Source organism: Panicum virgatum, chromosome 1K (genome assembly GCF_016808335.1).
Source record: "Panicum virgatum strain AP13 chromosome 1K, P.virgatum_v5, whole genome shotgun sequence".
Taxonomy (NCBI): Eukaryota; Viridiplantae; Streptophyta; class Magnoliopsida; order Poales; family Poaceae; genus Panicum; species Panicum virgatum.
Window position 1 is genome coordinate 39,257,202 of NC_053136.1, and position 68,664 is coordinate 39,325,865.

Sequence of the window (68,664 nt, forward strand, 5' to 3'; positions counted from 1 at the left end):
AGATAATTACTTTAGAATGGTGCTCCAATGGGTTCTTAATTAGATATTCATAAATTTCGGTATCAAAGAGTTCAGAGAGTCTGGGAAGACAAATTTTTAGTACCAGAGGAGGACAACCGAAGCTCCCAAACTTCTCCTTGCGTTCCAAATTTAAATTAGTTCCCTTGAAATGCAAATATTTTGAAGGATCCAGAAAATAAATGTAATATATGCCAGTGTGGGCCGCCTGGTAAGAAGGATCCAAAAACTTTGAAGCCCTGGAAAATGTTGTTGGTAGTATCGCCGACAAACAGAATCTAGGTAATTTGAAGTGAAATGAAATGATCTACAATCACACCGTTCGGCTGGCCTATTTCAACTGAAATGGAAAGAGCTCTGAAAAATAAGATCCGCTGCCAATCATCGAAATCAAGCTCCCAACATGGAACAGAGGCAAACCAACCATCACGGCATCACCGGCCTGATCTGATCGGAGACAGAGAGCGACCCGTCGAGCCTAACGGTCAAAAAATTCGAAACCCCGCACCCCGCGCGCCGGGGTCCATACACCGAAACCATCCCATCCGTCCATCTCGCTCGCTGGAACAAACGGACGCCCGGATGCTGCTCTCGCCAATTTCGAACCCGTTAAAACCCACGCCGGCGGCGGCGCGTCGCCCTCCCCAAAAACCATTTAGAGCCGTAGCATAGCACCACCAGGGCACGCACGAACCCTAGGAAATCTACCCAGAAATTCCACCCAAATCGGGGCTGTATCGTAGGGAGTAGTCGTCGCGGGGATCGGACCGGCGCAGATCAGGGAGGAGCCGAGCTAATCGTGAGTAACTCTGCGGCTTCTTGGAGGATTTTGGGGAGGTTTGGTTTTGTTGCGATTTTCCGAGCTGTTTGGTGATGGCGGTTTCCTCTGGTTCTTTCCTTGCAGGTCTGCGGAAGGGCAAGGTTTGGCGTGTGGGACTCTGAGCGGCGCGGGAATCTACCAGAGGTAAGAATCGCGAAGCGGGTAGGGATGGGGATTTGGTTGGTTCTTTGGGTTGATTTTGCTGGTTCGCCTTCGCCCCCAATCGCTCTCTTCAGAAGCGTTTCTTTGGGTTCTTTATGTGCGAATCCCTGAGGAGGTAGCGGATTGAGGTAGAAAGATCGCGGATTAGGTAGTTCGGATGTTTCTTGAGGCAATTTCTTCATACTGACGATGCTTATCCATGGGTCTTGTCTGCGCTGCGTTGTTCTTGCAGGAGGTAGGCATCTTAGAGTCGTAGGGAAGAGTAGAAGCCAGATCTGGACCGAACAAGAAGTGTGTATTTTTTGGGGGGGTTGCATTAGTTGTCCATGATATCTCTGAATTCTACTTGCCAATTTCGTCCAAATAATTATTGTATGGATACAGGAGAAATTTCGTGCGTAGTCAGGAGAAGAACAACAGGACTCACACCAAGAACAGAACAAGAGCAGAATAGCTGTAAGAAAATTGTGATTCCTGCGCCCATTTATTGATCCGATGAGGCATTTATATGAATCTTGCATCACTGATGTGCTATATAAAATTCTTGCAGAACTACAAGATGCCTGAAGTGAGGAGTGCTACCAGGCCGGCCCTCGCCGACATCTCTGGTGGTGGGTACTTTATCAGGAGGGTGGCATCGCCAGGAGCTGTGCTGGTGAAGGGTGCTGTCAAGCCGCTGGCTCGGCAGGCCCGTACACCGTCCAGCAACAAGGAGAATGTGCCACCAGTGGGGTGGACTGCACCAAAGAGGAGGAGCCTCTTACCTGACTGGTACCCAAGGACCCCACTCCGTGACATCACATCAATAGTCAAGGTGATGAACTATTTACTTATAGTGTATGCAATCCCTTAATTATGTACCTGCCATGACCATTTCGAGTTCTATTGTTCTGTTGTATTTGGTGCACGAACTGTACTCTACGATATGCCACAATGTTCCAATGTTGAGTTGACGTTAGTCGCTGAATTCGAAATCCTGGTTAACGGTTACCAAAGTAGTCTGAGTGTAGATTAAAGGAACTAGGCCGGTTGACGCGCGATGCGCGTCTATTTGAAAGATATTAACTTGAAAAGAATGATGAAACATAAATTTATATTTTGTTGTACTCAATCCAATATTAAATTTAGATATTTTATGCTATCATAATGGTCATCTAAGCACAGTATAACTTTTTTTTTAGAAATCCGTTGATTTTTAGGTGTGAGTAAAAATAGCTGACAGAGTAACGTATAAAATTAGTGATGAAAGAATAATTGATCCTATTTTTTGAATTTATGTATGGGAAACAAATTATAAAAAGTATTAGAGCTATCGTAGATGAACGTGGTGTACTAAGTTATTATTTTCATATATATAGGAAAAGTTAAATTTATTTTATATTTTGCATACGAAATCATCATTGATGTTTTTTTCAAATGATAAAGACACCTAATAGTACCGTGAGTCCATTAAGTGGGGCACATTAAATGTGCATGGGTCGCAAATGGTGTGGCTCCCACTTTGTAGTATACAAACAGTAGAGCTACTACATGTGAACGCAGTATACAAAATCATATTATTTTTTATATAAAAAATTAAATATATTTTATACGCGGGCCCCACTTGAATAGTATGCGGGCCCACTTAAACAGTACGCGTGGGCCCCACTTAAACAGTACCCGGGTCCACGCAGGCCCCACTTAAACAGTACACGGGGCCATGAACAGTACCAGGCCCCACATGAACAGTACCCGGACCCCACGTGGGGCCAGAGCGAACGGGAGCGCTCCAAATCTTGGAGCGTTAGTATAGTACTCAATGAGCCAAGCCTTACCTTTTATCATTAGTGTGATATTGTGATTCATATCAAAAGATTCTTATAATTCAAATGACCTAGTAACAGTTTTCGTACAAGGCATAACCTATTCTCTTTTGTTATGTCTTGCTTGTAAGTTGTAACTAGACATATTCAACTTTAGGTGCCTGGCAATATTCAAAGAATGGTCCAGTGAGCAGGCCAATTTTTTATCTGAATCCATTTACTTCATGTTCCCTTATGGTCATATTAACCCCAGTATATTAGAGCTTGAATATTTAACCAATTGTATTAGAGGTTCACTTATCGCCTGACTGTATTGCTGTGCTTGTTTGGTTGTAGAAATTATGCGCTGCAACTACAAAATTGCACAAGTCAGTCTGTTCTGTTAAGAAGTATGTGTACGAGATACAACAATTGGCATTTAGGGTATAGGTTCATAATAGCGAGTAAATTAGTCTGATATTAGAGGTCCACTTGTTGCATGCATGGCTGAATTGCTGTGCTTGTTTGGGTAGAAACTATCCACTGCAATTGCAATGCTCCACACGTCATCCTGTTCTGTTAAGATGTGTTACGACATACAACGATTGGCGCTAATGATCTAGCTTCACTATAAAGAGTGGATTTGTGACCAAAGGTTATATACATGTTCATGTTTAAAAGTTGATAAAATTTTAATTCAGCTGTAGAGGATCTTATTTGAAATGGCCTGTCTTCATTGCTGCCGAATATCCATTCATTTAGCGTGACCTAATAAAACTGAGATTCCTATAATCACAGACTTATTTGGTTTTGACTGCATCTTCAGTTAAGCATTATATGCAGAACAATTCAATCCATTCCATATATTTGATCGAATGTCATCCTTTGTCACTGTTTTGCTGGTTTTGTCATCTTCATGACTTGTATTATGAAAATATCTTCATGACTATGCTAGTTTTATGTGCTGATAATGGAATTGTTGAAACTATTAAAAGTGATCTTATTGTGTTCAACTGAAATATTGTGCAGATAAAATAAGCATGCTTGTGAGGTATGAATTAGTACCCATACATGTAGGCAATATTGCTTTCCATTCTATCAAATAAAATATTGCTTTCCATTTTGACAGTAATTTAGATTCTCAGCAAACTTTGCCTCATGTTCAGAAAATTGTGGTTCATTTGCAGTCATCATTTGTCCGTAATGCGCTTTTTTAGAAACCTATTAGTCTATTAGAGGTAGTTTTATACTGCTATTTGTAAAGTGGGTCAAAAACTTTTTGTCCATTGTTCAGAGTAGGCAGGATAATAACTCGACCACAGGGACGGAGGAACATAATATTTGTTTGAATGTTAGATGCATGGGAACATATTAGGTGCAAACCAACCTCTCCGTGCAAACTATAGAAACTTCAATCTGGGCCATCGGATCAACACCCAAGGGGAGGGGCGTAGGGGGGTGGGAGGGGGGATTTGCAAAAGTGTGATTACCCAATCCTTGGATGTTGATCCGATGGCCCAGATTGAAGTTTCCATAGTTTGCACGGAGAGGTTGGTTTGCACCTAATACGTTCCCTAGATGCATACCTAGTTAAGATGCACTGAGTTATGTTCCCTTAGAGATCTACTGAGGTACTAACTGCGAAACTTGCAGGCTCTTGAGAGGAGAAGTCGCCTACAGGATGCTGCGGCTCGACAGCTGATCCATTGGACAGAAGATTCTTCTGTGGATCCAATAACTCCAGTACAAGCAGAAAGCACGCCAACAACTGAGGAAACTCAAGCTGTTGGCAAGCTGAAGACATCTTCTCCATCTAACTGCTCCTTGCAGGCCACTCCATCCAAACCAAATGATCCAGCTCTCTCTGATCTCATGGAGAAGAAACTGTCCAGCTCGATAGAGCAGATCGAGAAGATGGTGAGGCGAAACCTGAAGAAAACTCCGAAGGCCGCTCAGCCTTCCAAGAGGGTCGTCCAAAGGCGCATCCTGATGTCCATGCGATAAGCTGAGGAAGCTCTGCTCTGCATGGTTTCCTATCGTCTGCAGCTTTCTTAGCCGCTAATCCTAACCAATTTTGTCAGTCTCGCGTGACTAGGAGTTCTCTGCTTGAGGACCTGGGGTACAGGGCTTACCTAGCTCTCTGCTTGAGGGCATATACGGTCACTGCAGTTTCTCTACGTTTATAGCTTCAACTGTGAATAGCCTTCTCTACGTTTTTACTGGAACATGAATCACTGCTGTGCAGTCATTTTGTTTGTGACATTACTAATCCTTTTGTATCAGTAATGTAGTCCATCCAATGATAAAACCAAATTACGTGACAGATATTGATCCCAATGAAAAAAACGGTGGACCATTACTTTGACAGCTTGAATATTTCTATCGCCAAGTTTTGTTGGCACTTTCTTGTCAAATGATTTGTTCGTGGCACTATGGCTACATTGCATTGCTTTGCGCTTTTTTTCTTTTGAGGGAAACATTGCATTGCTTCTTAAAGCATATTGCACATCATACAGATAATAAGTTGGATATGATGCGCCCCTGCTGCTGTGAAGATTAACTAGGAAACTGATTAGGAAGATTAATTAGGAGAAGTATTTTAGTCAGAAGCATCATTTCTCAATTGCTCCCTGAGATGATGGTGCTTCATATCTTGTGTTGTCTTGCAGGCTTGGCAATTTGTGTGGCGATGGATCATTTACTTGCTGCTTGGACATGGGTTAGGCTACTGTCAGCCTGTCATACAAATCTGCAACTGGGTTAGGAACTGAAATGTTTTCCGTACATTTTTTTGGTTGGCTGCAACATGGTTAAGTTATCTAAAATTTGTTGTTTTCCCGAAACTATCTGACATTTGTTTTTTTTCTCGAAACTATCTGAAATTTGTTTTGAATATAGAATACAGCTTGGACTTTTGAACTTGCGGTAGATATGGTGACTGGAGATGTTGCCTTCAGCATCAGCAGTCAATGCTTCTCTTGCACATTTGACATACCACTCCACTTCCAAGACATCAAAACCGACAGGAATAGGATGTCAGTGCGCGAGAAGATGATCAATCCAACATGGAGGAACGATTAGAGCTATCACAAATTCACAATCACTTGACTATTCAATTTTTCTTTTACTTTGAAAAAAAAATATCTCCTCATCCGCGCATGTCTAAGTGCAGCGCTAATAATGCAGCCCGCCGGCCGGCTGGGTACACGCGCATGCGCCGGCTTCAGCGCCCACTGCAGGCTGCGAGCGGGCTGTTGCCCTCCACACGAGCACCGATTAATCCGCCCGCTTCAACCGGCGGTAAGCAGAGAGCCCACTTGGCCACTTTCTTATCTCTCTTCTCCTCTCTCTCTCCTCTACGTAGGATTTAGCTCTCAGCTTGCTATAATTCTTGCTCTAAGGCCGGCCCAGTCTCGCGCGGAGCTACGATTCTGCTGTGTATGGGTGGAGTGGGGGTTCGAGAATTTTCTCGACCTGCATGAGCGTTAATCACAATACCTTATGAAAGTCTTACCCTGACGCGTCCGAGTTTTTTTTTTAATGTTCACCTAACCGCTCCGTCTCCGACCTCTGCCAAGCCAAGGCCAACGGCCCAGCCGCCCATGAATTTCGAATTCGGGACGGCGCCCACCGCCGCGACCCCGCCGAACGCGCCGTGGCCCCGGCCCGATCCGGCCGCGCCCACCAGGCCCATACACCGGAGCCATCCTGTCCGTCCATCCATCGCGCGTCGTCACACGGACATCCGGATGCGGCTCTCGGTCCACCATGCGCTCCGTACACCGGGCATCTCGTTGTCCGCCTCGCCATTTCAAATCGAGCAGGCTAAAAGGATCCCGCTCCCTCCGCATCCCCCCCCCCCCCCCCTCCTCAGTCCTCACCCCACGCTAGCGAGGTTCCCCGTGGCCAGCAGCCACCTCCACCCAGGCGCAAACCCTAGGGAATCCGCCCAGGAATCCCACCCGAAGCAGGGCTGTATCGCGGGGAGTAGTGGCCGCGGGGACCGGATCGGCGCGGGCGGGAGAGGAGCGGAGCAGATCGTGAGGTGTTTCCTGCTGTTCCCCGGCGGCTGTGTGCTTGCATTCTGTTTTTTTTTCGAGCGGTTTGGTGATGATGCGGGTTTTCTCACGGTTCTGTTGCTGCAGATCTGCGGAAGGGTAAGGGGTTCGGACTTCGGAGTCGGATCAGGAGCGGGGGGCGCCTGTTCTAGGTGACAATCGACGAAATGCAGGGGGATTCGGCTGGCTGGTTCTTTTTTTTTTTTGAAAGACTCTGGTTGGTTCTTTGGGGGGATGTTTCTGCTTCGGACCCAATCGCTTTGTTCTGTTGCATGTCGTGGGTTGTTTTGGTCTCGATCGCTGGGGAGGTGTGACTGATTAGAGTAGGAATGTGGGCAGAACGATCGGGGACCGGATGGTCATGATGTCACTGATGGTTTTCTTGAGGTCTTGTCTGATCTGTTGGCCTCGTTTGCCTTGCGGCTTTCTTGCAGGTATCGCAGAGTCGAAGGTACGCGTTGACATTGGGAGAAGGCGTAGCAAGGGCCAAGCAAATAGGTGTGTAGATTTTGGTGAACTGTTTGTTCACGCGCGCTCTGGATTTCACTTTGCCGAGTTCATCAGGAAATTTCTTTCGTGGATCCAGGGGAAAAGCAACAGGGCTCAGGGCACTGATAATTTCTTTCATAGATCCAAGAGAAGGGCAACAGAAATCGAGGCATCAAGAAAAACTGTGATTCATGAGTCAATTTTGTTGGCGTGTTCATGCATCTCGTTGGTGGGTCATGCATCAGTGTCTCACTGCTCCGCTATAAAAGCTTTTTTGCAGAACTACGAGATGCCTCAAGTGCGGATTGCCAGCAGGCCGGTGCTTGCCAACCACTCTGGTGGTGGGTTCGTTATCAGGAGGGTAGCATTTCCGGGAATTGTGGTGGCAAAGTGCACCATCAAGCCGCTGGCTCGACGGGCCCGGACACCATTGAGCAACAAGGAGAATGTGCCACCAGCTGGGGCTGTGAAAGCTGCACCAAAGAGGAGTCCACTGCCTGACTGGTACCCAAGGACCCCACTCCGTGACATCACATCTATCGTAAAGGTGCAGACAAGTTTCCTTGGACTATTCATGTGATTATTCTGTGCAATGTTAGTTTTATGGTTATGTTGTAGTTGTACATAGTGCTTGATCTGTTCTATAATATATGCTATGCTACAATGTTAGAATGTCCTTGATACCAAAGTAGGTTCTGAAGTGGAGTTGGTGTTAAGAATCTAAAAACCCTTGCAGGACTCATGTAGCGCCTTACACATTTTGGTGTATTATATGACAATATCCATGTCCCAATAGCTTGAGTGAGAATGCCAGTATCATGAAATGTGGTCAAGCAAGCTACCTTTCATGCTTAGAGCTTAGTGCAGTGACCAACCACAAAGAGTCAGTGTAATTCAAATGACATGATAATAATTGGTTCGGGTTATTACGAGCACCCTTATTGCTCTGTACGCTTGGATCTTGCTATTCTCAGTTTTAGGTAGGAAGCAATTTAAATGTGCTTAGAACTGGAGAAAGTTTTATTGAGTAATAAGGTCAATTTTTAAAATTTGGTTCTCGCCATTTAATCTATGTTAAATTTCTTGCTTTTCAATCTTCTATTGTGTCAGTAATCAAGTATCATGTAGACTGAACAACCTATCATGTTAGAGGTTCATGAAATGCAGGCTACATTGCAGAAGCTAAAGACTCAATAAAGCTGCACATTTCAGAGTTTTTTTTGTCTCATATATCACCATAAGTTGTAATGTTGTATCAAGCTAAGTATATTTGAAGAGTTCACCAACAACTTTATTTGTATTGAACACTTGTATTGAGGACCTTATTTGCGATAGCCTATCAAACCTATGTTTGCCTCCCTTTCCTCGCTTCTGAGATGTCCATTCAGGATATTTTCATATTCAGATCAGAGTAAAAATGTAAAATCACATACATGCATCCATTCAGTATATTTGCATATTCATTTCATACTCCCTCCATCCAATTTTGATAGATATATTACCAAAATTGAGAAATCCAAATTTGATTGATGTATTTAGTCTCCACCTCGGAGTTTCCCCAACGCAATAACTCATTTCACTTTCTCTTCGCAATTTGATTAGTCTGACGGTTTCCAATGTTAGCTGCGGTGCGTGAAACGAGAAGTATCCCTCAATAAAGGATAGTAGATTGATAAGCACACTTGTAATCTTGGTCATTGTGCCACATGAAAATATATCAATCAAAAATGGATGGAGGGAGTATTTATCTGTAGAGTGCTCATATCATTTTTTGATTTATTCAAGATATCTGCTAGAGTATTATATTTGCAACTTTTCTTAAGTTTTGATCTTTTACTAGTTCAATCATCTAATCATCTTCTAGGCTAGTACTATGGAAGTATCTTTATGACGTCGTGTATACACAATATAATTTTTTTTATTTGAAGTTATAGAAGGCTAATATGATATTCATTGAAAATGGATTCTTTTTCTGCAGATAAGTAATTATACTTCTGCCAGGTAGAGAATTAATATACATGCAGTCACTGTTTTGTAGATCAAGACAGAGCCAGTGTTGCTTACCACATTGATAGTTAATTTAGGTTTTCTCAGCAACTTTTGCTTTGTGTTCATCAAAGTTTGTTTGTTCCTCTGTATAATTATTTGCCTCACATGAGGTACCTTTCACTTCTTAAAGATAGTTCATACTTTTGTTTGCTAATGTGCTTGAAATTTGTTTTCCACTGTTACTGTACAAAGAAACCATATAGGCATATACATACCTAATACAGATGCATCAAGTTATTTTTCTCAGTTAATCAGCTCCTTTATTAATTGCAATTTGCAGGCTCTTGAGAGAAGAAATCTACTACAGGATGCTACGGCTCGGCAGCAGATCCAATGGATTGAAGATTCTTCACAATCGGTGGATCCAACAACTCCAGTACAAGAACAGAATGATCCTCAAATCACACTACAAGCGCAGGAAACACAGATTGCTGCTGTCCCTGATCCTGGCTCAACTTCAGTTGTTGCAAACCTCACAACTTCTGTGACCAAGGGCAAGCTGGTGGTGACTTCCTCTCCTTCTGACTGCTCCTTACACACAGTTTCATCCAAACCAAATGATTCAGCTCTCGCTGATCTAATGGAGAAGAAACTGTCCAGATCAATAGAGACGATCGAAAAGATGGTTAGCCAACGACTGAAGGAAACTCCAGAGGCCACTCAGCCTTCCAAGGCGGCTGTCCAGAGGCGCACCCTGATGTCAATGCGATGAGCTGAACCCTGCTCAGCACAGCAATGATTCTCTTCTATCTGCTGCTTTCTTAGCAAGATATCAGCTAAGAAGCATGGTGCCTGCTCAGTTTTGCTGAGGGTGTTTTCCTGGTTCTCTGCTTGAGGACCCTGGTAGGAGGGTTGGGGCTTGGGAGGGGCTCTATAGCGCTTCAGGGCATGATTATCTATGGATAAACTTGCCATTGTAAGCTTAGTGCAGTAAAACTTCATTTGTGCGTCTTCTCTTCCTTACCTCTGTTGTACGTCTTTTTGTTTGTAAAATATGTGGCCTCACTACGTAGCAGTAGGACAGATTATTGGATCTTAGTAGAACGACGGTGTTCATTTTCTTAATGCGCAATGCATTGCATTTCAGAGACCACATCTTGGCCTCTAGGGGATGTTGTGATGAATAGCTTAAGTGTAGGAGTTACTCGGGGCAGAAAACGGCCCTCGTGCAGTTGCTGTAAACCGTAGTCGAATGACGATTGCATGCTCCGGTGATTCACAGCTCCTGGGGGATCGGAGCTGCCTACTGGCAGTTTGCTGCGTCGCGTTGCCATCAGAGTCAGATACTCTGATCGAGTCCTCCCCTCGTCAGGACCAATCGAATTGCTCGTACCACTCCGGTATCTCCTGCCGTTATAGTGCTACGGATGCTGACATGCTGTTGCGCCATGATGGTTGCTCTGTCAATCCTCGAGGTCGCCGAGACGGCCGCACCACCAGCACCAGGGCGCACCTTCCCATGGGAATCTGGACCTGGACAGAACACAACTTCAGATGGATCAGCGCCGCAGAAGCTGATGCTATCAGAGTTCCGAATCGAAGGGTGGCATATTTCTTCGCCTTTAAATAATCACAATTCGTTCTTGGCTTCACTTTAAGTAACGCAGGTGTCCTTGACATTGATACAGCGACGAACCTATTTGCCGTGGAACTGGACACTTTGGAGTCATGAAGAAATTTGCTTGCAACTCATCCCTGGTCTAAGGGAGATGAACACAAAGTGCATCTCTCATGAACTGACGAAGGAAAACATTAGGAACAGCGATACGCCTACGGAAGTTCAGAGGTGCACAAGTCACAACATGCCCTAGCTTATTACAGCTCTGCAACTTAAATCTTGCTCACACTCTGCAACTCAACCTTGCAGTTTAAGGGAGGCCTCAGGGCACATCTAGAGATGGAAAACCGGTAAAAGAATTCAGAGAAAAGCAGAGATCATGACATCATGTACATAATTGAACAAGTTGCACAGGTACAACCCAGTTACATGGCATAACTCATGTCGGACGAAATAAGGAACAAATGGTAATTACAAGCAAGGACACCATCCGTCCCCTGGAAGCATCAAGCATGCCATGAAGGTATCCTGGTATGCAGCATCATTGCATCAACGGCATTTGTATGAATGGCTGTGTTCATCAGATCTTCGAAGTAGATTACTGGCAGCATGTTGAATTTTGTAGGCTGTGATGGCCTACAGATATCTGCTATCTGGTGACGGGCCAACTAGATCTGAAGCCTCTGTGGCACCAGCAAGGTCTCCATGCTGCATACAATTCTTTAGCATAGGATGGAAATGAGCAAACACTGCTGCAATGCTATAAATGTACAGTTGGAGATGCTGCTTGAAATGGAGGAAACAGCAGGCATTCATGACTCCAGATTTCTGATAGTCTCGTGTTTTTGTGATATTACAAGCAATGATGAGTACTGCAGAGGTAAATCAGATGGTCAGTTTTTTTAATCTCACTAAAATTGATGGGATCCATACGGATGTTATTCATCAATTCTATACAAATATGAACACACAGTATTATTCGGCATATACATATTTTCACTATTCACTATGTCTTGACAGTTGACACTTGCACAATCAGATTATGTATGAGCACTTTACCATGGAAAATAGGAAACCAACCTGTGTACCGGCAATTATGGTGTGGCTGAGTGGATGGGCTGCACAAGAAAGCACCCTTTGGGATAAAGGGACAAGCCTGTTTTCCACAGGTTGATTTTCCTCGAGGCCTCTTGTTTCCTCTCTGATAAGTGGAAATCAGAAGAGGAAACGATTGTAAATAGCTTGCAATTAAATGGGTTTGATAAAAAAATAATATGCCCAGGGAGAAAATGATAGGTGAATAACCCGGAAACAAAGATAAAGAAAAGAGCAGCTTACTTGTCCACATGGCATGCAGAGGTTGTATCTGGATGAAAATCCAGTAGATAAATTCCATCATATGAGGAAGATCCAACTGCATAAATCTGGAAAGTAATCATATAATGTGCATAAAATTCCTTAAAATCAAGGAAAATTCACAGTAGTTAACAGCTCATTAATCAGCATTAACAAATTTACTTTGCCTCACAACCCAATATCTCTTAAGACTTAAGTTTTAAGAAAAAACCTTGCAGGTGCTAAAATTTATGGTGCTCTACAGTATACTTACTGAAGATGTCGGCAGCCAGGTTGGTTTTCTTAGCTGTTTTTGAAATACCAAGTCTGTGCTCTCCCTATTAAATGAGAAGGAAGAGTACCGCAAAACAATTAGTTCCTACTAGAAAAGGCATACTTCAATCAAGAATATTTGTAGGCACCAAGGCTTGGGGTGAAAACATAGCGGAATACTTACAACCAAGCAGGAGGAGGGCAGTGCAGGTGAGTCACGCTGAGGTTGTTAATATTCAAGACTCCAGACCTAACATGGGATGTGCATAGCAGATATTCATTGAGATCTGGCCCATAGTGATGCATAGCATTGCATTTAAAATGAGTGGAATAGTTATCATAGACTAGTATGAGGACTTGAAAGGATATAATATCATATATGGAAATTTTCTAATAAAATCATGAGGTAAAATCTGAGATACTTACCAGCCATCATCAAGATGGAAGGCCAATTGATATGAGCAACTAGGATTGAAGTCTATTGACAGAATTGGGCTTGAAACAATGTTCGATTGTTCCTGAAAATATTAATGCCAAAACAATGATTTACAGAAGATATGCTTCAAATTGAAAATGTTTCCAAGCTTTATGAATCATTATTAATGTAAAAAATTAAAGCACATTTCATGTTACATCATGTAACCTGATATAAGAAAAACAATATTTCAAATAGGAGGGTATATGATGGTTTTGGATGTTTAAAAATGTATCCCAAAAAAATGTTTTCAAATTATTGGCTCAAGGAAGTGGTAAGAAGATACTTTTTGAGAGAAGATGGGTAGTCACGGTGATTGAAATGGATTCAGGAGGTTCAAAAAATAAGGATGGAATGAACATGAAGTTGTATTCTCAGCAGATAAGAATTAAGAAATGACACTCATTCCAAAATTCAGAAGGTCTATAACAAATATGTGCCAAGTAACTTGCATTGCATGCATTTCATCGAATCATAACTTGCATGTGAACTTCAATTAGGAAGCTGAACAGATCAGTAGGAAATCTTGGTTCCCATGCCTGGCCTTAGGATGTCCTCTTTTGAGGAATAGGACAAAGGTACTCCTTTGGAGTATGCCTCCAAATGTAAATACCCTTGTCTTCAACATTTTGGATGTTTTCAACTTTAGCACTGTGATGCAATTATAAATTCCATTTAAGTAGTTAATAAGTATGGGGATTCCTTTAATAAGTAAATTCTCATTATATGATGGGTACACAAAAGGCGCAAATGTGCCTCCAAGAGTTGAAATATGTACACTAATTCTTTTAGCAGATAAGTCCATAATAATAAGTCTTTTCTTCTATGTACCTTTAGTGATGCAATTTTGCCCAACAATGTTGACACCTTCACTGATGATAATTGTTGAACCTAAAAAAAAATTAGCAAGAAAACAAACCCTCATGTGTCAATACTGCTCTACATTACTGCATGAAAAGGTTGGCATGAATTTATCTACAGAATAGATGGCAGTAAAGTGTGATTACATCGTTCTATTCAAACTAATAAATAAGCTAGATCAACTAGCCTGTGCAATTCCATAAAATATAAAGTAAAAGCTTCTGATGTTTGATAGCTTATTAAATTTATTTGGACCACACTATATTCTATTAGTTAGTCCTTGAAAATCATAGGATTCTTTATGTTTTCTAAATTAAAAATATTGCATATAACATCCCATGGTTCTGAACCAATCATGACTAGGTTTCACTGGATTGAAGATTCTTTGGTTTAATCTCCCTGAGAATCAGTAATTCTTTTCTTTTTGGCACCTTTAAACCGCTTGTGCTATGGGTTTTTCAGTACATAATAAGATGGGTTAAAGCAACTATTGGGCGATACAGGGCATTAGCTAGCATGACTTCAAAGCTAGATCTGCCAAAGCAAGGTGTAAAAGACTGCAGAATCTCGTGTGGTGCATACAACAAGTTAATCTGGTGAACAACTGAACCCACCTCATTGTGGCTTTGAAAAGCACCCGACGTCCTCCCTCCCCGTAGATCCCAAACATGAATTGTGCCATTTTTAGTTGCACCAAGCACAGTCTGTAAAACAAATGTAAGTGCCCATCTATGGGATGTCCCAGAGTTTAAAAGAATAATTAAGTCCTCAAGTTAGCAGAAAGGGTGTAAATAAGATGACCCAGCAAAGATAACAGAAAAATGCATAGAGTATATTAAACAGAAAATATGCATAGCATAAAAAACAAGCAAAAACAGCTAGAAAAGCCTTTGTTTTCTTAAATATAATTCTTTAGTGTTAGGTTCATCATAACAAGTTATGCAACTTCAGGTTTAGTACAAGAGATTCATAATATAGATATAACAAATATAAGAGTTAGCATACCCGACTATCTACACTTAGCTTGACAGTGTTGAACTGAGACTCTGGTGGTGCCATAAACTCAAGGCAGTGTGTCTTACTTGAGCGCCTGTCCCACATGTACACTGCCCCATAAAGGCCCGATGCAAATATCCTATATCAAGAGAACTAATAAGTGCAAATTCCATGCATATTTCCAACAAGACGAAGATTTGTTTGGCACATTGGTACTTTTACATTTCAAATACCACTGAGATATTGATAACAACATTCCAAGCACACAAGTAAAACAGTTAAAACGGTTAATCTTTATTCTTCACTTTACAAACCAACACCACAAAAAATGAACACATTTCAGTTAATAAACCAACAGGCACCATCAGCAGAAACTACATGCTATCTGTTTTTCGATAACCCACTTTCATAATACATCATGTTTAGCAGTCCAGGTTTCTTTAGCTTCACAATGGTAACTAATCACATTATTAATTTAATCTTAGGTACTAACCCAGCCCGATTCATATCCTCATGAATCCTGATTAGATCGAGACGGAACTCAAGCTGGCAAGCCGCTTCTACAGGACAGCTGGAGCATGGCCTCATCTTTCATGTTATACCAAGCCGATTCCTGGCAACGTGAGAGGAGTGCAGCACACGCCCGGTATATTTAGGTCTGGCAAACTGGACTCCACAAAACTATCACGAATCCATGAATTCAGCAACTTACGGGCACAAAGAGCAAGGTATATGTTATGAATAGGATTGTATTCGATAATAGCCCCATGAGGGCAACATATATGAGTACATGAGGAGTACACAACGAGGGCTAACGTATACGTAAGGAATCTATACTCCTAACAGTTCAAAGGCCTGTGTCGCTGCAGTCCCAAGCTCATCCACAGTGTCGCAGCCCACGATGTCGAGGAATCTCCAGACCGGCGGCCAGTGGTAGGTGGACATCTGCATGTCCAGTCTTGAGCTGCCCGAGAAGGATGAGGACGTCAAGCGGCCAGCCAACACTGCCGCTCCTCCACGCGACTATGCAGCGAGCAAATGTGTCACCGTGAAATGAAAAATCACACTTGCAACTACGTTTGAATTGTCGATTTAATCAACATGGATGGACTACGAAGGATTTGGACTTGGCTGGCAGGGGTGGACAGGGGTCGGCCCAGGCTCAGGAGGTACACGAAATAAAATTGATCAATTAATTAAAGATGCCTCAAGATTCGTGCAAATTTTTAGTGGGTACTGGAGCAGTTCTCTTTAATTATTTCCTGTTTTTCCAGATGCATCTTTGATGGCATAAACAGGTGAATAATCATGAAAATGTTACCTACCGCGACTTATCATCTGAACTAAAAGCTATATCAGTCAAACTCTTGCGGGATTCAGAGTAGAGTGCAGGAAACTTGGATTTGCCTTTCTGCAAAACCTAAAATAATAATAACTCAGAATCAAAATGATATGGGTGCACAGAAAAGATTTAATAAGTAATGCAACAATTCCTTCTAATGTACAAAGATCTGCAATATTTAGAAATGTACTTCGAGATATTTTTTAGAAATCTTTTCTTTTACATGGATGAATTTCAATTATTGTACATACTGATGGAAGCACGTCTACCTTATCTCTGGTTCAGACCCGCAGCAGTATTTATAAATTTTTTTGTACATCATGCAGCTACAATACTAATAAAAAATAATGAGAAAAAAACAAAGTGAATAAAGTAAGAGACATCATTCAGTTTGATAATAATTTAGAAATAGAAAGAAAAGGGAAATGATGATATATGATTTGCTAGTAAACCAACAGCAGGCATGTTTCAAAAGTATCCTTGAGTAAAATTGTGAAGCACTTGTGAAGAACAACGTTGAAGGGCTTACTTCAGTTGGTGCAGATGAGACATATCCAATATCAAAGAGGAAAACTTTATCACTCTGACTTGATGTGCAAGCAATCTGCAGCAGATTTGTTCATCATTAAAATATATAGAAACCAAATGAACTCATAAATATTCCAATTTTATTAAGAATAAATATGCTGCGTACCTCATCTTGGTTTTCTGGATTCCATCGGACAGCATTTAGGGGGATTCGGTTAGATATATGGAGCACATAATTTGATGAGTCATCTGGGATACCTACCAAGAAAAAAAAATAGACTTAATGCAAAATCATTATAAGACCTGAAGCTATAGGCTAAGAACAAATTATAACAGCTTTGCAAAAAGATCTGCAGTGCCAATTCTCCCACATTTTGGAATATTCAAGGGTGTCACCATTTTAACTTTGGGGTGCGCTGTGGATACACAAATTCTATGGCAGGAATTTAGCAAAAGGTGCAGAAGTACATCTGTGTTCTAGAAAAATCAGGTTTTTAACCAGATCTCCAATTTCTTTATCACATGAAGATAGGAATTTCGAAGAGAAAAGCAATTTTAACTAGAGGACAATATGAATTAGAAAAGAGATCATCATTGTTCTAGTTTTAACTTACTGCATGATCGGCCATATATGGAGCAGTATAAAGTCTCAAAGTCATGCACGGTCAGACATCCTGAGAATGTCACTGATGCAAGGTAGATTCCCTGCACAGCTAAAATCACAAATGAGGATGCTTTAATATTTCTCGTGCCACAAATTTATGCCCAAAGATCTGTTGTGAATGAGTTGGAACTGGTAGTCATGATAAACCAGAAAAAAATTAGATTTGGACAGAGTATGCGTATTACCTTTTTATCAAACTCTATTGCTGAAATACCCTCCCTGTCCAAATACAGTAGTAAATGTTTATCAGCCCATCTAATAAGTACATATTGCTACGAAATGTTAAAATGCAACTGTAGGAAGGTGACCATAACATGACTCTAAATCATATAAAGTAATGCTACAAAGAACTATAAAGAGAAAGGCAGACCTTGCTGGATGAAAATTCATAGTTGAAGCACTAATCATTCGATCCACCTGATAGGAGCAACAATAGTAAACCCGTCAGTTGGATGAAGTATCGTGGTTTGGCATTACAATTTACAAGTAAAACTCAAATTAACAAACAGCATACATATGTCTGACACCGTTCCTCGCCATGCATGTAATACTTGTGATCAAAGGCTCCAATCTTGTCAAGATAAAAGTAAAGCAGAGTAAATAAGTCAAGATTAAAAAGTATATTGCAACGTAAGAACCAAACAGAATATGATGTCCCTTCATTATCCTTTTTCCAGAGTTTGTATCTAAATCCTAGTCCCAGAGTATAGTCATTGACACTTAAGAACCTTAGGAGTCACCAGTACAAACTGTGAAGTCATAAATCACAAGGAACCAAAGTATTGCGACAACATAAAGATATTTCTCTTTGATCACAGTAGCTTTATGCTCTACTTTGGCATTGAAACGGGCAGATCTTCCCCGTAATTCCACTATCCACTTGAACATTTTATTTTTCGAGCAAAGATGGAGAGCTTCACATCTTGTTTCTTAAGCCATGCTACTAATAATCCCAACCAAACGCAACAACAGAGCCAAATCAAAACGAGATCAGCTTTCCGCTTCAAGAATATGGAACCTCGGCGAAGGAATCGAGGAGGAGGCGCGACTCCCGGTGCCGGAACCTGGCGTCGATGCGGCCGTCCAGCTCCACTGCGATGCGCCTCCACCGGTGTCTCCTGCGGATCAACGGTGGTTCAGTGAGCAGTGAGAAACCTATGGGGTGTGGCCCTTGGGGGCCGCGGAGCACCTTGGAGGCGGCGGCGGCGGCGCGGGCTCCTCGCTGGAATGAGGCGGCGCCGCCACGAGGAACTTGTCCATGGGCAACGGCGAAGTGATGGCGCCACTCGGTTAGGGTTGGATTCTGTTCCCGCCAAAAAAAAAAAGGAGTTGTGAAAAAGAGACTGGAAATGCAGCTCGCGCGGCGCCTCTCCGCAAAACGCAAATGTGGCTTAGTCGATCAAGGAAAACGTGTTCCTTTTTTTTATGGGAAAATTGCGAGACTGCACTCGATTTAAAGTCTAAGGCTCAGTTTATTTTATTGGTGAAAAATTATCGGTTTTGGTACTGTATCACATTTCGTTGTTACTTGACAAATAATATCCAATCATAGACTAATTAAGCTTAAAAGATTCATCTCGTACTAATCAATTACACTAGATAATTAATTATTTTTTCAACTACATTTAATGTTCAATGCATGTGTCCGAACATTCGATGTGACGGATACTGTAAAATTTTTTTTGAAAACTAAACAGGGCCTAACTGCAAACTTGAAATTTCGATTGAATTTTTTACATAGAAATTGATTCAAAAAGGTGGAAGGAAACCAGAAAGGCAACAGCTATGCACGGCTCAGATCGGGAAAGACTACACAGTAATGAGGTGAACATGTGTTAAACCACTACAGATTGGGGCAAAATATGTGAAAGCTTGTAGGAAGAAGTGAAAATAGTAAACTGAAAGCAAGGAAAGGACTGGGATTATTTAGTTATCTGCTACCCCCTTTGTTCCAAAATATAAGACTTTTTTGGTTTGGACCCAAGTTAAAATTTTCAATTACACAATAACATATCAATGCCTTTTTTTAGTTTCATACGCAAGATGTCACAATACAAATCGAAGATTTGAAAGCAGCTTCTCTTACAATTCGTTTGCTACAACCTATTGTCGACTTCAATTTAACAGCCAAAAACTTCAGAATCGGAGTGTCATGCATATCATTGATCATCAAAAGCAAGCACCCACCATTCCAATTCTAAAAACCCTAAACCATCACTCAAGAAAATGTAGGCGGTACCGGGTAAGTTTAGGCACTCAAATGACAATATAAACAAATATTGAGCAATTCAAACAAAATGGGATGCCGTGAATTATAACTCGATGGACCCAGCTGATAACACAATCATAAACCACAACTAGGGATAAAACTTTCTTAAATCTTCTCATAATATTTGACAGGCAGACTTCAATAGGGATCAAAGGTCCGCTACCAGGAGTACAAAACTCAGTACAGGAGCACAATAGGCAAAACGACTTCTTCAGAACTCCAAAACTAAATTTAGAAGACCATCTCATGGGGCTTGTCACCATCCCTGAGAGAGAACCGGGCACCAATGTAGGTTTTCAGGTCTGGGACAGCCTCAATAGCCTTGATCAGAGCAGCATCCACAGCCTTCTGGTCATCCTTCTTGAAGTCAGGCAGAGACTTTGAAGCCTGCAGATTCAACATACCAGGTAGGGTAATTATCACATGGATCAAAACAGATTGCAAATGAGCCAATGAAACAATTAAGGAGCTTGGACACCTACCTCCTTCTCTGTCTCAAAAAGGTCGCCCTCAGTCTTTTTAGACTTCTGCTTCTTTTCCCTGGCAAAGTACTTGTCGTCAAACTTCGCAACATCAACACCAGAGATGTCAACCTTGGTGGATGTAGCAACAACGTAGGTCTGGTTCACACGGCGGATTGGTACTCCATTTATCTTGAAAGGCCCTATAAGGACAACATGAACATTAAAAATAAGGTTACACTATCAAGAGCAACATACCAAGTTTAGAAACTGCTGGATTGCAAGTTTGCAACAGTTAACACTATCAATTTACTAAGTTTAACTTCCTTCCTTCCTGTCCAACAAAGGGAGCAGTTGATAATTTGTTGAACTTCAAACTAAAGCAACTTTCATAAAACGTGCATTCAAGAGACAAGTTTCAATTTCCACTGCTAAATACACCAATAAGTTTCCAGCTGTTCAAATGCAACTAAGAAAGAGAATATCTAGCCTGTATATAAAACGTTTTATTTACTCTAACATCTTAAAAATAATCTATGCAATACTTGCACATGCCACTCAACCTTACATCCCACCAAACTTAGATCAGAAACATAAGGCACAATGTTAACATGTTCAAGTGTCTCGAGTATTGACTCCAAATGAATTCCTTAACACTCAATTCACCTATTCAAGAAAATGTACAGTACTTGCGAAATGAACCACGAATTCATTTTTATTTATGATAAATGAGATGACATCTCCAAAAAAATTAAAAACCTAGGCAAAAAAAAAACCCACAAGCGTGAGACAAACTAACACAGCCCGCAACAGCTTACAGATCACTGACCAGCAATCACCTACAAAACTTTGCCTATCTATAGAACCGTACATCAACACTAGTCAGCAGTTAAATGTGATTTGAGGGCAAAAGCACACCAACCAACAGCGAACCACACCGAAGGAAGAAGCGAGCTCACCAGAGATGAGGAGGAGGCCAGACTTGAGCTGCTTGAGGAACACCACTCTCTTGCCCATGAAGCGCCCAGCGAGCAGGATCAGCACCGTCCCGGGGGTGATGGTGGACCTGCACAAACGAAGGCCCGATTCGGGTCAAATCTCCGCACAAATGAACACGAACACCGCGCCGGCTGCCGCTTGCAGGGGTGATGGGGCACCTGAGTTTGGTAGGCTTAGGCTTGCGGGTGCTGGGAACGCGGGGCTTGACATCGTCGGCAGGGTAGAACTTGGGCTCCGCGGCGGCGGCGAGCTTCCCGGCCTTGGGGAAGGAGCCGCCGTGCTTGGCCTTGATGGCCCACAGCCCCCGGCGGTGGTACGCGTGCGACCGCGACGCCCTCTTGATGCCCTGCGAGAGCTTCGACGTCGGCGCCATTGGAACGGGGCGGTGCGATGCGCGGCTTCGGCTCGGGGGCTGGGGGAGGGCGGCGGGCGAAGAATGGAGGAGAGGGTTTGGTCGCGGTATTTATATGTGCGCGGCGGCGTAAAGGTGGAAACCCTAGGTCATTGGGCTCCTCCGCGTGTAGGTAGTGGGCCTATTTGTGGAGGCCCATTATCCAGTCTCTCTTTTTTTTTTGAACTCATTTGCCAGTCTCTCGGGGCGAGGGCAATATATGAGTTTTTGATTCATTTTAGGATGCAGGGATTAAAAGAGCATTGTATTCAGCATTTCATGCAATTTTTCTGCGTCTAAGATCAGAGTTCCAGTACAGTTACTGCGCTGGTGAAAAATCTGCTGTCTCGACAAATCATTGTTGAAGTGCCATCAAAGGACAATGTCTATGAGCTGCTGCAGATCAGCAGATAGCTACTCCCTCCATATTGTAAATGAAGTCATTTTGAGTGTCTTAAGTCAAATATTTTAAACTTTTACTATAAATAAATTTTTTTAGGTTGGGTCTGAAAATATAAAAGTGAAATAAATAGATTCATCTTGAAATGTAGTTTCGCAAAAGTATATATTGACTATATTTTATAATTCTTTAGTAAAAAGTTAGTGATCAAAGTTGTTTTTGAAGACCGTGTCGATGCCTGAAACAACTTTCTTTACCATATAGAGGGAGTATCTTGAGCTTTCAGTTGCGTATCTTGAGCTTTCAATTCCGGTCGAGTTTCGTCGTCTACCATTCTCAGGAAACAATTCGCGAATGCAGCAACAAAACCAATATAGATGAACACGAAAAGAGAATGCGATATGGGCTGGTGTTGTCTTATCACTAAAATCCAGTTTATGTAAATAATCGCATGATTTGTCATACAAGACTTCCACAACAAGGGCACCGTTAAACAAAATCTGTGTTTCCTTAAAAGCCGTTGCAGGTGTTCCACGCCTTTGACAGGGTCGATGAAAGCACATCTACTCCCCTTTCCAGAGTTCAGCAAACTCATCAGGCTCCAGGGTGTTCTCCATCTCATGCATCTTCCTCCTCACCTTGGCCTTCACCTTCTTGACATATTTGCCTGCCTTCTGCCGCTTCTCTAGTGCACGGATCTGGAAAGAAACAACCAAAGAGCATGAGCATGTAAAGTTTGGGAAGGGTATAGTTGGATAAATTCATATGTACAATACCCTAACCCAAGTCCTCAACTTAACCGCACGAGCAGACGAGCCTATCATTTTGCTAGTCAACAGCAATCTAGAAATTTCTGCTTTTCATTGCAGTCGCCAACTAAATGGCAGACAACAACAATGCATCTAAAATTGTTAGTGGCGTGCCCCTGCCCTCTACTCAATCCGAGCATATGTGTGTGATGCATAATAATGCTTAAAAATGGTACCCGTGACAACTTTAGATCAAATACTATTCTAATATACTTCTGGCACTCAATTCTTAAAAGCGCATCATGCACTCCATATAAACGTTCCGTGGAATAAATTGTGTGGTATCACCTGCCTTAACAGCTTCCTCTAACTTTGGTTAAAAAATTAAGGCTTTGTTGTTTAGTTGACATCGAATCGAAGGAACAAAAGAACTCATAATATTGATTATCCCTTGATGACGAAAACAAATACACCGAGGTTGCATTTACAAAAGGTAGGAGGATATATTTCAAAAATAAGAATAATATTTGACAACAGATCAGTGAATACATACCTGATTGGGAGAAATATAGTATGGATTCTCATACCACGTAGGACCACCAAAACTACCACCAAATATTTTGATTGGATTCAAACAGAACCTGGGGCCAACCTATATACAGCAACTCCAGCAAACATTATTATTTAGAGAAAACTAAATACCATGTTAAGTATCCAGATAGAAGCTCGTTGCTAGTACCTCAATAAGTGTCATTTTATCCAGACCTCCTTTATCAACTTTGTCAATCTCATTGTGGGGAACAGAGATCTGTCGAAGTAGTTCAAAAGTTCAGATGGTGCTAAGACATGACCTTTTTATTGCATGAAAAAAATTGAAGCTCATCCAAACAAAAATCCAAGCTGACAAAAATGGAGCAATGGATCACCTGGTAGTTCCGAAACCAAACATGACCGTCAACGATGGAGAAGGCAAACACATGGTCATGGAAGGGTTTGGCTTTACGGTGACCTTTAGGAGTAGCAAATATCTGCACAAAAAGTCAAAAACAAGCAATGACTTCACTATCACCTTCTTTGCTTTAAAAGACCCTCTAATTTTTGTAAGAACGAATTTGATCATTCAAAGCGTTTGACTGGATAGCCAGCATTAACTTAATTTCTCCATCACCTTTTTTATTCATAGCAAGCAATGGAAATGCAAAAATGAAAAACAGTAGAAGATCTAGAGTCAACACATGGCACTCTTTGGTGCTTATGGATTGAAATCCATCAAAAAAGTTATACACATTTGTTTTATTATCATTACAAGACCTTCAATATTAAAGTTTGACCTCTTTTGTCAATGACTCAATGTCATCAAATCAAAGGGAACCAAATAATCAAGATTAGTTCAGTTCATCTTCATGTCCAGGTATTCTTAGAAAAACAAGTGGGTACGGCATAACATGTCAAACCGGTTATGTACCTGAGTTATCATTTCCTTCACAAGCATCCAATGAGGTTGCTCATCAAAATTTGTAGAAAAAGTAAGAAGCGGACGTGACCCTTTTAGATGGTTACCAGTAAGCTTCAACTCCTCCATAGTGTGAACTGCAGTGAACATCGCATTATGGTTAAGGTTAATGGATAATACTGATGAGAAAGGCAAACAAGTTTTAAACCTTCGTGCATAACACAGCCAGAGAATAAGTAATGCTTGTGTTGTAGCATACCTGCATTAACTAGAAATTTCACTGATGGTCCTCCAGGAGACTTGACCATCCAAAGGTAAAGGTCCTTCTGTTTTCTGCACTGTAATATTCATGTGACCGAAAATTCAGCCACAAACCAAAACATTCACAGAATCGACAAGTCTAGTGCTAACTTAAATCAAAGAATTATAATTGTGGGATGTCACAGATCTAGTCAAACATATCACCCAATAGATTATCTAGTACCAGAAAAAAATGGGAGTTGCTAACTAATCTGAGTGCTCAAAAACATTCAGAACGCATACAGGTACCAAAGCTAAAGCTTGGCTTTGCACAGCATAAAACAGTGCAGTTCACACAACCTGCTCTTATACTCCTTTGAGCTAGCAACCTACAACATCAACAGTGGTGGAAAAAATTGCAACGTGCAGGGAGGAAACAGAGTAGGAGAGGTATACCTCGAAGAAGAGGCAGCTGGAGCAGCTCCTGAGCTCGAGCAGCTCGTTGAGCGCGTTTCCCTTACTCTGCTTCGACTCGACCTTGCTGTCCTTTTTGGCGTGCGGGAGCAGCGACAGGATGTCCTGCATCAGATGCCGGTACCTGCGCGAAGCAAGCGCGCGTCAACCGAGTCATTCACCACGGGATACGGGTTACCACGCTGCAAGTGGGGGGGGGGGGGACAGGGAGCACCCACCTGTACGTGATGCGGCGGGAGCAGGTGATGAGCACCTTCTCCTTGTTCCGGAACGGCGCCGCCGCCTCCGCGGCCGCGGAGGCGGGCTCGGCGCCGGGGGCCGGGTCCTTGAAGCCGAAGAGCGTGCGCGGCGGGCGCTCCGGCGCCGAGTCGTCGGGCTTCTCCCCGCCCGCAGCCTCTGCGGGGACGTCGGTGCGCTTCCGCTTCTTCGCCATCGCACGAGGCGCGTCCCGCGTGGGCTCGAAAGGCGCGGAGGCGGAGGCGGCGGCGAACGGTGAAAGGAGCCTGGAGGGGAGGGAGCAGCCGCCTTGCCTGCGGGGAGGGGCAACACGAGCACGACGGCGACGAGCTAGGGTTTAAGCTCCTTGGCCTCTTGGCTGGTGGGGTTGTTGGGCTGAATGGGCCTGCATGGACATGCAAGCAAATTGACAACAGGCCGAACCAAAATGGACCGGCTGGAAAAATCCGGCCCATACATCATTGGAACCAGAAGAGGCGGCGCTGCACAACACAGGACAAGGAAAGCAAAGCCCTCCCATCCCTCGAGAGGAGAAGAGAAATATCCCATACTGGCGAGGTGAGGAGGCGCACGGAGCGGTGGGGTGGTACATATAGGACGCGGGGAGCTAGCGGTGAACCTTGCCTTAAACTAATGAGTAAGGAAAACAAAGCGGTGCGGTGAGAGCCGCTCGCGGTGCGGGGTCATAACCTGCACGGCAATTTTTGAAGGGGGAAGAGGCTGGCGCGGGTATTGACACTGCCTTACTTTGCAGGACTTGCCTGTGCGGGCCTCCCCACCCACCAAATGAAGTCTAAACAATTTAGTTAAAATAATAACAACAATAATAACAATGTAAAGAAGTGAAGTAATCTTTTTTTCTTTTATTTTTAGATTTGATTAGTATAATGTTTGTATATTGCTACGGCTAATATAATAATAAATCTAATACTATCAATTAATAATAAATCTAATACTATCAATTTTGTGTTCATTCACTTTTTGTACAAGCTTGCCATAATTATGCGAGACATTAATTGTTTGTGTTTCGATTCAGATCTTGATTATTTGTTCAAGTTTCAATTAGGATTCGGATTGATTTGTCCGGACTCCGATTAGAATTCCGATTGACGGACCAAGGAAACATTGATTGCTTTAGAAACTTTGATTTGATTTCTTGCAATTTTTGTTTGCTATTTTTGGTACGACTTCAACTGAAAAGAAAAGAAACAGATATGCTCCAACCATTGTTTTTGTCTTAGAAAATATGGTGAAGGCTAATGGACTGTATTTCAAATCGGATGGAGTCGTGCGATCCACTTGATTTTCTATTGTCCATGAAGTTGTATAGTGCGATCTTATGCACGATGATCAAGCGACGATCAAATTTCTACCATTCTGGTGATCACAATCGTTTGACCATTCTTAGACCGTCACGGCCACACTTCATATTATCATAGCCGTTCAGAAAGTATTAATTCACTACTAAGTGCTGAGCTATCAACTACGGACCATGGTTATTTTTCAAACAATAATACAAATTGGAATTTTAGAATGCACAACTTAACTAAATTCTGAAGTTTCTAAATACGCCAAATATAGCAGCCTGCAAGATCTTCTCCGAGAACACGTATCATTTGCAAACTCATATTGCATCACCGTCTAGCTAGCTTCATCACTGTTAATTCCCACTGCAAGTAGGGGTGGTAATGGACCATGGACCTAGTGGTCTCTTCACAGCCCAATAAGGCTTTTCAAATTTTTAATTCAAAATTATATAAGATTAGAGCCCGGCTCTTTTAGAGCCCGGCCTTTTGATTTTCTAATTCAAAATGTTGGGTCATTTACCACTCCTAGTCTGCAAGACAATTATTGGTATGCTGAGTGATGGTTGTAAGTGACTAGTAACTGATGATTGATGGCTGGCCACTAATGATCAGTAACTGACATCAATTGTGGCAGAGGTTACTGGCTGTCATTGCTGCAATTGGGGTGTCCAAAAGCCTACGAGGCACTACCTATACTGGCTCTCCTCTCCTCTTCCATAAAAGAGAACACACTCTACATTCCACTGCTGCTGCTGCTATGTTTTGCATCTCCGTTCCAGAAGCCTGGGTGCACAGGCTTTCTAGAAGAGCGGGCCTCCGAAACTTTGTCCTCTTCGAGACTCTACACTAAGTGGAGGGCGATCAAGTTTTGGGGGAGCGTACTTGCGCGATTGCTTGCTGCGAACGGCTACATGTCTACTTCCCAGCATCGCCACTGCACTGCGATCACCTGCACGACATCAACTTTGATCGACTACATTGAACAGGCATAACTACCAATGTCGAGTAACGACGCGTCTGGTTCCCTCGGAACAGGCCCCATCTTTGGGTACTTTCTGAACTTCATGTTCGTGTTTATTATTTTTGTTACAAGCACTTTTGCTCATGCTTCTATTTATGCTATCATAATTGTCATGGTTTATCTCATATTTTGAATTAAAATGAACAGTATTTTGCTCATATTTTCAACACATACATTGATACGGGTAAAATAAGTATTGAATTCCATCTGATATAAAATGACCTAAAATGTTTAGCTCCTCGTATACATGCACATTTTATAGTTTAGCTCCTCAGTATGGTAAATGCTAATACTTCTATAAATGTACTCGGCCAAATTTAGAGTAGTTTTATAGGATGAGTTCATGATCCCTTATGTTTCAGGACTGAGATGTCTGAGAAGGCTAGCATCTAGCAATATCATCCGAAGTGAGACATATATATAGTTGTAGAATTCGAAATTGATTAAAAACCAATGGTCCAGCCCTTGAACTCTAAGTGAAATGGCTTGGATCCCGAACTCATAGCAGCTTAACTTGACCCGAGGGGGTATGACGGCCCCGCCATATTTCATTAAGAGGAAGCGACTTTCGGTTTTTCGGCCAAAAAAATCCCCTGAACCTTGGCTTCTCTGGCCAGCGAGGGAGATTTTTTTAATCTCGACCTGAAATTCGCTCCCACCGAGAAGTGCTCCTGGAGCCATCTAACCAAGTCAGTTAAAGGCCTTTTCGCGAACTCATAGCTGCTTACATGCACGGTAGGAGTCCAAGCCTCGAAAGAAATCAGAATCCCAATCCAACCCCTCTTTCAGAAAAAAAAAGCCAGATAATTGGGCCTCATCACTGACCATTCCTTTTCTTCGAGGAGAATCGATCATTTCCCCGTGAGATCTAATAATGGAGGGTCATTGTACGCAAGCAGAAGAGATCTCCCTTTCGTACACACAGACTCGGTGTCTTGTGATAATGTGATGGTTTTGCAATATGCAGTGATCAAAACATGCTACCAACCTAGATAATACAGCCCAACTCCTCGGTTTGGTTGTGTTTGCGAGATCATGCGAGAACTTATTGCAACAGGTTGCGGTGATGAAGTAAACTAAAACTAACATCCTGCAATTCATCTAGTTTACGGTTACGGCGCCCTCTAGAAACTAATTCTCCATCTTTTAGAGATGGACTCTAACATAATATAATATTTAAAATAATTAAAGATTAAGCATGTGGGGACAAATGTAGATACTCGATTGTTGTTGTTTGCACTCATACACTACTCATTTTGATGTCCCACAAAACTCGTTTCTTGCACTTGTACCTTACTCCGGTGGACCTAAAGGCTCTGGTCGGAACACATGATTATTTTGAAGTTATTATTCATACTAATGTCAAACTATTTTAGAAAAAAATGTCGATCACGGACAAGTGCTCCGGATTTCTTTGAAAGTTAGCTCGAGTTTTCTGTGTCCTTTGAGTTATTATGCCGAAAAAAAGGATTTTATTATGGGCATTGAGCTTGGGCAATCAATTGCATGTTTGCTCTAGGAAAGGCAAGTAAAGACAATGGAGCGATCACCAAGATACAGAGAAAGCACAGGAGAAGGGTGGGCAAAAATATTTTCCAGAACAAATCTATTGGTGGCCACACCCCCGCACCGACCACCACCAGGCCAGAGGCCACCACTTCGCCAGCCGCCCACGGCTCCAACACCACTTCACGTCTCGGCTTTTGCTTCCTTCCTCCCTCCTTCCCTCCAGCCTCCAGGGGCCTAGCAACCGGGTACTCCGGGGCGCCGAATCTCCAGACGAGATCGCGCCCCCGCATCCGACGCCCCCCGGCGCGCGGGCGCCGCTCTCCGCCTCCGATCTAGAGGTGCGCCTCCTTGCCGAGATTCGACGAGCTTTTCGCGGGATTCGCATGTCGTGGGTGTACGAGGGGCCGGCGGCATTGGGGGTGGTTAGATTCAGTTGCCTGGGAGGGATCGGAGCCAGACCTGCATTTTCGCGTGGTAGGGAGGGCGATCGTTTCCGTTGGCTGTGGGAATGCGCGCGGGCTCGCGGTGATCTGCCACTCGCGCTGGAGCTATGCGGGGGGAAATTTTGGTGGGTTTCAGTATGACAGTATCTCTGTAATCTGGCCCGGGGGGCACGAGCTTTGGGTTGGCTAGATTCCATGGTTTTGGTCCTTTTTCGGAGCAAGCATATAGCGATTACCCCGAGATCGCCTGATCTGAGCCCGAGAACACTCATATGTGGGCGTCACATGGTCCTAGCTTTAGCAGTACCCAGTAGCTGCACCTGAATGCACGGGCATTAGTGTTCCCTGAGCTATTGTAGCTTACGGGCATCATGGTTGTTTTAGTGTTGGACTAGCAGCAAGGTGGTTTAGGTGTAATTACTAATTAGTTCCACCTGTATTGCGCGATTGGTTGCAGTGGATTAAGTCCATCCTGTTTAGATGCGTGTTGTGATTTTCCAGGGTTCAGTCAGCAGATCATCAACGTAAGAAGTGGAATTTTTGTCCAATAATTCTAAGGCTGGCTTATCACTCCATAGAATCAAGCCATTCTGGAAGTGATTATTCAATAACAGTTTGGTGTGTTGTGATAATGTTCAGAGGGGAGCAGAATCCTCAAATAGTAATTGTGCTAGGTTGTGGGAGATGGATTTGGATCACGTTATTGTAATACTACTTGTTATGCCTGTGCTTGATAGTGCTTCATCCACAAAACTAAGTGGAGACATCACACTATTAGATAGGTTTACAAAAAGGGGGTAAAATTTAGCTTTGGAGTATCAAGTTAATGATTATTTTCCATCTTTGGGGCTCTGATAGTAGACATGGCTTTATCTGGTACTAATGGGCGCACATAGTCAAATATCTTGCATACATCTATCTCCATGCAGAGGATCACGATCTGCATTTCATACGAGTGCAGACACGAAACTGGTAGCTTTCTTTGGACAATTTATTTCATGAGTGGCATTTTTTTCTCAATGATATTCCATTTACTTTTTGTGCGTATATCAAAATTTTCATTCTGTTGTCTTTTGGTTTACACAGGAACATTTGGCGAATCATTACAAAAGAATTGAGATTTCATTCTATCTATCTTGGGTGTTACAATAATGTGGAGGCTCAATCCCTTTGGGGGGAAAGCACAGAGTGGGTTGGAAGGTCGGACCATTGATGTTGGAAACGTGAAGATTACAGTACGAAATGCCATTGCACAAGGAGGTTTCTCTTGTGTATATCTGGCATGTGACACAGTACATCCATCAAAGTCGTACGCATTGAAGCACATTATTTGCAATGATTCGGAATCGCTTGATCTTGTCATGAAGGAAATCCAGGTTATGAACCTCCTCAAAGGGCATCCTAATGTGGTTACACTTGTTGCGCATGATGTTTTTGATATGGGCCGCACAAAGGAGGCACTTCTTGTGATGGAGTTCTGTGAGAAATCCTTGGTGAGTGCAATGGAAAGCAGAGGTAGTGGTTACTACGAGGAGAAGAAGGCACTTCTAATTTTCAGAGATGTCTGCAATGCTGTTTTTGCGATGCATGGACAGTCAACACCGATTGCACATAGGTACTTTGTAGTCTTTATTTATACTGTTATGTTTCACTATACAGTTAAGATTTCTGAAATTAATTAGCAATTATGGCACACTAGCAAATTGAGTGTTGTAATATTTTTATTTTCTTTCGTGTGCCATATTTGTATGTTGCTAATATTCTGGGCTGGATTGAAATTTATGTACCATATAGCATATGTGCCGTATTAGGTGGACAAAAATTATTTGCAAACAGTTCTTTGTTGTACCAATGTGTCGAAATTAGGCGTGAGGGGCTTGTTTGCAGTTGCTAAAACATGTTATAAAGTTACGAGCATGCATCAGCTACTCACAAATGGTTAAACTTCTTTGCCATGTCGTTCAGGGATCTGAAAGCTGAAAATATTCTTCTTGGATTTGACGGTGCATGGAAAATATGCGATTTTGGAAGCACGTCAACAAATCATAAATGCTTCAGCAAACCAGAAGAGATGGGAATTGAGGAAGATATCATTAGGAAACATACAACCCCGGCATACAGGGCCCCTGAGGTAAATGAGCAGATATATACATGATGGATTAAAATTAAGAAACTTTGTATAATCTCTAATAATGACATGATGGGTTTTCAGATGTGGGATCTCTACAGAAGAGAAGTTATTAGTGAGAAAGTCGACATTTGGGTGAGTGCAAAGCATATGACCACGTGGCCTTTAGGATGCATATCTTCAAACCTTAAGCAAACCAATGACATATCATGTGCTATTCTTACATTAATTATCAGAGATAGGCAAATTAACTTCGTAAAAAGTTAACGCATATTTTTCATGTTAATTGTAATTAGTGATTCCGCTACTCTAATGTTTTGGTTCCTATGCCATATATTATTTAACATTAATCATGTGGCTATTTGTCTTGCACTTCATGCAAAATATGGCTGAGTGAAGTCATTTGACTTTTTTTATTTACCATTGGCAGGCCTTGGGATGCCTTTTATATAGAATATGCTACTTCAAGTCTGCATTTGATGGAGAATCCAAGTTGCAGATACTCAATGGCAATTATCGTATCCCTGAGCAACCCAAGTATAGCACTGCTGTCACAGGGTTGATCAAAGATATGCTGGAAGCCTCTCCAAATTCCAGGCCAGACATTACGCAGGCAAGAGCTTTGATTGATTGGCCATTCATCTCCATGATACTAGGTTAGTCATAGACTGTTGCATGTAGCTATAGGATTCAGACAAATAGTTTTTCTTTGGCTTATGTTTTAAGTTGTATATTTTACAGGTCTGGTTTTGTGTTAACGAGCTACTGCCGCTGGAGTTACAGAAAAGATTACCTGATGGACCTTCATCAGCCATTTCCATGAGTTTGCAAGATGAAGGTGATGTGCTAGAAGAATTTTTGTCTGTCCAAGTAGGAACACAATTTATTGATCATGTGTGGTTGCCATTGATTTGCAGTACTGCCTGAATAATTTGTAGATAGAATGGGGATAAATCTTAATTCTGTTTGCTTGTTTGACAACTCAAATGTCCACTTATTGAATTTCAAAGGACCACTTGGGGACAGAAAGATAGTGCGAGTTATGTGTCTGGGTTGGGGGATTGGAAGGGGCACACGATATGTTCAGTAGGTTGCCATGGACAGGCACGAATAATTCTTTCCCACCCTTTATTGATGATCTACGACAGCCAAGGAACTAAATTGGATCTAACCTAATAGATAGAAACTAACCCCCTGTAATAGACTAAGTTAAGTGGTAAGCAACTAGTTATGTTACGGATGTGGACCTGCTGATAAGATATTGTATGCTCTATGGATATATCCATGCATTTATATTTTTGGCATATTCCGTTATGTCAGGATAAAAATCATTTTGTGAAGCTTAAACCAGTCAGAGTGACATGAAGAACTTGGTTCTAGGAATTTTGATTGAAGCAAAGCAGGATTTGCATATCTTCAATGAATAGCCCTTTTGTGTCCTTATTTTTGCAGGAACTTCCTTTTTATTTGGGAGAACCTAACATGATTTAGTAATCTAAATACCTAATTATTACTACAAGAATTTGATATAATAACATAAATTGGTACAGCTTTGATAGATAATTGCGGTACGGTTGGAAGCCAGACTCTACGTCAGGTCCATTTTCCTGCACTAGCGGGTTTTCACAAGAATTTATGTGTACATTGGTTATTTGGTTACCTTATTATCCTATTCAAGTATTTCTTATTTCTGTGGCCTGGCCTCCGACTTTGGTAATTAGTACATATACTCTAACCCCCTCCTATACATTGTTATTTTGAATGTTGTATGCCCCTTTTCAAATGTAAGGCACAGTTTGATCTGGTGTGGTTTCCATTTTCCAAGATTACATTTTGACCATTAATAATATATTATACATCTGTATTGTTCAAGACTATAAAACTGACATCATATGAAAGTACCTTAAAAAATGTATGCACTAGTAGAAAATCTGTATGATATGATGGACATATTCTGAGGCTGATTGTTAGTAAGATTGAACAGCTTGAATCATGGGTTGTGTGTGTGCCTTGCAAAAAGAAGCAGAGGGAGTATCATACATCATAGTATAGTAATTTTTGGATTTTTCTCTTTTTTTAGTAGGGAACTTTTACCTTGTTGATCTTAAATTTAATGATTATGAACATTCCTTCATAGCAATTGCCATCGTCCTACCATCATTCCCTTCTCTAGGATATCAAACTGTTGTGCCATGTTTCCCTGCTGCATGCAGTGTTCTATAACCATCATTTACAACTTTAGCCTGATTTTAGATCCTATATTTCTGCAAGAAAGTGTGATTATTGGGCAAGGCCAATACCAATTTACTATTTTACCATTGTATTTCTGGATATGACTAGCCATGTGATATTTATTTGTTGATAATCTATTTTGTCTGTGTAGGTGCTCATAAAAGAACACAAGTGATGCCTAGAAGGAACCCTCCTCCGCCTCCAAGAGAGCAATCTAATAGTTCTTTAACGCATGGAAGCTCAAGGGCAGGAGATGCACCTTTAGGTGCATTTTGGGTGACACAGCATGCACAAGGTGTTCAAGCTGCGGATAATAGGAAACCTCTGTTTGATGAGGAGCCAATTAAACCATCACTGTCATCAAAGCAGAACCAAAGCAGGATGGACACTGGCATCTGTATCCCTGGGGATAGGCATGGTCATTCTGGTCAATCGTCACGAGCAAGTAAAGCACCAAGTAACTCTGTGCCCAATAATGGATTCACAGGTGTCTCTGACACAAATTTGTTCACGGAGACACAAAGTTCTGGGAAAATTAAAGCAGACCAACCTCAGCCGAAACCAAAATGTGAAAAAGATCCATTCAATAGCTTTGTTGCAGATTTTGATACACACAATGCTGGTAAGGCATCTGAACTTGAACTTGAAGTGTCCAGGCTGAAAGAGCAGTTGAAGAAAACCGCATTGGAGAAGGATGAGATGACAGCCAAGTATGAAAAACTATCTGCAATATGCCGATCGCAGCGTCAGGAGATCCAAGAGCTGAAGCGCACTCTTGCTGAGACAACACCTCCGTCAAACAAAGTCAGCTCAAGGACACAAGACTCTGGATCTCAGGTGATTCCTCGACACCTATGTCTAATACAACATATTGTGTAGTCCTGTGTAAGCATCTTACCTTGAGATTAATTCATGCAGCGAAAGGAAAAGATTGAAGGAACGGTGTGGGAGCTTGAACAAGGAATGCTTGCAAGCAACTCTTCGCCAGCCAATTCTGATGCCAAAACATGGCAGGCATTCCCGGACACAAAGGCCCAGGCTCGACCAAAGGTCAATCATGCAACTAATGGGAGGCAAAACCTAACCAGGAACACAAACCCAGGTCCTTCTCCTGATGCCTGGGGTTTTGGCACCGATAATTTCAGAACGTCAGCAGCAGCAGTAAACACTGCTACTCAGATCAACAACAGGGCTGCTGGTCAAGGGAGCTCCTCCCAGAGATTTAGTGCTGGAGTGGCGAAGAAAGTGGAGCAGCCATCTGGATGGGCTGGTTTTTAATGTCACAGCGACATATGGTAACCATCATTCTTGTTTGAAATTTGCCAACTGCCCTACGCCGCTGCTCCTGCTCTTGCAGATGGACGGGGCAAGCTGCTGATCCTTTCCTACTAAAGGGGTTTGACATTGGTAATCTTTAGTGTGTTCATCGTTTGTTGAGCCAACTTAGACGTTGATTCATGCGATCATCTGACATTACCCTGTTAATAAGTAAATATTTACAGTGCTGTACGTATTTCTTTGTATGAAAGTATGACCATGTATTGACTGACTGCTCTAGCAGTATCAATGCCAAGGTATACGGTTCCATGCGCTGCTCTTTTTGCCCCTCTTTTGAGATGAAAGCCTGAGAGGCTGAGACTGGGGAGCTAGGGAGCAACAGTCGTTTCCAACGAAGGAAAGCTTCAGTCATTTCACGATCATATCAAAAAGTCCTTTTGAATGACTTTTCAAATGTGTTTGAAAACCTCAAAGATGATTTGATGGTTTTTGGAGTGAAGTAAACGACACGTTTGGTTAGATTCTTCTCTAACACATTTTTTTTACCAAGGTAAACTAACTTGTGATACTTCTGTAGAAAAAACATGTAACCTTAGGCAAGAAACATAAAGTCTGATATGTGGGACAAGGATGAGGAAGTAGACAGACTGAGTTTGTTTTAGATCTTAGAATCGCGGAAAGCTAATACCTTTTTTTTTAAAAAAAAAAACTGGAAAGCTAATGTCTACTATTTGGCAACACGGATCCTATCTTATGTCGTATTTCTCTTACATACGGCAGAATTGTCTGCTTACTCAGTCCTGGCTATTTATATATGGGCTATGTAGGAGGCCGTCCGGTCCGGCCCACATAAGGAGTTTAAATGCCACGCCCCATACGGAACATGAAGTGAGCAGCAAGCCAGCGACAAACACCTCCCTTGCCGCCAGGGACTTCCTCCCAGATTAGTACCACACCGCTTCCGGAACCACGCAGCGGCCAGCTTAAATATTCGCTCGCCCACGCTCGCGTCAGCCAGGCACGGTTGCGCGTGCCTGTTACTCCAGCTGGGAGGGCTAAAGAGTGTGTAGAAGGGGATGTGTGTTTGAGCCCGTGTTTTTGTGTTGTTGGGCCCTTTGCCGAGGAGATTGCCGGCGGGCCGTTGTTGAGGTTGTGAACCTGGGGACGGGGCTTCAGAGAGAGAGAGAGGAGGTGACGGGGCTGCCGATTAGGTTGTGTGGGGCAGGCTATGGCCCGGGAGGCCGGCTTTACCGCCGGCGGGCAAAAAAGGGTTGGGGATCGCTCCAGCCGGAGCCCGGTATGCGCCGCGCGGGGCTTCCACGGAGTTTGGGCGGCAAGTGCGCGAATCGCGCTTTCTGGGTTGTCGCCGGGCTGTGAGCGAAACACGCGCAGCCCACCAGACCTTTCGAGCCCTGCCATCGGTTGCGCGTGCCTGTTACTCCAGCTGGGAGGGCTAAAGAGTGTGTAGAAGGGGATGTGTGTTTGAGCCCGTGTTTTTGTGTTGTTGGGCCCTTTGCCGAGGAGATTGCCGGCGGGCCGTTGTTGAGGTTGTGAACCTGGGGACGGGGCTTCAGAGAGAGAGAGAGAGGAGGTGACGGGGCTGCCGATTAGGTTGTGTGGGGCAGGCTATGGCCCGGGAGGCCGGCTTTACCGCCGGCGGGCAAAAAAGGGTTGGGGATCGCTCCAGCCGGAGCCCGGTATGCGCCGCGCGGGGCTTCCACGGAGTTTGGGCGGCAAGTGCGCGAATCGCGCTTTCTGGGTTGTCGCCGGGCTGTGAGCGAAACACGCGCAGCCCACTTCGTGGAGCGTGGGCTTGCACACTATCCCCTCCTACACACTCTTTTGTTTCTCCCCATTTTTCTTTTTATTTTATAACCCAGCGAGCTGCCCTTGCTCGTCACAGGGGATAGAGGTGCACCACTCATCGGCGGCTCTTAATTTCGCCCACCAGACCTTTCGAGCCCTGCCATCCACTGCCCCTTCTCAGACAAGCTCAGCAATCCCCTCCTACACACTCTTTTGTTTCTCCCCATTTTTCTTTTTATTTTATAACCCAGCGAGCTGCCCTTGCTCGTCACAGGGGATAGAGGTGCACCACTCATCGGCGGCTCTTAATTTCGCCCACCAGACCTTTCGAGCCCTGCCATCCACTGCCCCTTCTCAGACAAGCTCAGCAATCCTTCAGTTTGTTGGGTTCAGTTCACTGCACTATAGCTGGGCGGCAAGGGACAAGGCAATGTGTGATGTTGCAAAGACATGTCTGCAAGTATGATTTGGATGAGATTCTTGGCGGGTGCCGGTGCCGGTCATGGTGTGCTTTCGGTGCTTAGGTTTGGACAGCACCCGTGCAGGTGCAGCCTCGTTCAGCGGGTGGTTGCCGTCTGATGCACCAGCTCGGGACTAGTATTACAGAGCCGAATGATGAGTGGGCTTTCTCCTTATTTTGTCAAACACTTAGAGAAGGCGCCGCACACCTAGACGCCAAGTAAAATCATGACTGGGAAGCATGGGCTCAAGGTTTCGAGATCTGATGGCAATATAGCAGCGTCATGCATCAGAATAAATTATAACGAAAACTGTCGAGCAAGTTGTCTTGGCCGCTAGACAAAGCTTAATCCTGTCGCCTAGAGCAATGTTCACAGCACTGCATGCATGTTCTGGAGCTCGTGGCATTGTGTTCTGAGCCTGTGTGTTTCTTGGGTGTTCCGTAAACCTTGAAAACTGAAAGGCCCATATAAATGTAGCTCGTTTATTTCAATGGGCTCGGACTCAGCGCTCCAAGACTGGAAGCCCCCGTTGGGAAGTAGGTCCTGTTCTGTTCTTTTTTAAAAAAAAAACCGGGCGAGCACTACTGCTTGGCAGTTGCCAGAAGCATGGTGCGGCCGGCTTTTCAAGCACAAATAAAAAATCAGGCGCGCGTCACTTGTACACTTTGGTAAGGTGTCAGGCCCTGTTTAGTTGGTGAAAAATTGTTAATTTTGGTATTGTAGCATATTTTATTGTTACTTGACAAATAATATCTAATTATAGATTAATTAGACTTAAAAGATTCATCTAGTGCTAATCAATTAGACTGTGTAATTAGTTATTTTTTAACTGCATTTAATGTTCCATGCAGATGTTCGAACATTCAATATGACGAGTACTGTAAAAAAAATTTTAGAACTAAAGCCGTTGTAATCGTGGCCTCTGTGCCTATGCGCACTGCGCAGAAGTATCATGGTGCTGCTGCTGCTGCTACGTTCGTCTCGACAAGTTCCCCAGACGGGCTGATGATTAAGGGTGTGTGTGAAGGCAAGAATTTCTAAATCCGACTTGCATGAGCAAGACTAGTACACATCAGCTAAAAGTAAAAGTTGAAGTATTGATTGAGTACTATACTAACGCGCCAGGAATTGGTGCGCGCTCATGCGTCGCGGCCCCACGTGGGCCGGAGGTACTGTTCATCATTTAAAAAATAATAAAATGTACTGTACATGTGGGGCCGGGGGTATTGTTCATAATAAAAAATAATAAAAAGTACTATTCATGTGGGCCCCCGGGTACTGTTCATAATAAAAAAATATAATTCGAAATTAAAAATAAAAAAATTAAAAAGTGGCCCCATGTGTTTAAATGTTTAGTTTTTTATGAAAAAAAATTATATACTACATTTACCTCTATTATATATTGGATTTTATTTTCACTTTGTGAACTCGCAAAATATAATTGAATCATACATTCATTTCTAACCCTATCATTTTTTCTACCAAAATTAATAATTAGTGTAAGCTAATCCATCAATTATATCTACTAACATACACAAAATAAATTCTTCTATGTACTATTTATACAGGGATGGGCCATGTGTGTTATTTAGGTGTTACCCACACAATATTCAATTGGAATCCATCCACAAAATATATTTAATTATTTATTTACATGAAAACAATAACCATATTTCATACACTACGTCTACACGTGCTAGCCCCTACTACTTATTGGATTTTAATTCCACTTCATAAACTCGCAAAATATAATTATATGACAATCTATCAACTACACCTATCACACTTCATTCAATACATCAACACGTTGCCAAAATATATCAGCACGATATTGCTTTAACTGTAATATACGATAATATATTTTAATTATTATTTTACATCAAATCTTTTGCTACAGGCGCGCAAAGCGCGCCAACCTGCCTAGTTACATCAAGGAGGCCAAGTTATCCATAAGATGTTTTGAGCATCGCCTGCTAGACACTAGCTAGACAGTTACCCAGACAGCAGCCAGGTGCTAAGTGTGAGGCAACGATTACAGGTAACAAACAGCATACAGAAAAGGGGCAGGGAAGGCAGCAAGCAAATGGCGTGCAACGAAATCCATGCACTGTCTGCTCGGCAAAACGACGCGCCGGTTTTCGGCTGTCCGCAGCGGAGTACTGCATCCCATTCTGTACCTGGATGCAGTACCCTTTAGTGAAAAAAAATCCCCGCAACGGGGTGCTCTAACTCGTTCTATATGGTTGCGAACGAGGCGAGATTCTCCAAATGAAGCGAAGGTAGCGGTCGTCTACAACGCATCGACGTGGCGCGGGGCCCGCTCACCACGCGCCAACCCAACCGCGTAGAGCTCAACACTGGAGGAGCCGTCGGCTGGGCGGAGCTGCACGCACCCGCGCCTTGGCCCAACGACCGGCTGACGAGCGGGGATGGAGCAGAGGGGGCGTCGTGGCCCCACGGCTCACCGGCGCCGGATCTAGCTCCGGCTCGAGGGAGTGGACGGGGAAGGAGCGGATCCGTGCCGCCATGGAAGAGGGAGGAAGGAGGGAGGAGGAGGGGGATGGCGCCGCCATCGAGCAGAGGAACTGGAGGGGGGATGGCGGCGGCGACTGTGCACCAACTCGAGCTCCCCGCCCGCACCGCACACGGAGCCGCGCTGCCGACGGGAGCGAGGCTGAGGGGCGAATGCCACCGTCGCACGCCAGGGAGGGCCGCCCCCGCTGGTGTTGGGCGCTGCCGCCATGCGCAGCCCCCCTCGGAGCCGGAGCAGGGGCGGGGGGCGCCTCCGTGAGGCCCGCCGCTAGCTCCTCGTCCGCCATGGCCCTGCGGAGGGAGAGCAGGGTCGGGGGGAGGGGGCGCCGATGCGAGGCCTGCCGCCAGCTCCCCCTCCCGCGGCCGGCGCTCCGCCTGCGCTCGTCGATTCCACGCCCGTCCTCGCTCCGCCATGGGCACGGAGCTCGATGGGGACCGGCAGCCCGGCCGCTGCTGTTGCCCCGCCCCGCGCGCAGCCGCAGCGCAGAGGAGAGGGAGGCTGATTGGGCCGGTCGCGCCGCTGCCATGGCCAGAGCTCACGGGCGCGCGCCCGCCGCCGCCGTGCCGCGCGCACGCCACTACCGCCTCGCGCACTCGCCGTAGTAGGGGAGGGGCACGCAGGTCGCGCCTCCGCCATGGCCCCGTGCGAGCAGAGGGCTGGCGCCTGGAGCCGACGAGGGGGGCGGGAGGGGCGGGGACTGGAGCTGCCTCACTCCACTGCGTCGTGTGCGTGCCTCCTCTCCCCCGAGTAGGCCTCCGTCGGCCCAAGCGGCGGGAGGCGCCGCATGCTCCATGGCGGGGGCGCGGCGAGGACGCGCGGAAGGTGTAGGCCGCGCACGCGGTGGAGGGTCGCGGGGAGGAGGAGCTCCAGCTCGAGGTGGGGAGGTGGAGCTCCGGCGGCCGCGGGTCCCCGTGCTCCGCCTCGCTCCGGCCGCTCCGCTGGCGCAGCGAGCAAGAGGCGAGCAGAAGAGGAGGCCAGGAAAGGCGCAGCGCAAAGAGAGAGGAGGGAAAAAGAAAGAGAAGGAGAAAAAGGAAAGAAAAAGAAAAAGAAAAAAAGAAAAAAAGATGGTAGTTGGAGATGTTGAATAAAATATGTGGGGATTGGTATAGAGTAGAGATATAGATGATGGATGGGTGCTGCGAAACTGGATATAGAAAAGAAAATTTTGATAAATAGACAAAAATATCTTTTTGAAGTACGTATTTAGAGTACCACGAGTGCGGATAGTCTTGCTAATCGCACCAAGAGCCAGCCAGCTTAAAATGGCACGCCTCCCGAGGTGCCTCGCCAGGCCCGGTGGCGCGAGCCTCGGTGCTGCGACAACGACACGCGTTTGGTTAGATTCTCCTCTAACACATTTTTTTTACCAAGTTAAATTAACTTGTCATACTTCTGTAGAAAAAAAACATGTAACCTTAGACAAGAACTTAAAGTCTGATATGTGGGACACAAGTATATGGAAGTAGACAGACTGAGTTTGTTTTAGATCTTAGATTGCGGAATGCTAATACCTTTTTTTAAAAATAAAATAAAAATAAAAAACTGGAAAGCTAATGTCTATTTGGCAACATGGATCCTATATTATGCATATTTCTCTTACATACGGCAGAATTGACATGGTTGAAAAAGATGCATGCCATAATTTGGCTGAAAATGGAGAGTGAAGTTGACTGTGATAATCTGGTACCATAAATTATGGAATCCAACAGAAAAAAGGTGTCTGCTTTCTTATAAAATATGTTTTTTCATATCTCTAACAGAATCATACATGCTCTTTTACTGTTTTACAGCCACAACCAAACACTAGCGTTAAAAACAACGACTGAACTAGTAAGGGTCAGTTTGGTAACACTCCATCTGATTCTGATTCTCTATAAAAGCTGATTCTTCGAGAGAAATGATTCCCTAGTTGAAAAGTGATTTTCTAAGACTAAATGTTATCAAAAACAGATTCATTGTGAGAAGTGAATTTGAAGAAGATATCTTTTCTAGCTCCTTAGCTCATTTCATATAATCACTCTACAAAATTAGCATAGAATCACTTCTATCAAATAAAATAGTTTGGCAAAGTTCACCTGGATTCAGCCTAACTCAATAGTAACTTCTTCCACGCCTGTTGCCTTGTACACTTTTTTTTTTTTTTGAGATTAGCCTGTTGCCTTGAACGTGCACCGTGGACCAAGCCGCTGTACCTCCTCAATCCTGGCTAATTTATATATGGGCTATGCAGGAGGCCGTCCGGTCCGGTCCGGCCCACATAAGGTGGAGTTTAAATGCCAGAAGTGAGCAGGGTAGCAAAACAAGCGCGAAAGCCTGTAGCCTAATGGTTACAAGAGCTTTAGTAGCACTTGAAATCCTGAGTTTGACTTCTCATAAAAGTAAATATTTTGGGATTTAACGGCGTTGTGCATTAAGTAGTAGGCGACGTTTCCGTCGACAGCGAGACGCCTGTGGCGACTTCGTCAATCTCGAGGATTTGCCGACTCAGTCTTTAAAAATGCTTATAAGGGTAGAATTTGCGCACGTGTGTTCATAGGGGTGTGAGTGTGCGTGCGTTACGAGTGTCTGAAGCAACAAACACCTCTCCTACGGTCCTGCCTGTGGCGACTTCGTCAATCTCGAGGATTTGCCGACTCAGTCTTTAAAAATAATTATAAGAGTAGAATTTGCGCACGTGTATTCATAAGGGTGTGAGTGTGCGTACGTTCTGAGTGTCTGAAGCAACAAACACCTCTCCTGCTGTCCTGGCGCCAGGGACTTCCTCCCAGATTAGTAGCACACTGCTTCCAAAACCACGCTGCGTCCAGCTTAAATGTTCGCTTCTCCACGCCCGCGTCAGCCAAGCACGGTTGCGCGTGCCTGTCACTCCAGCTAGGAGGGCTAAAGAGTGTGTGGTAGGGGATGTGTCACTCCAGCTAGGAGGGCTAAAGAGTGTGTGGTAGGGGATGTGTGCTGTTACTTTGAGCCCATGTCACGGCTAGGGTTTTATTTCCCGACCGGTAACTGCTGGGCTCCGGTTCCGGTTTACCGGACCGGTTTGACCGGTTACCGATCGGAACCGGTTGAATTCAAATCCAAATTCAAATAAATTCAAAATCTCTCGTGCAGCCGGTTTTACCGGTTTACCGGTCGGTTTAACCGGTTTGAATTCAAATCTAAATTCAAAAGCTCCCGTGCAACCGGTTTACCGGCCGGTTTGACCGGTGGGCCTTAATGGGCCGGCCCATTTTTTTTCTTTTTTGATTTAACTTTAAATCCCCGCAAACTATACTAAATGAACGAATTTTTGAGAAAATTTAATACCATTAGATTCATCGCAACTTGAAGTATTTTTAGGAATTTTTTTGGAAATTTTTCATTTTTTAAATTTAAATTTAAATTTTGAATTTTGGCCAGTTGGGTACCGGCCGAAACCGGAACTGGTCCGGACCTGTTTGACCGGTAACCGGTCAAACCGGACCGATTCCCACCGGTAAGGTTAACCCTGGTCACGGCCAGCCCGCCTAAAGGCATGGCACTTTTTTCTTTTTTATATTTAAAAAAATCAAAATTTCAAAAATATATGTCCATTTTGAAATATTTCAAAAATACCCCCGGTCGCCCCCTCATAGGGTGATAGGGCCTAGTTGTAATTTTTTTCTTCAAATTTGCAACGAGGTCCATGGCCGAAAAAAAATGAAAGGGGCCTGTCGCCCACCCCAACGGGCGACAGGGGCCTGTCGCCCACCCCAGGGGCGACAGGGTCCCTCCCCCCTATATATAAGCCCTGGCCGCCATTCTCTTGTCATTTGAGCCTAAAAATTCAGAAGAAAAGAGAGGGGTGAGGAGAAGAAAAGCGGCGAAGCTCTGCCGAATTCCGCACTTGTGATCTACCGGTAACTTCCGTATGAATCCGTTGATATTGTATAACAATTTTATTTAATTAGCGGATTAGCTGAATTAGATTTGATGCTTTAGAACACTCGTTTAGTATTACAATTTTAGTACTATTACAGACTTGTTTTTAAATTAATTATGCATTAGAATAGAATTATGACAGTACCTTATTGATATTGCAGCATAAGACAATAGAATTATGACAGTACCTATATTTTCACGCATCGATTTGGTATACGATATGTGCATTATTTAAATTATTGTTCGTCATTTGGCGCACCACACTATAGCGCCAATGTCTTCGTCAGGATCAACCTACATTCCGTGGAGCAAGTGTGTAGCCACCGTACCTGAAGGAATTGATGTGCCAATGTGCTTCTGCGGTTCGTTATGCAAGTTCATGAAATCTGAGGTTTTAGGAGATAACTACAGCATGAGGTTCTTTATGTGTGAGAACTACGAATATGATCCACCTAAGCGATACGGCAAAGACCGGGCCAAGGTAGCAGGACAACATACACTATTTTTCTTTGTGACCTAACATTGAGTTATGATTCTAACTTTTGTTGGACAAAGTCTCCTCTGCCTCTTTGTGATTTTATGCAGTGGTTCGACACCGTGCAGTCGCAGCAGGCAAAGGACTTTGTGGAACAACAAGCAAGGTGGGCTGCAGAACGTTGACGCCGAATGAAGCACGAGGAACAGCAAGAGGAGAAGCGCAAGAAAGAGCAAGAAGAGATCCGCAAGAGGATGGAGGAGGTGGATCGTAAGGCGGCGGCCGAACGTGAAGCTGACAGGGAGAGAAAGCGAGAGAGGGCACACCGTGAGAAGGAAGCCGGTCCCGAAGCAATTAGGAAGGGCAAATATCCTCGGTGCACTCAGTAGAGTAGTACCATGTAATCCTGGCATTTTACATTCCATAAGGCATGGTAGGTTTAGATGCAACAAGAAATTACCTTGTCGCGTGCACATGCCACTGCAATTAGTTGTTTATGTTTTCAGTTGAGAGCTTGACTCTGTGTGTTGTAACTTTTACCATTAATTTGCAGTTGTAGCCGGGAATCTATGAAATGTTTGAACTTGTCATTAATATTTTCGGAGCTTTTCATGTCACTAGAATACTAAAAAGCACACATTTTATTAATATAACGATAAGAAATAAGAACTAAGAAATGCATTACATAATGTGAACCATCAAATTTTACATCATAATACAACGATAATGAAACACACATCACACATGCAGTGGCATGGCAGAACCCGTTGCAAATTACGGTAAACAGATTCCAGACTAACCTAACATGCCTTAGGTAATTTTAAAAAAAAAACACAACAAACACAACGATGCAGCATGTCACTAGCACTAGGGTAGTCCTAGTAGCCGTACCCCCACGTAGCAAATTGCGTTGAGCCTTCTCCGCAGTATCCACCCATTGTAGGTGGTGCAGGCGGTGGTGCCGGAGGCGCAGGGCCCTTCTTCTTGTGACAAGGGCAGTTGCAGTAAGGAATAGTGCATGGTTCATCCTGTGAACCGGCAGCATTGCTGGTATCATCATCTTCGTCGTCTTTGTTACCCTCGCTCACTTCCTCATAATGGTCTGCACTAAGCAGTCCTCACCATGTCTGCATTTTGGCCACGGTTCTCTACAGTTATCGTATTGTCGAAGAGGAGTTTCATTGGTAAATTCACTCTTGTGCTATGGCAGAAACTCAAACACTGGTTCTGCAAAGAAATCAGGTCCAAGAGGCCCCTCCCATATTATGGGGTCTCCCTTTCTTCCCCCTTTTCCTTTCCCAAAACCGTAGTAATTCTTCCCGCTAGACCCACCTCCAGACATTGGGTATACAATGAGATTTGGTGTTTGAGTGCTGCTGGGAGTTCACAAACTTCGGAGTATTTATAGGCGCACAAAGGTCTGATACCCGGAGTGTGGAGTGTAAATGCACCTAAAAAGCCTACATGACAACACAGTGAAGAGGCTAGCTGACCTAACACTGAAAAGGTTAGATTTGATTCTCGAAATGACTACTCGATGTATCTCTGTGCATGCAGACTCACAGCACTGCATTGCTGCCGCTCAGTCGATCGCGCCAAGATGCCGCCTTCCCCACTACACGCCACAGACCTTCACTGTAGAGTGACAGGTCCGTCGTCCTCGCCAGAGAGACTGCTTTGAAGGTGAGCTGGTGTGGTTGCCATGTTGTCACATTTTTTTGAAATGGTGGAAGGGCACTGCTATTGGGTTGTCGTCTTTTGTCACGTATGTCTGGGCAAAGAATGCGACATTTGGGAAACCCGTGATCGCCGTGTTGAGCAGTGGCAACCTGTGATCTCGTACTCGCAGCTAGATACACTATGGTTCCTATTTTGAGCTATTCGAGCGTGTAGTCATCATCATCGTCGGCAGGATCTCGGCCGCTAACTCTTACCGCACCTAACTTGTCCTTCATTAAATCACGGAAAAAATTCGCAAGAACTTCCCTTATTTCACGAGCATTATGGAACCCACAAACACAACAAGTTCACATCAATAGTATCTATAGAAATAAGTGACAAGTAAACTAGCACAATCATAAACATCGGATATAAATAAGCGGTCCACAGCTATCTCATTACAAATAAACATCAGAGATACAAACATCAGATATATCTAACCACCCCTAGGGCTTCGGACCCTCTTAGCCCTCTGCTGGGCACGGACATGGCCCTCGGAGTAGGTGAGAACATCCGGAGACCTCACATGTCGCTCAGGACGCGCAAGGGGCTGCGGTGTCTGCTGTTGAGAGATCACAAGTGGTGCTCCTCCTGGCTGTGAATACCCCAAGACATCAGGGTCACCTTGCGCGGCAGGCTCTTCTGGAGTCAAGCTGTCGAGGTCGTCTAAGGTGAAGCCCTCGTTATCTGGTTGAAAGAAGGAAGAAGAAAGTCCGGCACCCGCATCGGGGTAGAATCCTTCGCATAAAATGCGGATGTTAGCGTACGCTCGTGTCTTTCGTCATGACATGTAGAAACCGAAATACGAAACATAAACTAACCTGTGTAGACCGGTATCTGTGGCCCCGGTACCATCCCTGGATACGGTCCGCCAACTGGTGTTGTCCCTCTAAACATTCCAGTATGGCCGAACGCAGTAGCTGGATCGTATTCTGTTTGTGATATTAGTAAATATGTAGGAACACTTGATCTAATTTTAAAGAGATATGTACATTACCTGCACTTGGGAAGAACTGCGACGTCGGCCCGTGCACGGTCGACGGACACGGGAACGAGGATGAGGCCTGGGATGACCCGTGGCTGTCTTCGTACTGCACACGGCTTCCCAAGTTGTGCACTACCTGACGCAACTGGTCACGCTGCCTCGACCATGCCTCTGTCTGCTCAAACTGGGTCATTGGGGATCTGGCACGTACTCTTGTCAGGTAAGTCGAGCAGTCCGTCTCCATCATGTTGCAATGGCGAAACTGCATCCATTCAGTAAAGGAACAGTTAGAAACACATGAATTATCTTATGAATATATATATATATATATATATATATATATATATATATATATATATATATATATATATGCAAATATGATCAAGAGACTCACCGTGCCAGCTAGTGCCTCCACGTGGTGCCGGGCGTAGACATCCTGAGGCCTCGCCTGGTGTGGTTGCGGGTGAGTGTCAACATAAACCAGACGAGCCCGAGTCCGGGGTAAGTACCAGGTGAGGTAAGCCCTAAAGGAGCTGTCTGTGTGTGGTCCTGTTGGATGGACCAAGTGCTCGTCTGCCTGTTCCCATTGGTCCACCCACGGCTGCATCTTGGTGAGCCAATCATCAGAGCACGGCAAGCCACTCCTTGACAACATACAAAAGTGGACCACGAAGAATCGTTAGATTCGACACGAATGCATGAGCCAAGTTCATTCATAATTACCTATGGTCCTGGCGATTGACGCGCTCCAACGCGGTGGGCACCGGAAACTCCTGGCGCTGCCCAAACTGTCTCCTGAATCTCCAGGGGCAATATGCCTCAACTGCGATGTCATAAACCAGGACAGCTGTAGTAAGCCACAGGCTCGCATTCGCGGAGCAGTGCGAAGACATGCCTGCTGGTGCACGGGTAGCCACAGCCTCTGGGCTGTAAGGCTCCCAGACAACGTTCTCGGGCGTCAGCATGTCGAGCTCCGAAACAAACTCAGGATATGCGCGTCTAACCTGCGCATGCGCCCAGGACCTCTGCATTCCGAATAAGTAAAATTAAAAGTGCGCTACTGCATCATGTAACAATGAATAACAAAATTAAATTTGTTGTGAACGTACCTGACGCCATATCCAGATAGTTCCCATAGTGGGCCTCTCGTCCTCCTCATCGCCGTACATGGCCCCGTGGTAAGGCTCGTGGCTGACCATGGGCCGACCAACGGCTAGCCTCTCGTACGACCAAAGCTGTAGTAGTAGTGGGCACCCTGCCAGGATAGTGTTCCCATGTGTCGTCATGCAGCCGTCGCAGAGTCCACGGTAAGTGGCTGCAAGTACCGCCTCACCCCAGCTGTAGGGCGGTACGTCCTCGTCCCCATCCGCAATCTCACGTGCATACGGAAGGAGAATCCTATCGACCGAGTTGCCATGAGTATTGTTGAACATGATGTAACCAAACAACCAAAGTAGGTACGTCTCCAGCGATCTGGTCACACTGTACTCGTCGGCATCCGCAGCCAACAGGGCAGGCTGCATAAACAATTAAGATTAATGGTTTCAACTGACAATGGAACATGTGAATTGTAACAATTAAATTTAAATAAGGAATGAATACGTACTGTAAACTGTAGGAACCAGTTCTTCGAAGGACCTGTTGCTCGCGGGTGCGGGTTGATCGGACCTGCTTCTTCCACGCGGTCAACCAGGGCAAAACGGGCCTCCAGGTTATCCATCCACGAGGCCGCCACCACACGCGGACCTATAGCCTCCTCGACGATAGGGAGGGCGAGGAGGTAGGCCACGTCCTGCAGCGTAGGAGTCATCTCCCCACACGGGATGTGGAACGTGTGTGTCTCCGGCCTCCATATGTCAACGAGCGCCGTCAGGAGGGATCGGTCGAGCTGAATAGGCCCAACCTCGACAAGACGGCTCAGAGTCAGTAGACTGGCCTCATGTAACCTGCAATAAACAAAATTGTCGAAACAAAAAAATACCGACGAATACATAAGTGATAAACAATAATATTTCATTACATACCTGTCACACCATTCGTGGTGTATAGAGACCGCCTCCCTAGGTGGACGAGGACGTAGCACCTCTAGGGCTCGGTGCTCAACTGCTGCAAAGTAAGACCTGTGGCTCGAGTCGATAACTGGGTCTAGCAAGGAGTCCATCTCCATACCTGCATTCAAAAATATATGAGAACACATAAGTACATATATGTTTCATACAAACTGGACGCGTAATATTTATACATTACAGATAGGTTCGATACAAACTCCACGCACGATTACTATATATTACAGATGGGTTCGATACAAACTCCACGCACGATATTTATACATTACAGATAAGTTCCATACAAATTGGACGCACGATTACTACATATTACAAATATGTTCGATACAATTGTGGATCATGACACCGAATGCCTTCCACGAGCAATTCTTGCCGATGGTCGTCTGAACGTAGGAGGTGCTCCATCTCTGGGATTTCCAGAAGGACCGACATCAGCAGCATCGTGAAGTGCATTCTGAGGACACTTCTTGTAGTTGTGACGCAATGCTCCACATTGGCTGCAACGCTTTTGTGCCTTGCTTGCTTCGGACTCGTCCATACCATTCTGAATACGACGTGTCTGACGGCGGCCTTTGCCTTTCTTAGTGGCTGGATCAGGAATAAACATCTTATTCTCATTATCCTGAATGAAAGGCCCCACTATTCCAATCCCGTATACCTCATGTCCCCAGGTGGATACAGCTGCTTCCTTGCTGAAGTAAGGTGAAACAAATACTCCTGGCTGCAACCCAGACTCTGCACATGCCGCAATGAGATGCGAGCATGGCAAATGCAATAACTTAGGCTTCATGCAGGTGCAGAAGGCTTTGCCATCTACTGTAATCAAACTCTCCTGTACCACCCTATCTCTACGGATACCACGACCAGTACTATCCTTGCATAGAACCTCAAATCTATGCTCCATTGTACCTGTCGATATGACGCGGTGCAGTTTGACCTTTTCAATCTTCTCTTGCATATATTGTGTCACTCTTGTGCAAAACTGAATTTGGGAGTTGCTGATGTTTATGCTTGCAGCCATGTAACGCTCTCTGAAATACTTCATGCACCCATACATGATGAACTCAACAATTCCCACAAGAGGAAAGGTACGACAAGAACGCATAACCATATTGAAACACTCTGCATGGTTCAACAATTCCCCCTTGTGTTTTTTTTGCCAGGGACCTCGTTGCAAATTTGAAGAAAAAAATTACACTTAGGGCCTGTCGCCCTATCGGGGGGCGACCGGGGGTAGTTTTGAAATATTTCAAAACGGATATATATTTTTGAAATTTTGATTTTTTTAAATATAAAAAAGAAAAAAGCGCGAAAGGCATGTGTGTGGTGCCTGAAGATTACCGGCCAAGTTGCAGTTGTTGGGGTGCCGTCCTGAAACAGGATGCTTACCCGGTTGTTGGAGGCCCGTCAGAAGATCCGGGACGCTCTGTTGGGCCGTTGACCTGCGAAAAAGGCAGGCTGGTGCAGGCTTGGTCGTTGAAGGCACTTAGGCCGTAGTTTGAGGAGAGGCTGCTGCAGGCCACACCAGAAGGGCCGTAGTTTGAGGAGAGGCTGCTGCAGGCTTACCGGCGGGCCGTCGTTGTGGGCCTGTTTGGTGAACTTTGACCATTAATTTTTAGTATTAAATAAAGGTAGTTTGCAAAACTAATTTCACAATCTTGTGCTACTTCACAAGAGATAATGAGGTCTTTGACCACACGATTAGAAGATGGTTACTGTAGCATCGATGTAGCCAATCACAGATTTTTTTGGCTCATTAAATTCGTCGCGCAAAATTGCACACATCTGTGAAAAGGTTTTGCAAATAGACTTCATTTAGATCTTCACTAGAAAAATGCCGCGCCGTTGGCGCCCTCGAGAGACCCGTAACAGATATATATGTCAGTACTTATAAAGTTTTGTTGCGGTCTTGGTCGAATTTTATTTGGTTTGTTAAATGTATGGATCGTCCCTGAGCCCGTAGCAAAAAAACTTGTATATGGCAGTCATCATAGGTGTCGATGCTATGGTATATGCAGTGTGTAAGCGTGGGAGGCAATTTAACCCGTCACCGATACATATTAAGGGGTTGGTTTCGCAAAGTCTTGAGGTTTTTCTAAAAAAATAGATGTTTGTAGAGTGCATATTGATTTCGCCAAAATTCAGGAGGTCTTACGTGAAAGCAACGTAGGCAGAGTGCTAGTTGATTTTACCCAAATTCAGAGTTTTTTCAAAAAACTGCCATCGATAGAGTGCGTGTCGATTTCGTCAAAATTCAGGGAGTCTTTTGTAAAATTGATGTTCACAAAGTTTGGGGTTTTTTTACAAAAATTTCATCCATGGATGGTGGGTTGATTTCACCAAAGTTTGGGGGTTTTCAAGCAGCATGCTCGAGTCAAGAGCAGCACGGAGGCTCGGCGAAGCTCGACCGTATTTTGGTCCAATGCAATTTGCGATGTGCTTAGCATTGGGTGATGACACCGGTAAAGAGTAGCGTCGGAGCTTATCTTGCAGCTCCATTGCGGGTGACGCGCAATGGCTCTCAACACTGCCAGTGTGCCAAGCCACCGGAGGAGCTAGATGCCAGGTACGCGCTGTACACGCGCCGAGATGTGTACGGCGGAGGCGGCGTGGCTCGCGCTCGCGGCCGCTGTGCTCCTCCCGCTCCGCCTCGTCGTGGGGATGCTCGTGCTTCTGCTCTACTACCTCATGGGCCGCGTGTGCAAGCTGTTCGCTGGACGGGGACCGGCCCTACCTCGTGGGGTGGAGAAGGAGGGCGGGTCCTGAGGTCGTGTTGTGTGCTGTTCGTCTTCGGCTTCTATCGGTGATTGTATATATGGTTGAACGATATGAATGAAGTGGAATCGGTATTGTTCTCAATCGATTTAAAAAGTATGCGATGTAGCTATTGTTAATTCACAGGTGGCTTAAATTGGATTTATTGGATATAAAGAAAAATCAAGAAAAAGACAACAAGGGGAAAAACTGTAGAAACACTGCCGAAGAAGTCATTGAACTTTTTATGCCAATAGGTGTTTTGGATTTCCTGGGATCGCCGGTTTAAAGGGCTTTTTTTACAGGAGTTTTTCCCCTCAGCGTGTGAACCGGGAGCTCTTGATTTTAATCTTTCTGAAGTTCAAAGGTCACTTCCCTGTGGTGATGTAGTGTAGAAGCCTAAGAGTCTATCCAGAAATCTCCAGAGGACCAATTCCATCGTGCCTTGTTACATGGCCGTGGGTCTTGCCGTTTTTTAATTATTTTTATCCTACATGCTTGATTTACGGTTCCTTAGCTAATCAACGGTTGGTAAAAAAGAAGCTTACGTGGAGGGTCCGAGCTTTGAGGGAATGCACCAGGTTTAGTTGATAAGAATATAAAATGCATGAAAGATTTTTTAAATATTGTTCATAGCACAACCAAACGGGGCCGTGGTTGAGGTGAACCTGTGGACGGCTTCAGAGAGAGGGAGGTGACTGAGCTCTGCCAAATTAGGTGGGGCAGGCTAATGGCCCCAGGGAGGCCAGCTTAACGCCGGTGGGCAAAATAAAAAGGGCTGGGGTTCGCTCCAGCCCGGAGCCCGTATGGCGCCGTGCGGGGCTTCCACGGAGTTGGGCGGCAAGTGCGCATCGCGCTTGAGGGGTTGTCGCCGGGCTGTGCGCGCCACACGCGCAGCTCGCTTCGTGGAGCAATGGGCTTGCACACTATCCCTTCCTACACACTCTTTTGTTTCTCCCCATTTTTCTTTTTATTTTTATCCCACCCTCTTCCTGCTATCTTTTCTCGGCGAGCTACCCTTACTCGTCACTGGGGTCTGGGGATAGAGGTGCAGCACCCATCGGCGGCTCTTAGGCTGTGTTTAGTTCATGAAAAGAATTAGATTTTGGTACTGTAGTATATTTCGTTGTTACTTGACAAATAATATTTAATCATAGATTAATTAAACTTAAAAGATTCATGTCGTTCGAGCACCTGCCACTTCTTGACCAGCTCAGCAATCCTTTCATTTTGTTGGACATGTTCACTGCACTATAGCTGGGCGGCAAGGGGCAAGGCAATGATCGCGGCGTGTGGGAATGTGCGATGTTGCAAAGACATGACTGCAAGTATGATTTGGATGAGATTCTTGGCGGGTGCCGGTGCCGGTCACGGTGTGCTTTCGGTGCTTGTGTTTGGATAGCACCGTGCAGGTGCAGGCTCATTCAGCCGGTGGTTGCCATCCGATACACCAGCTCGGGTCTAATTCCAGAGCCGAATGATGAGCCGGTGATTTCGTCTAACACTGAAAAGAAGGCGCCACATACATAGTAAAGATGAGGACTGGGAAGCATGTGCTGAAGGTTTCGAGATCAGATGGCATATAGCAGTCATGGTTCGTAAGGCGTCGCCTAGGCGACGACTAAGCGTCCAGGCGCCCTCGGTGTGGTAGGCGTCCCCATCGCCTTGCCAGGATGCGTATGGCATCCGCCTTAGAGACAAAGGCGCCTGCCTGGGCGTCCTAAGGCGTCCTCTGGACGCCATGGAGGATGAGGCGGGCACCATCCTTGGTACCGTGTCGGAAATCGAGCGGGCAGGCAGGAAATCGAGCGGGCGGGCGGGAAATCGAGCGGAAAACAAAGGGAGGGCGGAAATTGGGCGCGAAATCGAGTGGCAAAAGTCCAGTGCAGGCTTAATCGAGCGAGGGAAAGAAAAGAGAGAGGGAAACAGAGAAGAGGCGGGAGAACTCACGGAGCGTCGGAGCGGATCTCGGCGAGGCAGCCACAGCGACCTCGCAGCCTCGCGCATCTTCCCGTCCGCGAGGAACGGCGTGGCCCTGCGCATCTCTGCTCTTCCGCGAGGACCCGCCGCGCGGCCATGCACATCTTCGCCGTCAGTGCAGCCCCGCACATCTCCGCCGCCCGCTAGGCCCTGCCTCCTCTGCGCCTCCGCGCGGCGGCGCATTTGCTGGTCGACAGCCCCGTGCGGCTGCGGCTCCGTGCACCTCCTCTGTTTCTCTGCGGCCTCGTGCGACCCCTGCAAGACTGCAATCCAGGTAATTCCATCTCCAATCTTTCTTCCCTCTGCTCTGCTGGTATGCTGCTCTGCTTTATGCCTCTACTGGTAGCTTGTGGAGTGATGTATTGAACGAATGATATTAGTTATATTATTATTCCCATGCATTTATGTTGCTAATGTACAACTTTCACTTAATTATTTTGATGTTGGTCCTGCTGATTGATTTCTTGCTCATTCTTTTATGCAGCTTGCTGCTTGGGAGAAGAGAAAGGATAGCATGAGCAATTGGGAAGGAAAGAGTGTAGGGTACAACAGCTCAACAAAGGTATGTATATGCTACTAAATTTTGCTATGATGGTATGTTTAGGATATGTCTATGGCGTCGCCTAGCCGCGCGCCTGTAAGCATCTAGGTCCTCTAGGTATGTTTCGGTGATTAATGATAACTATTATTGTGACTAATGAGTTTGTGCAGCTTAATGAATCATTATCGCTCATTTGGTCATTTGTTAAAAGAGGCCCCTCAATTTCATTATTCAAAAAGGCAATCTCGGTATTCAACTCAAATTTACATCAAGACTAAGGATCTTTCTAGTCCTAAGTGTCGTAAGGTTGAGAAGGACACTTAGGTTAGTATAGGTTTTATAGTTTTGTAGTGATCGCACTATTAAGAGGGGTTAAGGCCAAGTAACTTGAGCATGGACATTGTCAATTAAAAATGGATGCACACTATGGTCACTCAGGTTCTAAGAAGTTCAAATAAATGGTTTTCAACTTATATCTCAAGAATATTTGGATTTCATTCAAGACTCAAATCAGAAAAGACAAAATCAGAAAAAGTCTATACACCGGTTTAACCGACGACTACAAATTTCTATACGTCGGTTAAACGAAGTCAGCAGAGTCTGGACAAGTCAATACACCGGTTAAACCGACGTGTTTGAATTTAACGTCGGTGCATTAGTCCAGAGTTGGTTTTTCCAGGGTGTTTCAATCTATACACCGGTTAAACCGACGATGTTTGAAATTAAACGTCGGTGCAATTGACCAGTGAGATGGTTTTTCCAGGGATTTCAGAAGTTGTACTCACCGGTTAAACCGACGATGGATTTGAGTTAACGTCGGTGCAGTTGTCCAGAGACTTGTTTTTTCAGTTGATCAGTGGACAACTACACTCACCGGTTAAACCGATGATACGTCGGTTAATCTGCCCAAGTTGTAACGGCTAGTTTTCAGAATGGGCAGTTTACATTCATCGGTTAAACCGACGCTGGCTATTGGAGGATCGTCGAATTAACCGGCGCTACGCAGTTTTCTGGCAGCTTTTCTCCAACGGCTCTATTCATGTGAGATGCCTATATATACCCCTCCAATGGGTCATTTTGCACTCTCTTGACACCAGGCAACATTCATACACTCATATATTGTTGAGAGCCACCTTGAGCTTCATCTTCCACATATTTGTTCATTCAATCATTCAAGAAGCAAGACTAAGGACTTGCGTAGAGAGAAGCTTGTGTGCATCCGTTTTTGGTGATCGGTTCTTGCTCAAGTGAAGGCCCTAACTTGTTACTCTTGGTGATTGGCAGCACCTAGGCGGTCTTGGTGATTGAAGGTGTTTCTTCCGGAGCTTGCCAAGGATTGTGGGAACCCGAAGAAGGTTGTACGTGGCTTGAGCTCCACCACGCCGGGATGGTGAACGGAGACTCTTAGTGAGCGCCCAAGTCTCGGTGACATGGGAGGTGACAAGACTCTTAGTGAGTGTCACAACGTGGATTAGGGGTGTGTGCCAACACATCGACACCACGGGAAAAAATCTGGTTGTCTCTTATCCACTCTTTCATTTCAAGCACTTACTTTCATACAATTATTCATGTGCTTGACCTTAGAGATTATAACTTAGCTCTACCTTGCTTAGTTTCATTTCTTTGTTAGCTTGTGTAGTTTGCTTAGTTTTACCCGGTTGGTGAATTGAGCCTTACTAGCATTGCATAGGTTAAGGTTGTTTTAATTGTTTTAGAAATTTGAAAAAATCCCAATTCACCCTCCCTCTTGGTCCATCGATCCTTACAACACCTTATACGCCTAGGCGTTGTGAGGGGGTAGGCCACCACGAGTCGCTGTAACACCTTAAGAACCATGATAGCAGTGTCATGCATTAGAATAATTATAACAAAAACTGTAACATACACCCTCTGTCTCTTTTTATCTGTTATTTTCGATGTGCGTATCATAAGTTTGACTCAATTTGTAAAAAATACGTATAATATTTGTATCTCCAAATAAATTTATTAAAAGAATAGATAAAAAGATCTATCTAATGATATCAATTATGTATCATAAATATTAATACTTTTTTATATAAAATTAATCAAAGTCATTTCTCAGAAAGCGAGAACGACAATTATTTAGGCGGAGGGAGTAGGGACTTCCAACAGCACTGGCGAAATGGATAGTATAAAACTGTCAAGCAGGTTGTCTGGGCCGCTTTGCCTCGAACAATGTGTTCCGTGAGCCTTGATAACTGAAAGACCCATATAACTGTAGCCCGTTTAAGGGCACTCTTAACCCTCCAACTCAACTAGTTTCTATAGCATTAAATATATTATTATGTAAGCAAAAAGATGAGGTGCCAAAAGAGTTAATAAGGATAGAAGAAAAAAATGAAGAAAACAGATCTCATGCAAGAAACCATGTCGACACGAAAACCAAAACAAAAGAGGATATGATTGGATGGGAAAACGAGAGAGAAAAGATAGAATTGGATAGCAATTTTTTTTTAAAAATTATTCATTAGGAATGTAGTTTTTATGAGCAGTGTTTATATGAAATGGCAAATATAGAAACTATTAATAATGTTTTGGGTTAAGATTGTCCTAATGCAATGGGCTGGACTCCGCGCTCCAAGGCTGGAAGTCCCCCGTTGGGAAGTAGGTCCTGTTCTGATTTTTTTTTACTGGTGTTTGGCAGTTGCCGGAAGCATGGCGCGGCCGGCTTTTCAAGCACAAATCAGGCGTTCGTCACCTGCACACTTTTTTTTTAAAAAAAATCAAGTCACCTGTACACTTGGTAACGTGTCAGTTGTTATCGTTCCTTCGTCTGCTGTGTGGACTGTGGACTCTAGCCTGTGCGCAGAAGTATCATTGTGCTGCTGCCACGTTCGTCTCGGCAAGTACCCTTTACCCAGACGGGCTGAGGATAAGTTTCATGGGGTGTGTACGAAGAAGACAAGAACTTCTAAATCCGACTTGCATGAGCAAGTAAAACTAGTACACATAAGCTAAAAGTAAAAGTAGGAGTATTTACAACAAGGAGGCCAAGTGTTCCATAAGATGATTTTGAGCATCGCGACACTCAGGCCGGTCATTCGGGAATAGTTCGATTTCTCAGTTTCTACAAAAGTTCAGTTTATAAGAAATAGAAACTGATCGGTTTTTTATAGATAAAAATTAAACAAATTCGATTTTGGTTAGTTCAGTTCGGTTCCGGTTCTAACCGAGTGAACTAAACTTTTAAGATGCACAGAGGCGCTAACCCAACAGGGACCAGGCATGCTGGAGTTGGCCGGGGCACTAGGGCAGGGCGATTGGACACGGGTTGTGGCAGCCTGGCGGGGTGGGAGCCGGTCGGCGCGGCGGTCATAGCCTCGCGAAATCACGGTAGCAGGCGCTGGCGCCCTGCTGAACTAATGGCGAGGCAGCAGATAGGAGCCGATGAGCGGTGACGGCCTAGCGTTCGCAAGCGCCGGGTGGTCTGGCAGCCTGGCGGGCCCAGACGCGAGCGCAGGGTTCTGGAGGCCGGGTGCCGGACAGGCAGACGGGGGTTGGGGGCGGCAGGGCAGCGTGCTCTCGCGACTCGCCTGCTGTCGACCAGTGAGGGTGACTGGCGAGGTCGGGGGGGGGGGGGGGGGGGGGGGGGCGAGTGGAGGGGGTGGGGGGGTGTTGTGTGTGATGTGGTGTCGTGTGCGAACTGGCAGTAAGGAATCAGGATGGGGGGTTAGGTTTTCTACTTGGGGCTATTAAATTGGATCTAATTGGGCTAAATCTCGATTAATCGAGCCCAAGAATCAAAATAACTGAGAAACTTTGATTCTTTTGAACATGGAACCAAAACAAAATCGAATTTGTTACTTCGATTTCGGTTCTCAGTTATTTCAGTTCTGTTGCCGGTTAAATTTGCCCAGCTCTACTAGACACCGTCTAGACAGTCACCCAGGCAGCAGCCAGGTGCCAAGTGTGCGGCAACAATTACACGTACTCTCTCCGTCCCAAAAAGAGTGTAAATCTCGTTTCCCGAGGAGTCAAACTATTTTAATTTTGACCAAATTTATTCAAAACAATTACTAGCATTTGTGTCTCCGAATAGATGTAGTATAGAAATATATTACATGATATTAATATTATTTTATATAAATTTGATTAAATTTGAAATTTTTTGACTTCTCGAGAAGCGAAATTTATATTTTTTTTGGGACGGAGGGAGTAACAAACAGCATAAAAGAAGGGCAGATAAGGCAGCAATGGCATGCTACAGATTCCACGCACTCTCTGCTCGGCGAAACGAAACGATGCGCCCGTTTTAGTCCCGTACTGCTAATCGCAGCCGGAGACAGCCAGCTTAAAACGGCACGCCTACCGAGGTGCCTCGCCAGGCCCGGTCGCGCGAGCCTGTCACTCCAGCCGCGGAGGGCGAAAGAGTTGGTTCTGCGACAAGGCCTCGGCCCAGCTTGTCGGTAGAGGAAATTACAATCGGGCCGTGGTCTTGGGTTGTGAGTTGTGTGGAGCCTTTGCTCAAAGCCGTGGAGGTGTGTGCTCATTAAGTTGAGAGACGGCTTTTTGGCCCGGGGAGCGCGCCCAGAAGGCGACGTTGTGCCAGGCCGAGCGTCGGCCATGGCCCACACGTTTGAAACTCTCCCCGAGTTTCCATACGGGTCCTCACGGGATATTTGATCCATGATTAGGCCCCCATGAAAGTTGTTAATGGGGGGCCTCCGTGTGGTTGCTTTGGTTTGCTCACTTAACCCCTCTCATCAACTCTTTTTTTTTTCTTCTTTTTTGGCCCCGAGTCTTACTTTCGGTCCTGAGGCTTCTGAGGCAAGAATACAAGGAGGCAAAAGTCGTCCCGATCAGGAACCACGTGATGATTTGGTTTGCGTTGGGGTAGGATAAAAGAAAAACTCTGCAACCCTTCTTATCTAGCAGGCTAGTACAATCTGCTCTTCTAGTGACAGTGTTTTAGATAAAAAAAACTTGTAGTGACAGATAAGGAAAAAAAGAGAGTTTGGGGGGTACGGGGTTTCCACGTGCACGGAGAGTCCTAAAGAGAACACGTGGCTTCACGGACTGCGTATAAAACCCAGAAAGGCCTGTGTAACAGTAGAAGTAGCCCATTGTCGTGGTGCTGCAAACCACAGCCGAGTGGTGGAGAGCACCCGCCTAAACCCAGAGGGAGTGTACTCGGGGGTTAGCTAGTCCTAGTTCGATCTTGCTCAAGAACACGAAGAACGCCAAGGATTTAGAGTGGTTCGGGCCGCCGAAGCGTAATACCCTACGTCCACTATGTGTTGTATTGCCTTGTCTCGAGAGAGTCTGCGAGCGCTTGGGCGAGCCCTGTGTTTGTGTTCTCGATTGCCTGTACAACGAGCGCCTCCCTTTTGTATCTCAAGCGAGGCGCGTACACGGCTGCTGGGACCCCGACAGGTGGGCCCAGCGTTGTAGTATAAATTAACATACTGTTCATATATTATGGCGTTGCAGGCAAATGAGATTTTACTCCGGATATCTTTGTCTGCTCCTGGAGTCCCCCGTTCAGCATGTTCAGGCGCTGTCTTGTCGGAATGGCGCCAGGTGTAGCCAGCGGCGTCGCCTGTCACGTAGCTGAACGGGTCGTGTAGCTTGCGGCGTAGGTGGCATGATGGAAAAGTGACGTGCCGTCGTATCCAATTAATGCGGCAGACGGGCTCTGCGCGGGTGCGGCTGCACTGTGTATCTTGGTAATACGCGATGCACAGTGGGGCCTGACAAAGGCTGCCCCGCGTGCTGTGGTGGCAGAGCACGCCTCAACCACCAGCATTGAATGCGGCAGGCGGGCGAGTCTTCCAGCAGAAGGCTCGCGCTCGAACCCGTGCCTCCGGGACACGTGGCGGCTCCGGACCCCCACGCAGTATGGGAGGTCCGGATGGACGCAGGAGGTCCCGGACCCCACGGGGGTCCGAGGCTTTGGCTGCCAGCTCGGGGCTTCCCTTCCTTAGGGACACAAGGCGTCTCCGGACCCATCCCCAGACGGGGAACAGGTCCGGGGTCGTTGGTCTGGTGAGGAAAAGGCCTGACCAGTGGGGCCTGGCTGCTCCGTCCTTTGCTCGTAGTTACGGATAACTACGTGGGTCCTGCCCTGCTGCAGTAGGAGTGGGTATCCCTACTACAGGATGCCGACAGTGGCCCCCGGGCCCACCTCGGGGGAGGTACGGACCCGCAGGTGGGGCCACTACTGCGATTTAGCTCTGCATAGCTTGAAGCTTCCTACTGCAGGGGACTTGACCGGCTTTGACCATCCATCGGGTCGGTTACTGCCTCATCACATCGCAACGGTTTTTTGACTCATGGTCCCCACGCACCGTGGTTCTCCTAGTCACGCGCGCGACGCTCGGCATTGTTGCGGCTGTAGTAAATAGAATATTTACCACCGGCACAGTTCCCGAAAAGCTCGGCCACGCCAACACTTAATACGCGCACGTCAGCTCAACTTCCGCCTCGCTTCGCGCGCGGGCGACGGTTCAGATCCCGCCTTTTCGCACCTTTGCTGGTTACCTGCTCTCCCTGACAGGTGGGTCTGGGCCCCCTTATCATGGACTGGGCGGTTAACACCAGGTGCGAGCACCGCTTGGGTTCCAGCGACGGTTCCGAGGAAAAGTGACATGCCGTCGTATCCAATTAATGCGGCAGACGGGCTCTGCGCGGGTGCGGCTGCATTGTGTATCTTGGTAATACGCGATGCACAGTGGGGCCTGACAAAGGCTGCCCCGCGTGCTGTGGTGGCAGAGCACGCCTCAACCACCAGCATTGAATGCGGCAGGCGGGCGAGTCTTCCAGCAGAAGGCTCGCGCTCGAACCCGTGCCTCCGGGACACATGGCGGCTCCGGACCCCCACGCAGTATGGGAGGTCCGAATGGACGCAGGAGGTCCCGGACCCCCACGGGGGTCCGAGGCCTTGGCTGCCAGCTCGGGGCTTCCCTTCCTTAGGGACACAAGGCGTCTCCGGACCCATCCCCAGACGGGGAACAGGTCCGGGGTCGTTGGTCTGGTGAGGAAAAGGCCTGACCTGTGGGGCCTGGCTGCTCCGTCCTTTGCTCGTAGTTACGGATAACTACGTGGGTCCTGCCCTGTTGTAGTAGGAGTGAGTATCCCTACTACAGGGTGCCGACAGTGGCCCCGGGCCCACCTCGGGGGAGGTACGGACCCGCAGGTGGGGCCACTACTGCGATTTGGCTCTGCATAGCTTGAAGCTTCCTACTGCAGGGGACTTGACCGGCTTTGACCATCCATCGGGTCGGTTACTGCCTCATCACATCGCAACGGCTTTTTGACTCATGGTCCCCACGCACCGTGGTTCTCCTACTCACGCGCGCGACGCTCGGCATTGTTGCGGCTGGAGTAAATAGAATATTTACCACCGGCACAGTTCCCGAAAAGCTCGGCCACGCCAACGCTTAATACGCGCACGTCAGCTCAGCTTCCGCCTCGCTTCGTGCGCGGGCGACGGTTCATATCCCGCCTTTTCGCACCTTTGCTGGTTACCTGCTCTCCCTGACAGGTGGGTCTGGGCCCCCTTATCATGGACTGGGCGGTTAACACCAGGTGCGAGCGCCGCTTGGGTTCCAGCGACGGTTCCGAGGCACGCCAGTTGAGTCAGGTTTTATAATGGGGCGAACCGCATACCGTGGTTACTTTCCCGCATTCGTCTTCTTCCTTCCAACCTTTGCGCCCCTTTGCCTTCGAGCTTTCCTTGCCCCTTGTTCCCCCACGCAGATTGCTTCTCACTTCCACAGAGAGATGGCATCCCTTGTTCATCTCCGCCGCTTCCAGACCGAGGAAGAGTTGAACACGGTGCGCCGCTTGCTTGGGTGGAGTGCACAGGAGACCGGCTGGGGGGGTCCGAGCAGGCTCAGTCCCCCTCGGCAACCTCCGCGCCGGGGAGTTTGTGCTATTCCCCTCGCACATCTCCACCGGCGTGGGACTGCCGATCTCTTCGTTCCTGCTGCTGCTGCTGGAAGACTTTGGCCTCCAACTCCAGCACCTGACGCCCCACTCCCTCCTCCTGACGTCCATCTTCGTGCATTTGTGCGAGATGTTCGTGGGAGTGCGGCCCTGCGTCATCCTCTTCCGCTACATCTTCATTCTGGTGAAGTCTGGGCGGGCGAAGGATGAGGTGGGGGCGTATTACTTCCAGACAAGGAGCGACATGCCGATGCCTTACATCCCCGGCCTTTCTGGCGGAAAGTGGGACGATTGGCGCAGGGATTTGGTGATCGCCACCACCGAAGCCAACGAGCGCCTGGCCCTGCCGACCGGGGGACCCGCCACCGACCGAGCATCCTGGAGGGCCAAGCCGTCCCTGCAGCCAGAATTCGACTCCGTGCTGGACAAGATCAGGTCGCTGGCGGAGAACGGCCTCACCTCGTGGCACGTGATAGGAGATTTCGTGAAGCGGCGGATCGCCCCCCTGAAGCAGCGACCGCGCCCTGCTTGGAGCTTCACCGGCCTCAACGACTGCAGCAGAACCCACCGCGGAGAGGGGAGTGACCTGACCCAGGAAGCCCTGGAGGTCCTGGTGTGGGCGGTGACGGGGGACGCCTTCATCCCGGAGAACCTGATCCTTGCCCAGGGCATTGTCCCCCTCTACGAGGACTCTGCGAGGGTGGCAGTGCTGGCTACCCTGCCAACTCTTGACGACGGGGGGCTAGCCCCACGCCAAATCGGGGGCGATCCAAACCGTAGGCTCCGGATCCCCGGCGCGTCCGGGGATCAAGCTACGCTGAGCGCCGCGGGGTCCGGTGCCACTACGAAGGGGAAGCAGACCGTGGCCAGTAGCGCCGCCACAGTCGGTTCCAGCCAGGTATTGGGCGGCTCCGGCGCGTCATCGGGGGATGCAAGCCGGCGCAGGCTGCTCAGGGGCGACGGGACCCTAGTTTCGGAGCCCGCCACGAAGCGTCAAAGGACCGCTGAGGGCGCGGGCCAGGGTAGCTCCCGGACCACCGGCCTTCACGGGTCCTCCGGGGCGACTGCGCCGCCACCATCGCCGCCGAGAGATACCTCCCGCCGGCTGCAACAGCAGCAGCAGCAACCGCGGGAGCAGCAGCAGCAGGCGCGAGAGCGGCAACAGCCACGGGAGCAGCGGCAGCAGCGGCAGGAGCAGCCCTGGGTTGCGCACGCGCCGCAGCCACGGGAGCAGCGGCAGGAGCAGCCCCGGGTTGCGCCTGCATCGCAGCCGCGGGGGCAGCAGCAGCAGCAGGAGCAGCCCCGGGTTGCGCCTGCATCGCAACTGCGGGAGCAGGAGCGGAGGTCGGGCCTCCGAGGACGCTGGGTACCCGGCACTTCTGGGTTAGTGTTATTCTGCTCTCTTCCCCTGTGCCAGGTGCTCTGCTTTTTTGCTGAAGGCTTCTCCACTTTGTTGCCAGGGCTCCTCGCCCCAGCAGTTCTTCTACCATCGCCGGCTCATCAGCTGGTGCCCAGGCGACCGCGGCTTCGGCGGCGACAGCGGCGGCGACGGCAGGTGCGGGATCCTCAGGCGCAGCGACCTCTGCCAGCCCAGTGGTGCCCGATGCTATGGCAGGCGCAGCAGACGCAGCGGCTGTGGAGGCACCGGTGCTGGGCGCAGTCGCACCCAACGCAGCGACGGCGGAGGCGCCGGTGTTGGGCGCCGACGCATCCGACGCGGCGGCGGCGGAGGCACCGGTGCTGGGCGCATGCGCACCCGACGCGGAGGCGGTGGAGGCGCCGGCGCTGGGTGCAGCCGCACCCGACGCGGCGGCGGCGGAGGCGGAGGCGCCGGTGCTGGGTGCAGCCGCTCCCGACGCGGCGGCGGCGGAGGTGGAGGCGCCGGTGCTGGGCGCAGCCGCTCCCGACGCGGCGATGGCGGAGGCGCCGGTGCTGGGCGCTCCCGACGCAGCGGAGGCGGAGACGCCGATGCCCGGAGCAGCCGTACCTGACGCAACGGCTGCGGAGGTGCCGGCACTGGGCGCCGCCGCACCCGACACAGCGGCAGCGGAGACGCCGGAGACAAGCGCTGCAGCGGAAGCTCCCACCTCCAGCTCCGATCCTGTTGCAGAGGAGGAGTTGGAGGTGGTCTTTGGCAGGCAGCTCCTGCAGCTCCAACTCCCGGAGGAGGAAGCGACTCCCCTTCCCCAGGTGCTGACCCAAGTCCGGCGGTCGATAGTGGAAGCAACTTCCTCCGCCGAGGCGGCCTTCCGGCGGGAGTGGTCTGCCCTGGAGAGCGAATGCCAGCGCCTCTCCTACTGGCACACCCGCCTGGAGGCGCACACGAAGGCGGAAGCTTCCCGTGCTGCGGAAACCCGGTCAAAGCTCAAAGCCGACCAGGAGGCCTATCGAGCCAACCTTCTGAAGGTGTTCAACCGGGAGCTTGCAGTATCGAGCCGGGAGAAGGCCCTGGCCCAGCGGGAGGAAACTTTTGCCTTGGAGGTGGTTAGCTTCGCAGCTCAGCGATCTGACCTCGAGACTCGCCTCGCGGCCCAGCAGTCCGAGATAGAGACTCGCAGCCAGGGTCTCGAGGTCCGGAGGCAGGAGCTCGACAACCTCTCTGCGACTCTGCAGGGATGGCGCGAGCAACTGCAGGAGAGAGCCAGCAGGCTAACTGTCGCCGAGGTGGATCTGGAGGAGGGCCGGAAATCCCTCGCCAAGCGAGAGGCCCACGCCACCGGCATAGAGAAGGAACTTGGGCGCCAGTGAGACTCGCTCAAGAAGCTGAGGGAGTGGGCGGAGCAGAGGGAGGCCAAGCTCGAGGAGAGGTCCCGCGAGGTGGAGGTGGCCAAGGCGGCACTGGATACCCGGGTGCAGGAGGCGGTCCGAAAGCACCAGGAGGACTAGCGCGTCGGAGCCCAGCAGATTGCTGACTGGGCGACCGAAGTGAGCCTAGCACTGGTGCCACTTGGAATGAGCCCAATCCAAGTGGCGGAGCCGCCAGCTTCGATAGCTGACGCCCTCCCAGTGCTGAACTCTGCTTCGGATAGGCTCCGGCGTCTGGAGCCAGTCCTTGCTGGCCAGCTCGAAGCCGACGGCCGTGAGCTGATCCGGATGGTGGTGGAGCAAATCCTGACCTGCCTCCGGAGCCACGACCCGGCCATCTCACTGACGCCTGTGATCGATGGCCCGGTAGCGGAGACGGAGGCCGCCGCTCGGGATAGCGTGCGGGAGGTCGTCGACTTCGTTGCCGCCTACTTCAAGCGGGAGCCTGCAGACCCTTGAGCTGGGCATTGTATCTTTTTCCTTTTGCGTTATGTAACAAACATTGTACTAGTTGAAAACATGAAATAGAGAAAAATTTCAACTTAGCTGTTTGTCAGTTGCAATTGTTGGTTTGCAGTATACAGCACCCCGGCGCCCTGGCCCCCTGGCAGATAGGTTCAGTTGTTTGGACCTGTCTGCCACCTGAGCCGTAGAGATACCTTGGGCATAGGTGCCGCATAGTTTGCAAGCTGAGCGAGCGTTTTATGCCCTTCCCTGCGTAGCAGAAAAAACAACAGAGAGAAGAAACAACTCGTTCGCATGGTAGTAATGACACCGCGACTTAGCTGTTTGACGTATGCAGATGCCATGGCTCAAAGCGAACGCCCTGGTCCCCTGGGAGACAGTCTCAGATGTTTTTGAGTCTGTCTACCACCGAGATTGGACCTCGATCTGCATGAAGCTTTAAAGCAGATGCCGGGACCCCCTGGTAGGTAGGCTCAATGGTTGAGGCTGGCTACCACCATTCAAGGTTTAGCCTGTGTACCACTTCAAAGTTACAGATTAGTAGCAGGCCTGTGCGACCTATTCTGGACCGGCCCCCAGACTAGTACAAGGTCCGGAGCTCTAGACATATAGGTCCGGGCAATTCAGTGTTTGTTATAGAGTGGTGGAGTGTGTAGGCTCAGGGTGCGAGACCAGGCTAATGCGCTGCACAGGACTCCGGACCACTCCAGGAAACAACACGAGTTCTTCGGACCTGGGTCTGATGCTCCAGGCCCTTCCTAGCAGTGGGTGAGGTCACTCTGTCGTATTCGACCCTTTGAGATATAGAGCTGGACATGCCGTGTAGGACTTAGGAGGCCAACTCTTGAGCTAGAAGGAGGTCCGAGCCCCTAACTACCCGGCTCCAGGTACTAGAGCACTCGTTACAGGGCGGTGGAGTGCGTGGGCTTTTGGGTGCGGAACCGGCTAAGCGGCTACACAGGACCCTGTGCCACCCCAGGAAACGAGCACCCCCTCTCCAGAGCAGGTCCCTAGGGGTTCGGACCCCTCCCCAGTAGCAAGATGGTCCGGTATCTGTACGACAGTCCAGCAACTCAATACAGATCTTAGCTGTAGCGACAAGAGTGGAAGTCCGCACAGGGATTAGAAAAGTAAAATTTTGAGAATCAGAATGCGAAATTAAATTTTGACACAAAGACAGAACTGGGAGAAAATCTTTCCTTTGCAATCTTGATGTACATGGCTTTGCGCGATGGATGCCAAAGGCCGGGTTCACGAGGTCGAACCTCAACCGCTCTGAGCCGCGCGTTAGCCGACGGTGCGATGGACGCCAGAGGTCGGGTTTACGAGGGTGGCCCCCAACCGCTCTGGGCCGCACGTTAATTCTATCTTATTACAAAGGAAAATTTTATTTCCCTGCTCTGCCTAGGTGTAAAACTTACGCAGATGCTCTATGTTCCATGGGTTGGGGAGCGGCACTCCATCTTCTGTGGCGAGGCGAACGCATCCGGGCCGGCACACCTCTGTGACCTTGAAGGGCCCCTCCTAGCTGGGGGAGAGTTTGTGGAGCCCTGCTCGATTCAGGATCCGTCTGAGGACGAGGTCGCCAGCCCGGAGCTCCCTACTGTGCACGAACCGTTGATGATAGCGCCGTAGTGCCTGGTTGTAGCGTGCATTTTGGATTGCTGCTCGCCACCTTCGCTCGTCAACGAAGTCCACGTCGTCACGCCGCAGCTGCTCCTGCATGGATTCGTCAAAAGCCTGGACCCGTGGTGAGCCCAGGTGAATTTCTGGGGGAAGGCATGCTTCAGCCCCGTAGACCAGGAAGAATGGAGTCTCCCCGGTGGCTCGGCTGGGTGTGGTCCGGTTGCCCCATAGTACGCACGGGAGCTCATCGACCCATTTGGCACCATGCTTCTTCAAGCAGTTGTAGGTGCGGGTCTTGAGTCCCCTGAGAATCTCTACATTCGCTCTCTCAACTTGCCCATTGCTGCTGGGATGTGCCACGGACGCAAAGCATAGCTGGATGCCGATGTCCTCGCAGTATTCTTGGAAGAGTCTGCTTTTGAATTGGATCCCGTTGTCCGCGATAATGCGGTTTGGGACGCGAAATCTGCACACAATGGACTTGAGGAATGCGACTGCTGACTTTTTAGTGATATTCACCACAGGGGTAACCTCCGGCCACTTTGTGAACTAGTCGATGGCGACGTAGAGGAACCGGTACCCGCCGACTGCCCGGGGGAATGGCCCCAGGATGTCCACACCCCACACGGCGAATGGCCATGAGGATGGAATCATCTGCAGAGCTTGAGCCGGTGTGTGTATTTGCTTTGCATGGAACTGGCATGCTTTGCAGGATTTTACCAGCTCAGCCGCATTCTGGAGTACTGTTGGCCAGTAGAAACCATGCCGAAAGGCCTTGCCAACAAGCGTGCGGGATGAGGAATGGCTTCCACACTCGCCTCCATGGATCTCTGCGAGCAGCTCGCGGCCCTCTTCCTGGGAAATGCACCGCATGAGGACACCATTGGTGCCACGGCGGTAGAGATCCCCTTCTACCACCGTGTAGTGTTTAGCCAATCGGATTATGCTCTCAGCGAACACATCGTCATCAGGAAGGATGTTATCTTTCAGGTAGCCCCGGATCTCGGAGATCCATGCATCGGGAGCTCCCTAAGTAATTGGGGGTGGCTCTATGAGATCTCCAGGATCCTCAACAGAATACGTGATGGTTCACATTCCGTGATGGTGGAACCTCCACTGTATGGTTCGCCCGGATCTAAATCAGGTAGCTGGTCGCAGTTCATCTCTTCTTCGCCACTATGGTTCGTGTGGACGACGTAGAGATGACGGAGGGTGTGGCATCCTCCGCGCACACGCCTCTCGCGTTCCTGCTCCAGGGGCAACTGTGCCTCTGGAGCAGCCACCGTTGGCGGCGGCGCGCGCTGCTCGCCGGCAAGAATCAGGGCGTCCATCAAGGGCCTCCTCACAAGCCGCGAGTGGCGGAGCGCTGGCGGCAGCTAGGCAGTTGCTTCGCAACCCCCCGGCTGCTGCAGCTTCGCCAGAGCCCTGAGGCAGTGGCGGGCCGACATTGAACGTCTCCTCCACCTGGCTCAGGCCTCCCCCAGTTCTGCAAGGACTGGGCAACGACCTCCACCCGGCAATGCAGTGGTACCTTACCGCCAGCGTCAGGGCGGTGTGTCGGCGTCCGTGCGCTCCCCCACCGTGAGGGGTGCACGAACAGAAGACTTGCGGGCGGAGCTCAACTGCCGGCGCGCGGGAGAGGT

At 46.8% G+C, this 68,664-nt stretch overlaps 6 protein-coding genes and 1 non-coding gene across 18 annotated transcripts; 4 read left to right on the forward strand and 3 right to left on the reverse strand.

Annotated features, from left to right (window-relative positions):
• Positions 1-653: 653 nt before the first annotated feature.
• On the forward strand, positions 654-5,155 carry LOC120706875 (protein GIGAS CELL1-like). Of its 2 annotated transcripts, XM_039991633.1 has the most exons (6): positions 654-817; positions 923-982; positions 1,233-1,291; positions 1,385-1,456; positions 1,551-1,814; positions 4,435-5,155. In XM_039991633.1, the coding sequence occupies exons 5-6, from the start codon at positions 1,560-1,562 to the stop codon at positions 4,783-4,785; spliced, it is 606 nt and encodes a 201-aa protein (XP_039847567.1). In that variant the 5' UTR covers positions 654-817; positions 923-982; positions 1,233-1,291; positions 1,385-1,456; positions 1,551-1,559; the 3' UTR covers positions 4,786-5,155. The 2 variants fall into 2 exon arrangements, with proteins under 2 accessions (XP_039847567.1, XP_039847560.1); XM_039991626.1 differs by lacking the exon at positions 1,233-1,291.
• A 1,470-nt stretch (positions 5,156-6,625) lies between these two features.
• LOC120706827 (protein POLYCHOME-like) lies at positions 6,626-10,449 on the forward strand. Of its 10 annotated transcripts, none has more exons than XM_039991575.1 (6): positions 6,626-6,826; positions 6,927-6,991; positions 7,274-7,337; positions 7,426-7,519; positions 7,609-7,875; positions 9,658-10,449. In XM_039991575.1, the coding sequence occupies exons 5-6, from the start codon at positions 7,618-7,620 to the stop codon at positions 10,087-10,089; spliced, it is 690 nt and encodes a 229-aa protein (XP_039847509.1). In that variant the 5' UTR covers positions 6,626-6,826; positions 6,927-6,991; positions 7,274-7,337; positions 7,426-7,519; positions 7,609-7,617; the 3' UTR covers positions 10,090-10,449. The 10 variants fall into 10 exon arrangements, with proteins under 10 accessions (XP_039847509.1, XP_039847504.1, XP_039847492.1 ...); XM_039991570.1 differs by having other exon boundaries at positions 7,426-7,512; positions 7,598-7,875; XM_039991558.1 differs by having other exon boundaries at positions 7,426-7,512.
• A 721-nt stretch (positions 10,450-11,170) lies between these two features.
• Positions 11,171-18,751, reverse strand: LOC120706886. Of its 2 annotated transcripts, none has more exons than XM_039991642.1 (18): positions 18,599-18,751; positions 18,428-18,527; positions 17,924-17,980; positions 17,780-17,826; positions 17,595-17,628; positions 17,360-17,450; positions 16,912-17,003; positions 16,747-16,821; positions 16,201-16,295; positions 14,885-15,014; positions 14,494-14,583; positions 13,850-13,909; positions 12,970-13,061; positions 12,728-12,793; positions 12,545-12,608; positions 12,274-12,359; positions 12,016-12,136; positions 11,171-11,655 (listed from the first exon to the last, which is right to left on the reverse strand). In XM_039991642.1, exons 1-18 carry the CDS (start codon positions 18,667-18,669, stop codon positions 11,572-11,574), a joined length of 1,455 nt encoding a protein of 484 aa, XP_039847576.1. In that variant the 5' UTR covers positions 18,670-18,751; the 3' UTR covers positions 11,171-11,571. The 2 variants fall into 2 exon arrangements, with proteins under 2 accessions (XP_039847576.1, XP_039847580.1); XM_039991646.1 differs by having other exon boundaries at positions 11,171-11,807.
• Positions 18,752-19,696: 945 nt separating this feature from the next.
• Positions 19,697-21,582, reverse strand: LOC120706901 (60S ribosomal protein L6-3-like). The gene is made up of 4 exons (XM_039991652.1): positions 21,297-21,582; positions 21,099-21,205; positions 20,161-20,342; positions 19,697-20,065 (listed from the first exon to the last, which is right to left on the reverse strand). The coding sequence occupies exons 1-4, from the start codon at positions 21,509-21,511 to the stop codon at positions 19,910-19,912; spliced, it is 660 nt and encodes a 219-aa protein (XP_039847586.1). The 5' UTR covers positions 21,512-21,582; the 3' UTR covers positions 19,697-19,909.
• A 721-nt stretch (positions 21,583-22,303) lies between these two features.
• Positions 22,304-25,417, reverse strand: LOC120706917 (ribosome biogenesis protein BRX1 homolog 1-like). Its single transcript, XM_039991676.1, has 8 exons — positions 25,064-25,417; positions 24,828-24,969; positions 24,391-24,469; positions 24,144-24,268; positions 23,605-23,706; positions 23,418-23,486; positions 23,232-23,330; positions 22,304-22,627 (listed from the first exon to the last, which is right to left on the reverse strand). The coding sequence occupies exons 1-8, from the start codon at positions 25,276-25,278 to the stop codon at positions 22,493-22,495; spliced, it is 966 nt and encodes a 321-aa protein (XP_039847610.1). The 5' UTR covers positions 25,279-25,417; the 3' UTR covers positions 22,304-22,492.
• A 285-nt stretch (positions 25,418-25,702) lies between these two features.
• On the forward strand, positions 25,703-25,860 carry LOC120658393. The gene has a single exon (XR_005668615.1). It is a non-coding gene; the product is annotated as a U12 minor spliceosomal RNA (small nuclear RNA).
• Positions 25,861-29,081: 3,221 nt separating this feature from the next.
• On the forward strand, positions 29,082-35,315 carry LOC120706910 (AP2-associated protein kinase 1-like). The gene is made up of 8 exons (XM_039991664.1): positions 29,082-29,257; positions 30,449-30,977; positions 31,328-31,493; positions 31,575-31,625; positions 31,921-32,103; positions 32,232-32,328; positions 33,874-34,559; positions 34,641-35,315. The coding sequence occupies exons 2-8, from the start codon at positions 30,514-30,516 to the stop codon at positions 34,998-35,000; spliced, it is 2,007 nt and encodes a 668-aa protein (XP_039847598.1). The 5' UTR covers positions 29,082-29,257; positions 30,449-30,513; the 3' UTR covers positions 35,001-35,315.
• The last annotated feature ends 33,349 nt before the right edge of the window (positions 35,316-68,664 follow it).

What these genes read in the sequence shown, in the direction of transcription:
- LOC120706875 (XM_039991633.1), top strand. Translation starts at nt 1,560, where the DNA reads ATGCCTGAAGTGAGGAGTGCTACCAGGCCGGCCCTCGCCGACATCTCT. An exon ending in ACATCACATCAATAGTCAAG is followed by an intron (nt 1,815 to 4,434) that starts GTGATGAACTAT and finishes CGAAACTTGCAG; the next exon opens with GCTCTTGAGAGGAGAAGTCG.
- LOC120706827 (XM_039991575.1), top strand. Translation starts at nt 7,618, where the DNA reads ATGCCTCAAGTGCGGATTGCCAGCAGGCCGGTGCTTGCCAACCACTCT. An exon ending in ACATCACATCTATCGTAAAG is followed by an intron (nt 7,876 to 9,657) that starts GTGCAGACAAGT and finishes TGCAATTTGCAG; the next exon opens with GCTCTTGAGAGAAGAAATCT.
- LOC120706886 (XM_039991642.1), bottom strand. Translation starts at nt 18,669, where the DNA reads ATGGACAAGTTCCTCGTGGCGGCGCCGCCTCATTCCAGCGAGGAGCCC. An exon ending in CTTTTCAAAGCCACAATGAG is followed by an intron (nt 13,910 to 14,493) that starts GTGGGTTCAGTT and finishes ATTTTTTTTTAG; the next exon opens with GTTCAACAATTATCATCAGT. An exon ending in CCTGGCTGCCGACATCTTCA is followed by an intron (nt 12,360 to 12,544) that starts GTAAGTATACTG and finishes ATTACTTTCCAG; the next exon opens with ATTTATGCAGTTGGATCTTC.
- LOC120706901 (XM_039991652.1), bottom strand. Translation starts at nt 21,511, where the DNA reads ATGGCGCCGACGTCGAAGCTCTCGCAGGGCATCAAGAGGGCGTCGCGG. An exon ending in TGGCCTCCTCCTCATCTCTG is followed by an intron (nt 20,343 to 21,098) that starts GTGAGCTCGCTT and finishes TTGTCCTTATAG; the next exon opens with GGCCTTTCAAGATAAATGGA. An exon ending in TTTTTGAGACAGAGAAGGAG is followed by an intron (nt 20,066 to 20,160) that starts GTAGGTGTCCAA and finishes TTGAATCTGCAG; the next exon opens with GCTTCAAAGTCTCTGCCTGA.
- LOC120706917 (XM_039991676.1), bottom strand. Translation starts at nt 25,278, where the DNA reads ATGGCGAAGAAGCGGAAGCGCACCGACGTCCCCGCAGAGGCTGCGGGC. An exon ending in TCCCGCCGCATCACGTACAG is followed by an intron (nt 24,970 to 25,063) that starts GTGGGTGCTCCC and finishes TGCTTCGCGCAG; the next exon opens with GTACCGGCATCTGATGCAGG. An exon ending in ACTATATTTCTCCCAATCAG is followed by an intron (nt 22,628 to 23,231) that starts GTATGTATTCAC and finishes GTTTCTTTCCAG; the next exon opens with ATCCGTGCACTAGAGAAGCG.
- LOC120706910 (XM_039991664.1), top strand. Translation starts at nt 30,514, where the DNA reads ATGTGGAGGCTCAATCCCTTTGGGGGGAAAGCACAGAGTGGGTTGGAA. An exon ending in TCAACACCGATTGCACATAG is followed by an intron (nt 30,978 to 31,327) that starts GTACTTTGTAGT and finishes CATGTCGTTCAG; the next exon opens with GGATCTGAAAGCTGAAAATA. An exon ending in CCAGGCCAGACATTACGCAG is followed by an intron (nt 32,104 to 32,231) that starts GCAAGAGCTTTG and finishes TATATTTTACAG; the next exon opens with GTCTGGTTTTGTGTTAACGA.